The following is a 72,089-nucleotide window of genomic DNA, read 5'->3' as shown; positions in this document are numbered from 1 at the left end:
CACCTAGGCGTGTGAAGAAGATGGTCCACGAGATGGAGACTGGTTACGTGGTGAAGAATGGCTTGAGCCATCTGGCTCTTGGCGGCGGCGCTCATGCCTCTCGGACTCGGTGAGACGGACTCATCCACGAAGTGGCATCGTCGTAGCATCTCTATCTGAACAAGCGACAAGCTTCCATCTCGATCTTGAGTCTTGCATCTTGGGCTTGGTGATTACGGTGGATAATCTCCATTTAGACAAGATATCTTCCTAACCCCTTTCGAGCATTTCAACTCTCGTCATGAAAGTTCGTTTGCTTATTTCGAATTACAATTTGTCTATGTCGGATATCTTCACGAATCACGATAACCGCGCCATGAAACCGGTTTTGCGGCATTATCATTCGTTCTAAATTAGAAGTATGACTATCGAAATTATCCTCAACCAACCATGTCATATCTTCCCGCTTCATTATCGAATCAACTTCATCCTCTGCGGACAACGGCCAAGTCTCTTGGATGCATTCCTTATAAATACTTGCATTAGAATACAATTTGATCTTAATAGGAGCAGATTTTGCGGCGACTCTAAATGAGAGCATGATCTTAGTAATCAATCACGGGAAGAGGTGCCATGCTCTTTCCCTCCTCAATCACATTCAAAATTAAACCGAGGATGCAGAAATTACACTCATTCGTTTGCAAAATCCGAGGAGAACGTCACGGAAACTTGAAGTCCGATGTCGTGACTTTGTCTTTCAGGGGCGTTCCTACCCGATCCAGCGAGCTCTGGCCCGGTTGATTGGTTCTTAGGGTCGTCTGGCGAGCGCAATGAGATATCGTATTGTATTCACCCTCTATGACCATTATCTTTCATCATCAGCGGGGAACTCCATTATCTTGGGATTCACGAATGGTTAAATATCTAGGTTGAGTTCTGAGCGTGATTCCTAATAGCTCGACCAACAAGCTCTCGTTACTTCCCTCCTCGTTCTGCTATCCTAATGAAAATCCTATTTCCCTCCAATTCTCATTTCTTATAAAACTGTTCTACCAAATCATAGTGATAGAACTCCTCATCCGAATACCACGGTCTGTTCCAATCCCTCTTAATCATATTGGCGTCATAAAATGGTGCGAAATGGTGCGGCCTCAAGCGTGCGTGCTCGGCAACATTCTTCGTCGTGGCGCCATTGAAGTTTCTTAGATAACTAATGGTTTTGTAGCACGTGGGGAGGCGAGTTTGATAAAAACAACGAAAACAATGGTGGTGGCGGTGGTGGTTCACGGTGGTTGTTTTGAGGAGTTGTAAAATTGTTGGGGTAGTTTGTGGTAATGGTTTGAAGAAGATTTGAGTTGGATTGAATTACTTGGCGTGAGTGTAGTTAGGTTTTAAACTCTCCCTCTTTTTTTTTTTTGGTTTTAGGGTTTGTTTTAAACCATGGTAGCCGGCGGAGTGGAATAGGAAACAACTGCGTTTTTGGGAAGGAAGGAGGCGCCACGGTGTCGCGTCTTGGCTTGGGCCCAAACCCAATTTGAATTCGAAATTTTTTCGATTTTTCGCGTAATTTCAAATTCAATTTGCCGCTTTTTTACTGGCCCGATTTTGGCGAATGAGTTATGGAAATGATCAGTAGAGAATTTCCAATCCAATGATCCATAAAACACTCAATTCTAACCATGGGTGACGTATAAGAGTGTGGAAAAATGCCTCGAAGTGCGTGTGTGACTTAAGTTATCTTGACGAATGAACTCTAAATTAGATGGCGTCAACCCCAAATGAAGTATACTAATGGACCTAAGCAACACAAATGGAAAGTTCGAGCAATCCGGATGGAAAGACTGATTTCCACCCCCAACAAATTTTTAAATACAAAATTTGTTTTAACATGGATGGTTTTAAAGTCAGATTCCCAAGACTTGTTGGATTGCTAGTTTTATGGGTTTAGATATATATCTATATCTAAAATGAAAAACAACTATTATTATTATTATTATTATTATTTTTTTTTTTTTTTTGGAAAAACAATAAGCAAATAAAGACATAATTCACACCATAGAAACATGACTCAAAAATCGAGAAAACATGCAAGAGTGGAAAACGCGTGAAATATGTGAACCGTGGACTTAGGATCCGGTACTTACAGCCACACTCCATAGGGAGGGCCGGTTACCTTAATAGTGCACTTACCATTAAATGGAAGTGAAAGGAAGTACACCAATGACAAGGGTCATTCCTCATAGATAGGGTCTGTAAAAGGACTTCCTCTATATCGAGGGGAGAAGTTAAGTGAAAATGTTTTAATCGTTGACCGTTAACTTGAAAGGTACTATTGTCCTTGGGATTTACCAAGGTAATTGCCCCGTAAGGGGTGACTTGATAACGAGAAAAGGACCGGACCAACGGGTTTTAGTTTCCACAGGAAAATATGTAGGCGGGAGTTGTAAAAAGCAAAACCTTTTGTCCGACCACAAACTCTTTCGCGCAAGATATGCTTATCATGAACACGTTTCATGTTAGCTTTATAATCCTTAGCGAGATCGTAAGAATCGCTACGGATTTCTTCAAGCTCATTTAATTGTAACTTCGTTTGACACCGCCTCATCAATATTGAAGTTAAGGCTTTTTATAGCCCACGAGCCGCGGTGCTCTAATTCAACGGGCAAATGACATGGTTTCCCAAATACAAGTCTAAAGGGAGACATACCTATAGGAGTTTTGAAAGCAGTTCTATCGCCCATAAGGCATCCGATAGGCAACTTGACCCGATCTTTCCTATCGGGGTTTCTTGTTGTTTCTAAAATCTTTTTGATTTCCTATTAGAAACTTCTACTTGGCGCTAGTTTGTGGATGATAAGGAGTTGCTACTTTGTGTGTAACTCCATACTTTTCACTAGGGATGCAACAACTCATTTGCAAAATGTGTTCCACCATCACTAATGATGGCTTTAGGAATGCCAAACCGACAGAAAATATATTCTTTAATAAAAAAATACAACGGTCTTATGGTCATTTGCTCACGGCAAGCTAGGGCCTCTATCCATTTAGACCGTAGTCCACGGCAACTAGAATATAAATATAACCGTGGGAAAGCGGGGGAAAGGGCCCATGAAATCAATACCCCAAACATCAAAATTTCTACTATCAAGATTGGATTTAATGACATCATATTAAGCCGTGATTCTCCCCGAGTTGTTGGCAAGCGAATACCGTCTTCAATGCACTTGGGCATCCTTAAAAAGGGTAGGCCAATAAAATCCACATTGAAGAACTTTAGCGGCTGTTTTCATTCCACTAAAGTGGCCACCACACTCTTTGTCATGGCGAGCGATAGAACTTCATTATATTCCCACGGGGAATGCAACGGCGAATAATCGATCCGCATACAATACTTAAAAGGTAGGGCTCATCCCGTGAGTATAACTTGACTCGGCCAAGAACTTCTTACGTTCATTTCTTGACCAATTATAAGGCATAACATCAGCCGCTAAATAATTTCACGATGTCCATACCATGGTGATGAAAAAATAGCATCTGGATGCTCATCGGGGAAAAGAGTCCGGTATGGACTCGGAATCACTACTATCGTCATTTGTAAGTCTAGATAAGTGGTGAATTAACTCGTTTTCGACCCTCTTTTTGTCCTTTATTTCTAATGTGAACTCTTGCGGAGAAGAATCCATCGGATTAATCTACGCTTAGCATCCTTCTTTGCAAGAAGGTACCTAAAAAATTGCATGGTCCGTGTAAACTAAAGTTTTAGAACCAACCAAATAAGGGCCGAAACTTATCTAAAGCATAAATGACAGCTAAAATTCTTTTTTTTGTAGTTGTATAATTCCGTTGAGCATCGTTTAATGTTTTACTAGCATAATAAATAACAATGGACTTATTATCTAGTTTACGTCCCAAGACGGCACCAAGCTGCATAGTCACTAGCATCACACATGAGTTGAAGGTTTAGACCAATAAGGAGGCTGTATAATAGGTGCGATGGTTAGAAGTGACTTTAAAGGTTTCAAAAGCCTGTTTCTGATTAAAATTAAAATCAAAGATTGCATCCTTCAAAAGCGGGTTAGTTAAAGGCCTAGCTATTTTGAAAAATCTTTAATGAAACGCCTATAAAACCCTTCATGGCCTAGAAAGGCTCTAATCTCCGCGGACAGTCCGTGGTTTTAGGTAGAATTAAGCTATCTTATCTAGTTTGGCTTTATCTACTTGATGCCATCACTAGATACAATATGACCTAATCTATGCCCTTTTTACCATGAAATGACACTTTTCCCAATTTAAAAGCGAGGCTCTTTTCTTCACACCGTGTCAAGACCTTAGGCAGGTTAGACAAGCATTCTGTAAAGGAGTCTCCATAGATAGAAAAATCATCCATGAACACTTCCATAAAAGCTCTACCATGTCACTAAATATATATGAAGCATACATTTTTTGGAAGGTACCGGGGGCATTACAAAGGCCAAAAGGCATTAGTTTATAGGCATATGTTCGAAGGGATATGTGAAGGTTGTCTTTTCTTGGTCATCAATATCAATAATAATCTGAAAATAGCGGAGTAGCCATCGAGAAAACAATAAAAGGCATGACCCGCTAGGCGTTCTAGCATCGATCTATAAATGGTAAGGGGAAAGTGATCCTTTAGGTGTCATAGCATTTAAACGTCACATAATCAATCTGATTCTCCATTTCATAGGACCTTGAGTGACAACATAGTCACCCTTCCGTTCGCATTACCATGGTAACTCCCGATTTCTTAGGAACTACATGAATGGGACTTACCCATTCGCTATCGGAGATTGGGTATATAATACCAGCGATCGAATAATCGCATAAGACTTCTTCCCTAACCACCTCTTTCATGGCGGGGTTCAAGCGTGGCGAGGTTCGCGAAGTCTTGGCGTTATCCTCAAAATGGATACGATGAGTGCAAACATTAGGGTCAATTCCCTTAATATCGGCTAGGGACCAACCAATTGCGGACCGATGTTCCCTAATCACCTTTTATTAAACATGTCTCTTCATCCTTAGTTAACGAGAGAAGATATAATTATCGGGTGACTACCATCGGATCAAGTTGAATATATTTTAACTCGGGAAGAGGTTTAAGGTTTAACGGAATGTCCGTTGATGTTTCATAAGTGTCCTTATCTTGCGTAATGAAGACTTGCTTATAGCAAGTCTTAAGTTGATGTTTCATAAGTGTCCTTATCTTGCGTAATGAAGACTTGCTTAGGTAGCAAGTCTTAAGTAATCGATATATGGAGCAACCGACGGGTCTACAATTGGTGTGGACTCGGGATGGTGTTGACTTCCTCTAAGTAGGAGTCATTTACAAAATCTGAAGTTCCAAAAGAAAGAAATTTGTACATATTGTTTTCAGGAAGCGTGTTGTTAAAATAATCTTGAGCTAAACTCTCGATCATGCTAACCTCCCCATCTACGCGAATCACGGTAACTGTTTCATCATTTTAAAACATTTACCTCGGCGGAAAGATGGCCAAAAGATAAGGACATCTTTCCATCCAGCGACAATTTATAAAGCGCGTTGGCGGTTGCCAAAGGAGGGCGCCCTAAGATGATCGGTCTGAGTCATTAGCGACTTACGTATCGAGGATAACAAAATCAGCGGGATAGTAGAAATCCACGAACCTTAACAAGCCGCGTTTTCCACTACACCTTTAGGATACTTAATTGACACATCCCGCTAATTGCAGCGTTATTTTTGTAGGTTGCATTTCACGTAGACCTATTTGTTTATACAAGTAATACGGGGAGTAAGTTAACACTTGCCCCGTGTCTAATAAAGTGATGCGTCGTGTGGGAATCTCTAAGGTGCATTTTCTGATGGGGCGACCGGGGTCCTTGTACTTAACAATTCCATTATTTTAGGATAAAGTTGGGAACCTGTTGGGTTAAAAGGCGTCTTTAGGTATGTTGGTCTTCGCGCCTAGTAGTGCACAACTCTTTAAGAAACTTAAGCGTGGTTAGGTAGCTTTTTAATAGCTTCGAGAAAAGGAAGGTTTATCGTTAGATTCTTGAAAACGTTCCTAATTTCCTCAAAGTTTGTATCCACAGTTAGCATGGCTAATTTTTGAGGAGCGGTGGTTTCACTCTATATTTTTCATATGGCTCTACTTTGTCGCGTGTAACCTTGGCTTTTCGGTTTCTTTGGTTGTGATTTAAGCGGGTACCTCTACCGTGGTAGGCTCCTCGGTTTCTATTCGCGGTATCTAGTTCGATATCGGTGTAGGGAATCTTGATGGGGTAACTATAGGCGTGGATTACTTTGTTATCAACCACTCTTCCGAGCGGAGAGTGGTGATGGCATTTAGGTCACCCTACGATTGTAGTTTCCGTACTAAATTACCGTTTACCTCAAAGGCTGTGTTTTCTTTGTTTTAGGGTTTGGTATCGCTTGTCCTAGAAACCGCCTTTTGGTTGGGCTTTAAAACGGGCTAAGCTTGTTGTATGCCCTGATTTATGGATTGTAAAATCTGTTGGTTTGATTGAGTCATTGTGCGGAAAAGTTGTTGGGTAACTTGTATAAAGGCGTCGATCGATCCGGTTGTGTAGGTGTAGTAGTCACGGTGGTGCGACCGGAACTATCTCTCGTTGATTATTTATGGGTGGGTTGTGATAGTTATTATTATTAACCTAGCGATACCTCTATTGGTATTATAATTATTATAATTATTACGACCTTGTGCTTGACCTTGTCGTGGTTAAGCTTGGTTGTTATAATTATTATAATTCCCTTGACCTTGTCCTTCCTTGTCCTTGTCCTTGCCTAGGTGGAGCTTGGTTATAATTGTTTGCTTGCCTAACGTTTTGATTATTATTACCACGGAGGTGTTACTTGTTGATTATTTCTCCAACTGAAGTTGGGATGTTGTCTCAAAGGGTTAGGAATAGGATAGTTATTAATAGAGTAAACATTATCTTGTTACGGTGGTTGTTGTTCATAAGCTAGAGGACAATAATCGTCGAGGTGCTCTGGACTCAAACAGAAATTACATGGGTTGGAGTTTACATTCATGACGGGGATAGGCTTTTGTTGAGGCGAAAATAGCCTCTACTTTTTAGTTAGAGATTCGAGTAAATTTTTAAGTTACGGATCGGTTTTCTTCTCAAACATACGTGACCTTGACTGTTGAAGAAGAACTAGGAAAGCCGGGGATATCATCACTACCCCCAATTATTATTCCGTTTAGTTTGGTCTTCTAAAATTTGTAAGCCTCCGGGCTCCTTTACTTAAGAAACTACCCCATTCATTATGTCAAGGACTTCTTTATGGTGGTGTAGAAGACCTTTGAAAAAAGGCCGCGAACTAACGTGTCTTTAAGCTAAGTTATGATGTGGACACTCTATAAGGAGATCGGTGAAACAATTCCATGCCTCGAGAAAATGATTCATGAGGATTAAAAAAATGAATCTTGGAAAGCATCTCATCCGTCTTTAGGGGTGGGTAAAATGTTCCATAAACAATTTGAACAAGTTTAGCCCACGAGTCCACGAGAATTAGGCGCAGGCGGTTAACCAAGATGCGCCTTTATCGGCTAATGTGAAAGGGAATACCCTCCGGTTTAATTTGTTCCGCACCTACCGTAGGATGATGGAATGTTGTAAGGACTTGTTCAATCCTACGATGTCTTTGATAAGGTTTTTCATGGTCCGCTAAACCCATGAAAAGCGGGTAACAAATTAAATATGTTTGGGGGGATTCGAAAATCCCCCACTAGGTCTGCTAGAACGATGCAAGATTTAGGGCTATCGCTCAAGGCTTTGTAAAAGTCGGAGAGAGGAGTCTCTCTTTCTTCAGCCATTATGTTAGGTATGGTGTGTGTGATAGTAGCTAGAGGTGACGTGGGTGGTGTACTAGATAGACTTGTTTGTTGCGTGTAATTACGTTTGTTGTTTTGTTAGACCGGACCCTTAATCTCATGCAAGACTAAGTTGAGCTTAACTAAACATGCAACACTCCAAACAATTACGATATACTAGTAGAAAACCTCTAACCGGAAATCGAGGTATGGAAGAAAGGAATACGATAAGCGTCCTTGCGCTTTTATGAATAGCGTCTTGTATGCAGCGTGTTCGGTGTATATAAGAGATTAGAACACTGAAAAACTTGACAACTCGAAGTTGAATCAAACTGGGGAAATCCGAAATTTCAGCTAAAGGCGCGGCAGCGCTCCGTCTCGAAGCGTCGGTCGCGCTCGATGTAAAGTCGAGTTCCATGAACTTAAGCGCGGGTCGGCGGGTATGAAGCGCGGCTTCGATGGTAGATGAAATTCGATAACTTAAGCGTATCGGCGCTCTCCTTGGGAGCCGGCGCTCGTTCAGGTATTTTCTCGCGAATTTGTCAAAGCTGAAATGGGCAACCACGGTATGAAACAACCAAGGGTGGGTAGGTTTAATGGGACTTAAAATGACTACTTCTACAAAGAAACAATGCTAAAGTGTAACTAAGATGGCGGCCGCCATTTTGATAAATATAAAATGAATAGTTTACCTACGAAAATGAGCGATGAATTCAAAACGTAAGTAAACTAAAACTGATCTTTTAATCTCAATTATCAAAGCTTCTACTCTAATCACGCGAATTGCACTAAGTGGAGTAGGAAGTTCGTTCCACCTCCTAGTTCCCTAGCATGGATTGTTTTCTAAGTCTAAGAAATCAGTCTTAAGTCTAATGAGAGCTTTTACGAAATGTTATGCTAACAAGACGCGTTAATTTAAATAACAAGATATAATAAATAACAAGATAAAATATAAACTAAAGTTAATCTATGAAAGCTACGAAATCGATTGTTTGAATCTAGATAAAGAAATAGAGGGAATTAAATCCACCCTCGAATCCAACTTAATAACCTAGTATAGATTGTGGATTATCTCGATTCTTACGTTTTCCGCGGCAAGAATTTCGAGTCTAATCCCTAGTGTTCATGGCATTTCTACCAAGTACTAACTAGCATGTGAGGTCGTCCCCACCCATTCTCATGGCGAAACACGACCTTCTAGAGTGGAATAGATTCTACAACGATTCTATACTAAACAACTAAGTTTTCATCAAGGCTTCATCAACCCCTCTAATGGATGTTTTAGCCTTGAGTCATCAAAACATCATTTCCCATATTATTATAACTAAACATAATATCAAGATTCGAAATCTACTTAATCTAAACTAAACAATGATTAAATTCTAATTAACAACTAAGAAATGGTAACCAACAATAATTAAAACTAGATCTACAAATTGAAATACCACAATTCGAACTTGCTAAAATAACTATTTTTTATTTATCTAATCAATCAAGAATAATGATTCAAAGACTTAATCTAAAACAAGAACCTCAAAATGAAACTAAAACTTAAATTAATTAATGAAAAGCGGATCTAGATTTATCTATATTATTTTAGGTCTAACTAGCTACCATTAACAAAGAGCTAAGCTTTGGTTTTATATGTTCCGATCCAAAAATCGTGCATGGGCTTGGAGTCATGTTTTGGGCCAGAGGATCAGGCCCAAAACTCAATTCTTTCAGTCCAAAAAGGCCTCTTCAGCTGCAGTTGGCTTCAGCAGACTTTTCGTCCACTTCTACTCCTCTGATTGGGTCAAGGCTTGGTCCATTGGAAAGCTCTTTCCGAGCCGGTCGTTTTGACATAAGGTAGGCCCAATTCCAAGGTCTGAGTCCAAAGATATGGTCTTCGGAAGTTCTGCTGTCTTTGTGCACTGTTTCTGCCTGCGTGGACTTTGACTTTTCATCTTTTGACCAGGCTTTACAAAGGCTTTGTCTTCTTGAATCTTGGCCTTTAATCACCGAACTCCTTAGTAACCAACCATTGCTCCTTTATCTCATCAAAGTGGCACATTCCTGCACATAATTGACTTTGAAGCCTGAAATACATAAAAACACGTAATCAGTATTAACTCTTACTTATTACTCACATAATTAGTCTAAAAGTATGACTGCTAAGGGGTTAAAACTACAGTTTTGGGCTCTTATCATAGGTGCAAAAACTATGTATATGGATATTTTGCCGGTTTGCTTATATATATGTATTTCGCCATGTATGTATGTACTAGGTTTATTTGCATGCTGCGCTATGTTCTTGCCTATTTTGCTGACACCTTTCTCTAACTGCACTCTTGTGTAAGTGTGTTTCAAATATACTCCAACAGAAGATATGGGCTCAAACACCAGGCTTTCTGTTAAACTGACTTTATGTTTACGGACATGTTATTTAGTGTCTTACACAGCTTATGTAGTGTCATATATACAAAAGCTAGCCACAAAATAGTTAATAAGCGTAAGTTAAAACCTAGATATTTCAGCACTTGTTAAGTCCTTAGGGTTTGCCGATTGAACTATAATGGATATACTGATAGAATAAGTTGAAATGAGTGAACATTTTGGATGTATTTTAACTGTGTAATGATGTAATGGATGTATTTTAACTATGAAATGATAATGGGCAATGATTCAAGAAACATGAATTCAGCTTAAACATAATGGGAAACTTACACAAATTACAAAAGTTCGTAGAAAAACAACAAGAACTCAATAAAGGGACAATTAGATAAGGGATTAGACAAATGCAGGTGTTTCCAGATTATGTATAGTACTCTATTAGAGATACATTGTGTTGTCTTCGTACATAGTTATGTTGTCATGTATTTAACAATTGAGGAAAGGACATAACATGTTTAATAAGTAATAATTTCACATAATCATAACACAATGCAGTGCTTCTTAAAGTAGATACATAATAAGTACCTAGTCTATTAAAACGTACTAACAAACAGGAAATAAATAATTATATATATAAACGACTAGTTAAATTGGGTTTCGACAAAGTCTGACATGAATGGAAAAATGGATTGAATACCACTTGCTGGGATTACATGATCTGCTAGGACCTTTTTCTCCATGAAACTGTACCATATGATCTTGTCGTAACAACTAAACACCCAAATGTCTGATGGCAATAGGTCGACAAAATTTGCATCCCTAAACCCTATAAACCTCTTGGGTTCACTCCACTGGCTGTTCTCGTACTGCTGTAAAACCCACAGTTCTAATATTTGAGTAGAGGTGTTGCCCTCGGGCCACAAGGAAAACATAATAGCTATGGAGCCATCATAGGGAAACAGCCTATAAGATTCAAATGGACGTTGAGTATCCGGTAGCCTAATCCTTGTCCACTACTCCCGACGAATGTTAAAAACCAATATTCCTGCATGCCAAAGAGACCAATGCAGAATTCCATTTGCAACAACTCCGGCATTCCTGTTAATGTGTTCATTTGTCAACTCCAAGTCATCAAACCTTTTCCATTTGTCAACTTGGGAATCAAACAATTCAACATGATGATAGACACATGTCCTCACTTTGTTGTCTCAAGAAGGCCAGACAGTGTTGTACCTCGGTATTGAAATCCGAACAATATTTAATCGCAAAGGTTCAACAAAATTCACCACCATGCCCACACTTTCAGTGAAGAATCCGTTCCTAGGATTATTTAGGCGATGAACGTTTCTAGTCGTTGGTTTGCATCTGTAAAATTGTTGGTATCTTTCGTAAGGTGTGTTCAAGAGGACAATACCTTCCATTAACGAGGCAATGATCGATGTACCATATGGTTTGGAGTCCAAACTTGGAAATGGAATTAGTGGATTGTTTACAATGCTGGAAGCAAAAGTTATCGCCATTTCCCTTTTGTTTTCTGTATTTATGATGTAACCAAAAAAAGATCCCGTCATCAACGCGTGCTCCTTGGTGAAGGAACTTGAACTTGTAAATGCTGCCCATTTTCGGCATACGAACTTGGCTTTTTTGAGAAATGGAAGTGGAGCACGTTTGACAATCTCTTCACAAAATTCTGTTGGAATGTCCTTGTTGGTTTTGTTGGTTTTGTTGGTGTTGTTGTTGTTCTTTCCATGTGAAGTAGATCCATCCATTGTTGTTCTTTCGAGTGGGTTTAATTTAAAGCGTGTAGTTTTCTGGTTTAATATTCGGACCTTTAATATTCTCTCAATGCTTAGAAGTTGTCTGCATTTAATATTTAACTCAACCGTTTTTTACCAGAGTTGGCATACATAACGTCATATAGTAAACTTCTGGTGTCCTATCGATTCCAGTGGCGTGTTCAGGAAGCTCTCATTTGATATATGAATCTAACCACCTACTTAACAATAAAACAAGATGCTTCTCAATTATGCCTAGATTGTGGCAAATAAAAGGTCTTGATAGATGCGCTATCTTGTCATAAGAGTAAGGTGTCATGTTGAGGGTGCTAAAATTTTGAATTTGAACCTAACCGCCTAATTAACTCTAAAACCGATGCTTCTCGCTAGGGACTAGAGTATGGCATAAATAATGGCCTATCGGGCTGCTATGGTGTCATATTAAGCACGTGTAGTGTTGATGGTTTTCTATTTTTGAATATGAATCTAACCGCCTAATTAACACAACATCCGATCTTTATATCAACTACCTAGAGTATGGCGTACATAATTGCCTATCGGGTAGCTATGTTATCACCAGAGGAACGAGTCGTGTTCAGGAAGCTCTAATTTGATATTTGAATCTAACAACCTAAGTAACACAAAACCGATGCTACATACTCTTTAAAGCCTAGAGGATGGCATACTCAATGTCTTATAGGGACGTTATTCTATTATATCTGGGATGTGTCCAATTCAGGGTGCACTAATTTAAAATTTGAATCTAACCTCCTAATTAACACAAGAACTTTTGCATCTCTCTACCTACTAGAGAATGGTATACATAATGGCTTATATGGAAATTATGTTGGCAAATATAACTTACCAAACAACTGGTTATGCAATAAATAATGGATAAATACATATTAGGGTCATTATTATCGGATTACTTAAATCCAACTCAAGTACTATAATACCCACCTCCAATTTCATATGTATATAAGAAACATACCTTTTAGGGTTTCTCATGATATACAGGAATCTGAATAAATATGCGGACGACAAAATTAACGACTAAATTTGGTCACAGTGATATGCAATGACTGAAATGAGGGGGGGATATTGTCAGATTATAGATGGGAGAAGAGGAGGTAGAAGTTGAGGTAAAATTGAGAAGGCTCCCATCCCTGTTCCCAAACTTGTTTTCCCCCCAAACTGAACATAACTGATTTGGTACACCAAGACCTATTATAGAGAAATTGTTGCCACGGTCGACGTTAGCCATGTGTCACAATCAAAATCGACTGATACATCTAACACATATAAGACATCATATAAGGCCCTAAAGACAAAATATATGGCATGGGATAACGAAATATAACAACCATTATTCTTTTCACTAAACAGATGGGTAACAAAATTATTAATGGAGAAACGCTTGATGTGTTAGATATAAGGTTACACATAACTGTTTTAACATTTTTTATCGAGTTGTACCTAGAATGTGATTAAACCATTTGGTCAATGAAGACACGGCAAGTGATTCCCCACGTTTGCCTGGGTAATTGCCCATTTGGTCAATGAAATGCAGTTGATACATATTTATTCATAAAACTAAATGTATTCATACAACTATCAAATGCAGTTGATAGATATTTATTCATAAAACTATATGCATTAATTCTATGACAAGACATTAATTTAGTCGAAATAAATAATAGACACTCGAATTAGTAGTTAAATTGAGTTGCGGCGAAGTTGAACTTGAATGGCAAATAGAGTGAAGGCCACTTGTTGGGATATGATATTCTAATTGAACTTTCCTCTCTATGAAGTCATACCATATGATCCTGTTGTTCCAACTGAAAACAATGCCAATGTCTATTGAGAGTAGATCTACAGATTTTGAGGACGACGTGACCAACGTGCCATACTGTTTGAAGTGCATAGTATTGCCTGGAATTGGTGCATTGTTTGCAATGCTGGATGCAACAGTTATCGTGGATTCCCATTTCTTTTCCGTATTATAAATGGAACCGAGAAATGAACTCGTTTTCAACCCTTGCTTATTTATGAAGTGGAGTACATTTGACAATCCCTTCATACATTTCCAGGGGAATGTCATTTCCTTTGTTGTTGAAGAGGATGCCTCCTTTGTATGTTTCTGGTTTCAGCTGGTATTTAATCAGTTTCCTTTTTTTTTTGTCGATAACGAGAGCCCTTCATTTATTCAATAGATATAATAGGACTACAGCTACTGACAAATGATGGGAATATTTAATCAGTTTCCAAGGAAGTTTTCATGACATCCTTTCTTGTTTCGTGTTTTTATAACTGCTGTTGAATGGTGTCTCCATGAGAAGGTTTGAACTAACCAAATAAGTTGGATAGCTGCATTTGAACTTGAATATACCAGTTTAGCAAAATAAAAAACAATTTGTTATATTTGAAATTTAAATCTCTTAAATCTAACCACTTAATGAACACAAAAAAATATTTTCTAATTATACCTATTAAGGCTAACTATAATGTCTTATCATATTATTATGTTGTCATAGAACGGCCATGTACATTTCGTCCAACCCAAATTTCAAACTAACCGCTTACTTTATTGACCTAAGAGGGGAACTAGTAATGTCATATAGCGTAGTTATATTGTCATATCATACTGTTATTGGTTATTCCTCCAATTGTAATCTAAAGCACTCATTTGTGACATGGTGTTTCTATTTTAGCCAACAGCAACAGTGAGGGTAAAAACGTAAAGGCTCCCTCTTCCCTAAACTCTCTCTCTCACTGCGAACTCTCCCCAAAAACCTTTTTCATGTCCAAACAAAAGAGACAAGGCTGAACAAATACATTTTTTTCCTCTGCCTTCTTTCTTGTTTCAAACTTTTTAGTGTATCTCGTAGTATTGTTTATTGATCTGAAAGATGAAGAAGAAGACATGGCTTTCTCTACTATGGGGCTCCCTCTTCCCTAAACTCTCTCTCTCACTGCGAACTCTCCCCAGAAACTCTTTAATGTCCTAAACAAAAGAGATAAGGCCGAACAAAAACCATTTATTTCCTCTGCCTGCTTTCTTGCTTCAATCTTCTTAGTGTATCTCGTAGTAGGGTTTATAGATCTGAGAGAAGAAGAAGAAGACATTGGCCTCTTCCCCTTCCAACTTCGTCCATGTTTGAATTGTCATTATTTTATGTTTCATTGTCACTGTTAAGACCCATCTGATTCACTCCACCAAGATGCATCTCGAACCCTATAGATCCCCATAGTAGGGTTTATAGATGTGAGAGAAGAAGAAGTATTGGTTTTCTCTACTATAATTAGATCAACTGTAGCAGCATCACCACTTTCTCTCATTGAACCTCCCAAGGTGATATATCTATAAATAATAATATTATATCATTTTTCTATATATGTAGTCATGATTACTTGCTTGTTTTGGTTTGATGAGCTAAACTGTGGAAATAATTTGTTTATAATTTGTTAATGAATGATTGAATTTTTTGAGAATGGACATGAGGATTGGTTATTATTTGGTTAAAGGTAGTATTTTGCGTTATAAGTGGAGATATAAATGAAGTTTGGGTGAAGTTTCGATACTATGACCTTTCTTGTTGCTGGTGTTGTTTGTCGTAACTGCTTAAGTTGCAAAGCCAACTTTTATTAATTCTTAGTGTTATAGTGAATAGTACACCCTCCACTATCAATCATCCATTACAATGTTAGTGAGTTTTACATCTAGAGGAGGATAGAACAATATCATATGGGCATGTTTGAATTAAATGGTCTCAAATGCTCAGAATAAGTTATATTTATATTTTATTGTTGCTTGTTTGTTTGTCCTATTTACAATACTTTTAGTTACTTTTTGTCTTTCTCAGCAATCATTTAGTGACAATCACAGTCTGAAGTCAGCTAAGGTCCAGACTGGTGTTTTCGATAACTTAGTTCTAGTTAACTCATGATCCTTACAGTTGAGTAATCAAACAGTGTGGTTTCTATGACATTATAGTGAGTTTTGCTTTAATTTCACAGTAAATCTCATGGTTCTCTATCTGAACTGTATAGGAAATGTAGTAGGAAAAGTATTCAACTTATCAAAGCCACGGCCACATAGACACCCCAAACACCTACCTAGTAAGAGCTGTAGTGTGTGGACTTTTAAGGTGATTAGTTTTTAATTCTGCCCCAGTTGTCTTGATTTGGTGTCCTTTTTTATCATGTATAAAGTTACGGAGCGGTGGGAAGACAAAGATTGGGATCAACGGTGACCTAAAATAGTTTTCTTGAAATCTTGTTTATTATTAGCTTATTTGCATCTTTTAGGTTCCATCTAGACTAGCAATGCCATAATAGTGTTTTAGAGCATAGAATGCATCTGGTCCTCCAGTCTATCTGGAGATTACTATCATGCCGGGTTTGCCCGGATTTGAAGGTTGGTCTTACGTATTGCAACAAGCAGAGATGATATCGATGTTGTAGCTGTCAATGATCCATTCATTGATGCCTCATACATGGTATGGGGACACTGTTTGTATCTTCTACAGTTTTTATTTTCCTATCATTGTTGCCTTGGAGCTTCCCTATTTTACAAATGTCTTGTTTGTACCAACTATGATTCGACTCTTGGAGTCTTTAAAGGAACCATAAATATAATTGATGCTTCCACCTTGGTAATAACAATGGAAAGAAGGTTGTAGTCACAAGCAAAAGGTGATGTTCTGGTACCAGCTTTCTTATCTCGGCACTAGATGGAGCCTATAACATGGGAGATTTGGGTACTGCTAGTGGTGTGTTATTAACCTCAACTTGTTTATATGATGTAATACTCTATGACAATTTTTATCTCTAACTTATCTATTACTAAACAATTAACCTAAATGTATGAGGGTTTCACTATGCCATTTTCCTATTATTTGAATTCACTTTCAAAGCACGGACTAATAGATATGGAAATATAGGAACCTCATATAAGAAAAGAAGGTTATGATAGAGTTGGCTATCCCGGTGGCTGTCAGGTTATAATGATCTATCTTCCCGAATTGAAAAAAACTTTCAATTTGAGAGGATAAATCATTATAACTTGACAGCCTCCTGGGGTAGCTAACTCTATCATGTCCGGCTTCTCAAATATTTTCTTATATTTTAGGTTAAGAGTTGTTCCATAGACATGGATAAACAATGTCATCGTACTACATCACATACACAAAAGTTAAGTGTTCCGAAAATAATGTGGTAAAAGGACGAGGAAGCCGGCTTACACAAAAAGTGAACAAGAAGAATGAGAGAAAGGGAAAACAGTCTAAGTGGTATGGTAATATGTGTTGACGACTGTCCGACTACTGTAAAGCTTGGTAAAAAGCTACTTTCAATAGAATCTTCGGCAACTTTTCAATGTCTTGATTCTCAAAAGCAGCTAGTGGTTGGGAGGTTTTTCAAGTCTGCACATGTAAAGTATGTAAAATGTAAGTCACTCTGAAAACCTTTTATGATGCCTACTATTCAGTTGACTATAAAGAATGCGTAGTCGTATGTATTTGCAATGACAATTAAATTTTCCATCACCAAGATGTATATGTTATTATATTAACTATTGTACGTAATGTATGTGTTTCATTGCAGCACCGTTGCTTGGGATGGAGACACTATTGACAGTACACAATTAGAGGTTACTTTCGACATACCAGTTGTAATGTCGCAAGTTGGTTATCGTGTATAAGTTCTTAGATGGAGTATGCTTTTTAGTATCCAGAACTTGTGTGTTATACAAACCAATTGGAGAGTTCTGATTGTAAGTACCATCATAACTCAGAAGGTGCCTAGGTTTTATCTTTGGACCTCTTTTGTTTCTCTTTTATAAAGTTGTATAGTAAGTACCATTTGTTAATGATGTAAACCTTTTGATAGCTATCGGACTCAAAATTATATATTTAATTTGTGTAATCGGTAAAGGCTTTGTACGAGGTGCTTGGATGATCTGTAATTAGTCGAGACATTCAAGTTATTTGGCATACTAAGTCCTACTGTTGCAGTGATCTCATTTTTGTCAACCGGTTATTTAACTGCTCTGGCATTCGTCAAGACAGTTAAGTAGCTGGGTTAATGACTGAGAAGTATATTGTTTTACTTTTCAGGTTATAACAGGTCTTTTTATATTTATGAAATGTTGAATATACAAAGGAGACTCTGCCGAAATTTTTCCAACAAAGTCTCGTATCTTAGGTATATAATTGTATAAGATTTGGGGCGTGTTTATTGATGGAGCCTTTGTTTTTTATTGTGATTAACTTTATTTTTTTAAAGAAGTTAGATGGCTGCAAAAGTTATAGGGTCCGAAAGTTATATTAGGTACATCATAAGTACTCTACACATGAAAAGAAAATGACATCATAATCGGACGTTGACTTAATGATTAGGACAGAGTAGCTCGTTGAATATGGCAGACAAGATTTATTCTACTTCTGGACGTGGCCCCCACTTGATGATAGTGTGAAATACCCATAATACCCTTCCATAACTTTTATATATGAAGACATTATATCTCATATGTAACACATTATGTAAAGCTGTAACATTCGTATTTGGATAACCTGAAAATACACGTTTAACTTAACTAAATATGATCATAGTAACACATTGTATCTCACATGTACGACATTATGTGGTGTTATTATATGACACGTTTAAGTGAACTAAATATGATCATAGTAAGACATTGTAACTCCCTTGTACAACATTATGCGGTGTTGTTAAATTCGTATTTGGATAACCTGAAAATACACACTTAATATGGTTTTCATCCCTATTGTCACTACTGTTTCAGGACTCTTTCCAATAATCTAGTATTCATCAAATGTGGGCATATCTACAAGACTTTTCCACCAAAAGTTGGCTTTAATTATTGAATAATTCGTATTTGGATAACTTGAAAATACACATTTAACTGAACTAAATATGATCATAGTAAGACATTGTAGCTCAAAAGTACAACATTATGCGGTGTTGTTAAATAACACGTTTAACTGAACTAATATGATCATAGTAAGACATTGTATCTCACTTGTACGATATTATGTGGTGCTGTTAAATTCGTCTCATTCTAGCTATTTGAGTGCTCCTTTTGATAAATTTCATGACCTCATCAAAACATCATGTACTCCGCTAAAGCTACTCCTATAAATATTTGCCCATCGGGTATTAGTCTCATCTCTTTGAACAATGAATCAATCGAAAACATACCCGATTATGATCAATAACATCACCGATAATAACGAGGCATCCATAATCATTCTCGTAACTCATAAGAGCAACTTTCCTATTCTCAACATATCATTTGAATGACATTAACTTTCGACGATCTGCATAAGAGAAGCGTTAGAGTGAGAGGATTAAACTAAATTGTTGTTTTTAGTTATTTTTTTTATTCAAAGATTATAGAGGTGGGAGAAAGAGAGAGAGATAGAGAGAGAGAGAGAGAGAGAGAGAGAGAGAGTATTGGCGAGAGAAAAGGAGGAAAAAAATGAAAGGGTATAAAAGTAACAAACCGTTTGCTTTTTGTGGGGCCACGTCCGTAGTTGGAATAAAATTTGTCTGCCACATTCAACGGGCTAGTGTGTCCTAATCTTTTACTCAACGTCCGATTCTGGCATTAACCGGATATAATTTTGTATTGTATAGCTGACCTTCATAATATCAAATTGTAAACTTGTATTGTTTTCTTTTCTTATTGGTAATTAACATACATTTGGACTTCATTTGATGGAGACAGCCATAAAATAAGAGAAAAGAGAATGGACTTTCTACTGAATTGTAATTAAGCTACTACAAGGAATGTCATTTGGTAGTCCTAGTATGTTACTCTAAGTATAAATTCACGTGGGGTTGACCGTGTTTTTTTTTTTGTGGGGGGGATCCTAATTGGCTCATCTTGTAGGGGGGTAATACTAGTTAACCCTACTTCATATTCTGAAACAATGTTCCTTGGTTAAATACGTAACTCGGAGTATAATATTATTGAATATGTGACATAGAGCGTAAAATTGCAATACATTGCATTTTGCCAATCAAGTTCATGACCACTAATTCCATTTCCGATGTCTAATGAATTTGACATTGGATTTTGACAAAGTCTAATGCATTATTGTTCATCATAGAAAGTCCCCTACCTCAAATAATAGCTTATATACTAGGGCCTATTATAGTAGAAAGTAGGACAAGTAAGTATGCAAATAAATGTAAATCAAAATACAGAAAAACTAAATGTTTGAAGCCCTCGTCTTCTTTCGATCATAATAGCATGTGTCTATGATACAATAAATAGCATATGAGAATCGTGGTTGACTGGTTGTAACGTAGTTTGGTATTTCACTCTTGGGTTGCACTTACGTGTTTAAGTTTGTGTTTCAATGCCTAAACATTGTGGGTTGGTTTTTGAATCACGACTATGTTTTTAAATAAAATTATGACTATATTTGGTACTTAAGTGTTCACATTCAAATTAAAGGTATGCGTGGTACTTGAGTGTTCACATTGAAATAACGGCTACGTTTTCGCGTTCACCTTATCATCGACATATTTCATTATGATGTACGCTTTGTACATATCTAAAAGACTCTTATTCCAATTTAGCTCTACCACTTTACCATCGCTCGCAAAACTTATGTTGTTCCAATATAGTGATTTAATGGGAGTATGGTACAAATAGTGGTTTAATAGGAATATGCTACATCTAGTAGTTTAATAGTAGTATGCTACATCTAGTGGCTTAATTGTGAATGCAATACTTAAGACTGTAAGGGGAGGAGGACTGTTAAGGCTACCAAGTATGTTGGAGAAAAGTATTTGAAATGCAAGAGCTGCAAGGGATTTCAATGGCTTCATGATGCGGTGAAGATGGCATCAAGAAAGTAAGCATTATGGTGTGGTTTGCTTTCGTCAGAGATGCCTAGTTATGTCTTAGGTTATTCTTTTTATTTTTAACCCTTATTTATTTATTTTCTGTTGATTTTAAAGAGTATATATTTCACTTGTCACCTAATATTTAACTGCCACCGTTCGATGGAGTTTTAATTCTGATTTTATCATCTAGAATTAATTAGACACATGTACTCTTTTGTACACATCCCCAACTTCAATGCACCTCTATGGCACTTCTGGAAATCAAATTTCACTCGGACACGTGGTCAACTGGTAACTGCCCACCACTTCTCTTATAGTATGTCTAGTGTAGCAGAGCACTTAATTATGGGGGGAAAGTTTTGTGAACCGAAATTTGCATTGGAGACATTAAGCTCAAGTTCAACTTCTCACCTCTGACTTCTCACCTTATAAACTCTGACATCTAAGTTCTCAACCCAAATTAAGACAAAATACTCAACCTTTTCTTTACTTTCCCTTCCTTAATCCTTCCCCCAATTTAAGCGAGGGTTTGAGCAATCTATCTGCTGTCGCCATAACTTTGCTCCATTTTTTTGTCGCACTTTTTTTTTAGGATCCCCACTACTACAATGCGAAACCCTAAAAGGTGTGTTTTTTATATATGGAAATTAATTGGTTCGGTATGATTCACACTGTTGAGTTGAACTATTGCACAGTGAAAATTGCACAAATTCTAAGATTCAAATACATTAAAATAAGGATAATATTTGGTTTCCTTTTTCAGGATTTCATACTATTTTAGTTAGCGATATTGTAATAAGGGATATGTGTTTGATAATGTAACCAGTTGATGAGGAATTCCTTTGTTCTAATGTATTCTTTAGCAGTAACTGTAGAATTAATCGTCTGTGCTCTCTAGGATGTTTCTAAGTTTTTTGTTGTCTACTTATTAGTGATGTTGTCTTAATTTGCTAACAAAATGTCATGAAACAAGCAATAGTTCAAAGAGGAAGGGCAAGAAAGTTGAACATCCAGCGGGACTTGAAGTAAAGATTACTTCTCGCTGCTATCCTAGAAAGCTTCGTTCACAGCTGTTTGATTTATTTGATAATGATGAGAGAGAACATTTTCAGACTTCTCCATTTGGTTTTCTTCTGATGGTTGATGGGACTGTGGATTCTCGGGATCCTTCAAAAACCGCGTACAATCATTTTAGCCACCCCAAATTGGTTTTAGAGTTGTTGAAAATGAGAATCGCTCCAGGAACTTTCTGTGTTGGTGGCAAGTACATCTCATTCAAGTCGTCGGATATGGCACTACTAACCGGGCTTTCCACCCAACGTCCACCTAGCTGGTATTATGAAATGAACGAGAATGAGCCGAGTGATTTCCGGATGAGGTATTTTCCCTTAACAGAAGCTCGTGCTTCACTACGTGGTCAAATTAAATGTGAAGAGATTCTCAAGGCTATAGAGACAGCCAAGGATAATGCCCTAACTGATCCAAACACGACTGATGATATCCACTACCTTAACAGGCTTTTCTGTCTTGGTGCTTTCCTGATGCCGACTGGGTCGCAAGGGATCAGAGTCCAGTGGGTTGACATTGTTGCTGATTTGGCTCAATTTGATTCTTTTCCTTGGGGTTATCTTACCTACGAACTGGTATACAAGGAAGTTGAGTCGATATATGAGAAGATGAATGCCCACTTCGTGGCATTTCCTACCCGCCCTTATACTGGGACCCTCCACAGTTGTGTCCTAGCGTTCAACCTCTAGGTATTCCTCCACATTCCGTCACTGGGGGCAAGACAGTTGGATCATCTCGACTTCTCATGGTTTAAAGGGTGGGTGAAAATTCCTGGCAGAGTTCTCAGGCCATTAGATGGGAATCAAAGCTGACTAAGAGGGGAAGAGTGGATGTTGTGGTTCTCGATCGCCTAGATATTCCATAGGACATTAGGAATAAGGAAGTGGTCAGATATGCTTTTGAGGTTTGTATCTCTTTGCCTAACCATTCACGGTGTTATACTGTGTTATGTTTACTTTTTCAAGAGCAGCTTGTTTTATGATTTTCATGTTTTGCTATGACAGCGAGAGCGACTCGATATGTCTAGGGATTACGATCTCCTGGTGCAAAAAAGAAATTCGGAGATGGATATGTTATTGGTATAACTATGAGGGATTATTATATTCTACTCGTTAGTTAACACTGATATTAGACATTTTGGTCTACTATTTTGACATCTAAGTTGTTTCATTTTAGGTGATTAAGAAGACTGCGGAGGAGATCCTCGCTCTTGCCCACGGCCGAGCGAAAAGGTATGTGAGAAGAGAACCGACTCCGGTGGAAAAGGAACTAGATAGTGACGAGGAAGAAGATGAAGAGGGAGAAGAAGTTGTTAGTAGTGAAGGTGAGTCCAAAAAAGTGCCTACCAGGAAACGTACAAGATGTGAGTCTGTTCCCCAAAGAAAGGTTGTCAAAGTAGAAGCTGTCAGGAAGAAACAACGACCCCTGTTAAAGAGAAACAAGCTGTCGTTGTTAAAAAAAAACACCCCAACCTTCCACTAGGAAACCAACACAACTTCCAAAAATGAAAGAACGTACCCCTCCAGGAAATAATCCTACTACCATAACACAAGAAGTACAGACTGAGCCTATTACCGGAGCCGTTAAAAGGGCAACTCGATCGTTGGCCCCCCTTGGAGTAAGTGTTGCGCTCCCCTCAACTTATGGGAGGAAGAGAAAAGTTATGTCTGAACAACTCCGGGATTCGTCAAACTATATCGTGTTCGACAGCTTGCCTCTTTCTAAGTACCCCAAACACAAACATAGCACTAAATCCCAGGCTGGAGAAATTGGAGTTATTCCCCAAATGTTAGGGGAATGAAGGGGCCTTTATCACTCACAGAGGAAGATGAACAGTACCCTATTGAATACGCAGAAGGGCCGCTTATCCTCGCAAGACTGATCAATAATCAACAATTGGAGGAGGAGGCTGCTGCAAAGAAGAGAATGTCATCGTCAGCACGTGTGGTGAGTCGAGTCCTAGTGGCTGCAATGAAAAAAGGAGATCATTATTTGGGTTTATTTGCACCGACCTTAGATGCCTCAGTGGCTAAATATGAAAAAATAACCTCCTCACTTTGTGGGTTTGATCTAAATCGGATTTGTATGACTTTTCGATGGAGTCCGCTGGTCATAGCACCGACAACCAAGTACCTACCCTCTGGTAGTGGTATGTATTTTTCATTTGTTATGGCAAATGCTTATTGTTAAATTGTTAGAATACAAATTAAGAACTATATCTCCCTCTCCCTCTCGTGTTGTCTTGCGGCAGGTCCTTCAAGAAACTCACAACCCCAAGTTCTATGACCCTACCTACTTGTTGTGGAGACTGCGTAATATATTAACCCTATTCCCCATAAACAAATGGATGGGCTGTTCAACAAGTATCTAAGCGTGCAGTTGTCTGGGAGTCAGCTTGATGTTATTGATAGGGGAGGAGAAGACTTGCTGAAAGATGTTTCGGCTGAAGAATTTAACAAGTGTTATACTGAGCAGAGTCAACCTGAGCCGGCTGTTAGGGCTGGTAAACACCTGAGGGGGAGCATGAGTGACATGGAAGTGTACCAATCATATGTGTCAAGGAATCAGCAATTGCAAATAGACACATTGGGTAATGAGAAGTCGATTTCTGAGATTGAGACGGTGGGTATCGATGGGGAACAGGCTCATCAAGAGGAATATCCTAGTAATGAAACTGCATCAATTTCGGCTGTGGATGTCGTAAGTGCGTCCGAGGTAAGTGAATTTTAAATGTGTCCCAATGACATATTTATTTTCTTAGCAGAGATTAAATGCTTTGTATATGATTGGGACTTTATGTGGCTTCTTTGGGACATCATATCTACTTTCTGAGCTTATATAAAGTTTGTTTATTTAGGTAGTCTGTGTGACTCCACGTGATGGTGAAGTTGAATTAGTTCCAATTTGTGAGGACAACTTAGAAGATGGGGAACTAGAATTTGATCCTAATGATCAATACACTGATGATTTTGTACTTGATATGGTAATACCGATGCTTGTGCTTCACTATTAATTACTTTTTTTTAAATATTGTTGTGTCTATAGGTTATTATTATGTTTTTTTAGGCTTCTATTTTCAAGGACTTGGGGATGCAAGCCGCAGAAATATGCCCTATGCCTGTTGTGAGTGTTCAGGGTGGTGGCGTTGATGCGGTAGAAGGTGCTATTTTAGAACATAAATCTGTTTGTGGGAGCGTTATTGCTGAAATTCATATTGCACCAACTGCTCCTGTAGAATGAGAAAATGCAATCAAGGTACATTATTTTTCTTATTTTATTTTAATTACCTTCCAGATTATTCTTAAGTTATATTCTATATATGGATTAAAAGGTTGTTATTTTAGTGGGACATTAAGTTCCATATGTGTGACATCATAGATGCCTTCTGACTTCATTCCTTTCTGACATAGGATGCTTGTGAGACATCCATTGTGGATGATTATGGTGATGGACTTTCTAAGAATGGGGTGGAAGGTTGCCTCCTAATTGTTGATGGATGAGAGGAATAATATTCTGTGCCTACTTCTGTGATGCAAGTAGATATGGCACAGGGATCGCGGCAACAAATATTTACTCCATATATAAGGAGTGAACTCGAGGTGGAAGTGGCTGACATTTGCCATGATCTGATTCTTGGTGTTTTCATTAAGGGAGTGGGATTGCTAGATAGAGCTCCTGGTGTTGCTAGTCGGAAAAGTGTTGGAGATGACCTGACTGAATTGCATACCTCGAATGTACAAGTGTCGTATTACTGGAATTAGCACGACAATGATGAAACCAGTCGCTCTAACATTGTTAGACGGTATGGGAGTGGGTCCAAATTGACATCGCCAAATTCTATGGACTATCCGGGGGGGATGGCTTAATGATGTAGTATGTCTCTGTCTATTAAAGTATTTCTTCTTCATATACTTGATGTTGATTATTATTATTGTTTTTGGGTTCAAGGTACTGGACTCATATATGTGCTTACTAGGTCGGTGGTACACTTCCGTAGCACAGCCCTGTGGAATGGAGAATTTGTACATCATAGTTGCGGAGTCGTGGTTCTCGGTAATTGTCACACACGTTTCGTGTCTTTTATTCTACAGAACTCTATAATGATTTATTCTTTCCTTATTTTATTCAGGATAATGATTTATTTTATTTTATTATTGTAATGATAGCATTATTTGTGTGATTTGTACAATGGATTGGCCACTATTTTAGAAGACCAGCAAATGCGCATAGAAGATAAGGTTTGTGCAGCTGGAATACAAATTGTGGGTAATTTAAAGACCCGTATTGTCAAACTGGTTCAGCGTGACAGTTTGAGGCCAGACTTGAGAAACTGTTGTGTATTGATGATGACGGTGAATGCTAAAGGAGTGCATTGGATCCTCATCGTCATTAACTTTGTCACGTGGACTATTCAAATCTACAACTCGTTGGAGAAGCCAAAAGATGGTGTCGTGTGGGCTCTGGACCGCGCACCACATTTGACAAAGTTGTTGATGGTGCTCCCTTACGTACTTCTGAGCTCAGATAGTAAGTGTATAGACATAGCAAAACTAGGTCGCTAGTGGAAATTAGAGTTTGCCGAATGCGCAAAACAGGACGATGACACCAGCTGTGGTGTTTACACACTTGCCTTTGCTGACTGCCTACTTAGAAATTTGCCACCCATCTTTCAATCAAAGAGGCGAACGTATATCAGGAAAAGAATAGCAAAAGACTTGTTGGAGTGTGGCATGACCGACGAACAGTACTGTATGAGGAAAATTGCTCGGTCTTTGGACTTTGATACGGGAGAAAAAACTCTAACAGTCAAGGGTATATCTGAAGTTGAAAATGCACCAACTGCTGCTGCTGAGGTGGAGATGGTTATTTAAATATGTTCCAAACGCTAATTTATACTCTAATTGTGGATTAAAACTCTACTACTTCAGTAGGACATTGTGTGACTGTTGTATGATAACATAGTTACCTGCTGAGTTCTGCACAATTTTTACGCAGGATGCTTGTCTGATTATTACTCAATCAGTAATGGTTGTGCCTTTTTTTTTTTTTTTGCTAAGTAAGTTAAAAATTCTATTAAAGAAAAGGATTATACAAGTACATTAACATGACATCACTCCCCCTAATCTACTTGGTTCAAGCAAATCGCGTAAAGGTTTGATAAGGCACCTCCCATTTATGAATCCATGGGGGTTTCTCATTACAAACAATTAACTGATCTTTCTATAGGTTTGAGGCTTTTTTGGCTATGGCATCCGCCACGGTATTCCCTTCCCTCCATATGTGAGAGAGGTAAAAGAAATGTAGTCTCTTCATGCAATTCTGCCATCTGTACTTCATCTGCCACGGCATTGAATTGGAAGTGTAAGCAGAAACCGCAGTAGCCGCATCTGATTCCACCCACACATTCAGCCATCCTTTCTCAATAGCGATTTCCACACTTTCCAAGATACCAATGCTCTCTGCCCAATAACTTGTAGCTTAGCTTCGTTCCTTTTCCACGAATTAGCGTAAAATTCCCATCCCGATCCCTAAAGGCTGACCCATACCCTGACCGACTGATTACCTTTAGCAAACCATCGGTATTAATTTTGATCGACCATAGGCGGCGGGCGCCAAATGCCCTCTTTGACCCTCCGGCCAGCTCTTTGCTGGGTCTCATGCTCAATCCCCAAGTTCGGGTAATCTCCAGTTCTTGTAAAGAGTTATGGGTGTGAGCTTGTCGAGAGGGTAGCCGCAATATGGATCTCTTTTTCGAATCGATTGAAACAATACTGAAGTGTGGGAGTTCTTCCTTCAAAGTCGCTCTATTTCTGACTTTCCAAATAGCAACCATGCCACCACTAACTCGCCACCGCCCACAACCGCTTTTTGAAGGGACTCACTTGTTGGGACCGACTTATTGCATCTCTCACGCTTCTAAAGCCCGCTCACGAATTTGAACTTTCCCACCAGCCAATTCCAAGTCTTATCGGCAAAATCACATTGCCACAAGAGATGGTTCAGTCCTCTTCTTCTTTGTCCACATAGCTTACATTTTGACGCTAGCTGGATGCCCTTCTTCTTAGCTGCTAAATCTGTCGCTGCTCTTCCACTATAAAGTTTCCAAGCGTTAGCCGCTAGCTTGGGATGAGTAAAGCGATTCCAAACAGCTCCATGCCAATGAACCCTTACTCCTTTATTTCTAATAGCTTCAAAAGCCGAGGCTGTAGAGAAATCACCCTTTAACTCAGGTAGCCATATTAGTGTATCCTCCTCCTCAGCCCTCTTCATGTCGTTAATGCTTAGACTAGCTTTTTGTATCAGGCTCCAAGATAGCGGTGGGCAATATATGTGACCGTTACCAATGATAGCTTTACTACTCTGAGGAGACCTCCTCGAGTTCCTTGTCGGTAAGATGGAGTGCTTCCTGGATCGAGCGTGTGCCTGCCCATCTGTCCCTCCAAAAATCAATCCTACTGCCTGACCCCACTACCCATTGGCTTCTTGAATCGATATCATTCAGGGCTCTCCTGATCCCAGGCCAAATGGAAGAGTACTTGTGGTAACCAATTTGGGCTCCATCCGTCGTTAGGTACTTGAGTCGCATGAACTTTGCAAAATCATCCGAACCACATTTAAAGTTCCAGGCAAGTTTCATCAACATGGCAAGGTTAATTTCTTTAAGCTTTTTTATCCCCAAGCCTCCTTCCTCAACTAGTTTACAAACCTGTTCCCATTTCACTGTGATTGCCATCTTTTTACTCGAATCCCCTGACCACAAGAAGTTTCTCATAGCTCGCTCCGCTTCTTTAATGATACTCGCTGGCCATTTGTACAAAGCCATGTTATGTATAGGTATCTTGAAAGCACCGCCTTGATCATGATGCTTCTCCCTTGAAAGGACGGTAGCCTTCCCTCGATTGGCCATTTTCGATCTGATTTTATCAAGCAGTATGTGAACCCCTGCTCTAGTAACTCTTCCTTTCGACAACGGTACACCCAAATATTTCTCTGGAAGAGCCCCTTCTGCTATACCAAACTCCTCAGATATAGCCCTTCTCCGCGCAAGTGTGATGCCACCCAAGATGAGCTTGCATTTAGCCTTGTTGAAACGCCCTTTGTTTGTTGGTATCTAAAAAGCAAATCTGAAATACGCTCTCAGACCCTCGGATCTTACCATTCGCAAAGATGATTATGTCGTCCCGCGAAGAGTAGGTGTGAAGGCCCCATCTGCCCCACGTTAATCACCATCGATCCTACCAGTCTCTTGTTTCTCAATTCTAGGATATTTCTACTTTCGGAACCTCTTCACTAATGCAAAGAGGGGAGCGGTGATAAAGGGATCTCCTTGCCTTAGACCCTTTCCATTTGAAAGAAGCCGCAAGGCCCACCATTGATAAGGACCGACATTTTAGCTGACTTTAGAATACAGTGAATCCAGTTGATGAATCTAATTGGGAAACCAAATCTGGCGAGAACTTGAAACAAGAATTCCCAACTTAGAGTATCGAAGGCTTGAGAGATATCAATCTTCATCACCACATTCCCTCCAAATCTGTTTATATCCAGCTCATTCACCATTTCTGATGCAAGCCCTATATTGGAGTGCACACTTCTCCCTGGAATAAAACCTGCTTGCTGTGGAGATATGATCCCCCCAATGAACTTATTTAGTCTAACTTGGAGGATCTTAGAAATAATCTTCATGTTGAAGTTACTCAAACATATTGGCCTGAAAATGGATCGGTTTGACGCGTTTCTCTCTTCGGATGAGTGACAAGAAGTTAGAGTTGAAACCTTGTGGGATTCTTGGATCAACAAAAAGGACTGTATAGCAAAACACACATCGATCCTAATAATAGACCAACAAGCATGGTAGAAGCCCCCGAGAATCCATCCGCCCTGGAGAGTCAGTCCGGTTCATCATAAACACCACTTGTTGAATTTCTTCGTAAGTGGGGGTTTGGGACAAAAGCATTGCATCCATAGCGAAGAGAAGGCTGGATGGGTTCCATGAGAGCATCATCCCGAATCACCGGTTTTTTCAAAATTTTTGTGTATACGATTTCACCGCATATATTCTTGAATTTGAGTTTGTGTAGACATTAGCACCCGCTTCCTCGTTTTGCAGCTCGTGAATCATAGCTTTACTCATTCGAGATTTATCTGAGGGGCATGAAAGTAGGCCGAATTTCTTTTCGCTTCTCAACCCCATTTGTCTTTGCTTTTAGTTCTCCACAGTTGCTGGTGGTCGGACATAGCTTGACAGAGTTGGGCTTCTTTAAGTATAACTTGGTTCACTGCTTGGCTATCCTCCAAGTTCATATCCACTTCTTGTTGAGCCCCGACTCGGTTCCTCTCCCGGCTTTGGCGAGATTTATTTCGACATTCCCGAACACTTCAAGGTTCCAAATTTTAAGATCTTTTTTGAGTCTTTGAAGCTTTTTCATGAGCACTACCATCGGGGTTCCATGCAAGGCCTGATTCCAGCTGGTGAAGACAGTCTGCAGGAAGGTTGGGTGAGAAATCCAAAATTTATTGAATCTAAAAGGAGCGTTACCTGGTCTGGGAATCTGTACAAAATCACCGCAAAGGGGGGAGTGATCAGACGCCACTCTGCTGAGCACTTTGTACCTCCAGCCCGTGAACTTACAGTTCCAAGCATTGTTAACCAGAATGCGGTCAAGCATAGACACTATTCTGCCAGCTCCAGCTTGATTATTACACCAAGTGAAAGTTTGGCCCTGGGAATTGGCTTGCATAAGGCAACAATCATTGATCATATTGTGGAATTCTTCCATTGCCAGTCTCATCGGAAGTCTCCCTCCCTTTTTCTCTGAGTAGCTTAGGACACAGTTGAAGTCGCCTGCAACCAACCATGGCAAATCCATCTTCATAGCCACCAATTCAGCCCAGAGTTGTCTTCTGTGGAGCATTAGGCTGTGGGCATGAACAAAAGACATGACAACTCCTTCTACCTCAATCGTTATTTGCTGCCTTGAGGCGTGTACAAGGTTTATTTGCAGTCCTCTCTTATACAATATCCAAAGGTTGCCTGTTCTGTCGACTTCATCATTGTGGAAGAAGCACTCATCATAGTCAGGCAACCCCATTTTCAAAACTGAATCTGTCTTCGGCTTTACCAAAGGTTCCGCCAGACAAATAACATCAAACTGAAAAATTTTCACCATGCTACGGATCCTCTCCATGGCTTGATCCTTTATAACTCCCCTAATGTTCCAATAGAGTGGCGTCATTAATGGGCTAGTTTAGATTTTTGCACCTGTACTTTCGGTAAAGAACGAGCTTGTGAACTCGTACCTTCCCCTTTTTTTGGTCTTCCCCTACCTCTTTTCACTGGTAGCTGGACTGGGTCAGTTTCAACTTGATCACCCCACCTCCCTGACACGAGGCCAGCTTCTCTAACCAACTCATCCTGCATCTTGGGAACGTTGTCCTCAGTATCAAGAGTACTGAAGTTGTTACTAATGTTCACTTCACACCTTAGCGGTACCTCTGCGACAAAAGGTACAATGGCAGTTACTAACTCTTCGTTAACTCGATTCACGGTGATCTAGATCCTCACGAAGCTTCCCGTCCGGGCCGATGTTATGGCTCACGGCATTGCATCTTCAAAGAGTTGATTAGAATCCTCATCTTGTTCGGATTCGCCTCTTTGCTGTTCGTTATCCCTCTCGAGTCGGGCCGATGAACTTCTTGTACCTCCTCATGCTCTCCTCGGCGTCTCACCATGTTCCTTTGTTCCTTGTTGCCTCTGTTTTCTCTTTAGTTTTTCCTCGGCTTTTGAGATATCTTTGGGTAAACTCCGCCCCTCACCCGAGTTGGCGCCTCCTTAGCTGATTTTCCTTTGTCGGGAACCCGAGCTTAGGCAGTGGGTTGGTATTGTTGGTTTCTCTTTACCCGGTGCAACTTTAAGATGTCGCACTCGAGGGCGAGATGCCCAATACCCTTTACAATGAGAACAAAATTTGGGCATCTTTTTTGACTTCCACTTTTGCGAACCGGATGTCGAGTCCTCTACTTCCACCCGTGATTCTCTCTCGGTACCGGCTTTGATAGGTCCATGTCACAAAGTACCATGGCGTAGAACCCATTAGTTCTATTTGCGGTGGTATCATCGATATGCAATGGTCTACCCACCGTTTTGCCCGAGCCATCGGGGTTTTGACCTCCCAATACTCCATGCTTAGCCCGCCGGAATTTAACCCATACTAAGGCATTAGGTGAGTTTGCTTGTGCAGAGAAAAAAATTTGGGCTCCATTTGTTGGTATGACACCTATTTGTCAAAAAGCCAAGAGCCTTGTCCCCAAATGAGCTTGAAATCTTCCTCCTCCTCGAAAATTTAAACATTAGGTAGCCTCTTCCTAAGGGTGTGATTTTTACCTCCCCTTTAGTTGGCCATTTTTGCGAAACCAGCTCACATACTCTGTCAAACTTCAGAAGTTGAAGATCGATTCTGCCCACTAATGCTAACTTGCAGTAGTCCAAGCCTTTCTGAAGTTCTGCTTTAGGTAGCTTGATAGTGGGAAACTCACCATGCCAACCTGGTGCAGGTAGAGTTGCGCTATCAATATCTCTTCCCACCTTGGTCCGAGCTGCCATGGCATAAGACCGTGTAACTCTTGTTGGTTGTTGATTAGTTTCCACTCTTAAAGGCGTCTCACTAGAGTAGCGAAAGATGCACCTGCTTTCTCTAATCCAAATGGTGTAGTAAGCCATCTAATAGATCTCAAGACACACTAGAGTTTTACTTGTTTGCTTCCACTTATGAACTCACACTGTTGACAATGGAGGATTTTACCAAAAGTAGAAGGAAACATGTAAGGGTTATGGATAAGGAGATTCTACCTAATATTTTTTGCTGTTTAGGGAAAGAGAATAGAGCACTGGATCAGAAATGCAACCTAAGTTATCTCGCTGCAAGTCTCCTCCAAACTGGTCCCCATTGTTAACACTTTGAAGTGCATCTTCTGTTTATCCTTCCTAGCTTTGGAAGTCTTCCCTTTATCTTTAAAAATAAATTAAAGTGTCTTGTATATCATATACCAATTATTGTGAGTAATTATGTTCCTCTGTCGAGGCAACGTATTTGTTATCTCTTACAATTTGGCTACCCTGGGCAATTCATCAAAAATACGATAGCCGAAGATCTTCTAGACTGCGGGATGACTTCCATGCCTGGTGACCTGTGAAAAAACAATAAAAAGGCTTAGTGGTTCATTGACGGAATGGACAAACTAATTACGTGCTCTTGGGTTTTGTTTTTCATTCTTTGTTGGACTTTGTATTTAATTACTTTTGCTTTCAGTCAAACATCCCTCCACCAAGATAGTTTATGCTCCCAATCGAGACCTTATCTTGCGTTCTTTGAAATATTGATAGATCTCTATTGCCCAGGAGACAAAGATATACTTACTATGACAACATAAACCGTTTTGCGACATCGTAATTGTTATTAGATAATAGTAGATCTCTGATGACTTTGATTATACAGATTGATTATATTTGCATTGCAAAAATTACATATTTCAGTGACATTTATTGAAGTTGTTCATGTGGTGCGTCATAAATTTGTTTGTTTATTTTAATGTACTTTAAATATGGAAAGCGTCGTATTTTGGTCTGTTTTGGGTTCTCACTTTCGATAGATTCAAACTATCAACTTCTACCATATAATTTACTAAAACTTATCAATACTAGTATTCACTTTCATCACAACAAAATGGTCATATAAAACAAATTTGAAACTCCAAAACTTTCCTCATACAAATTACTCCAAATCACTCCAAATCACCATTTTCGTCTTCGTCGTAGAAGTCAATTTCAAGAGATCCACATGGCAGCGTATATGTGATGCATGGGTCCTTTGGCTTTGCAGGCACATAGCACTTACGACCACTTCCACCCATTCCTAGTCGGTGGTGGTTTTGAGAGTAGATCGCGCATTCCATTCAATGTCTTGAGAATCATCCATAGCCTCGTCATTATTTTCTTTTCAACTACACAAGATTTGAACTCCATTTACTACACATAACATACTACATAAACAGGCAACAATAACTTTTCCTTTCCTTATATATCAAATACTATTATATATTTCAAAACCATATTTATTACCTTTTTCCTTGGCTATATATCCACCGATACTTGGCATGGTAGTGGAAATGGCGATTGCTTCGAGGGTGGTCTTTTCGAAACATCATAATCTTTTGTACTTTCGAATTCTCCCAGAACTTAAAGCAAAACCACGCTTGGGTATAGAATAAACCTCATTTCTTTGGCCTTTTTGCATTCTTTGTAAACATGGTTTTACAACGCATCCCGCTCATACTGGATACCTAGCCATGAAATTTACATCAAAACGCCAATTCCTAAGCAAGTCTATGTCCCAAACTAACTTGTGAAATTCTCGTTTCACCACGACCTCCATATTGAGCTCGAAGTTGTACAACTTGTTAATTGTCACCACGAAGATCTCCATCAAATGCCCGGAGTCTCTAGATCTGACGGACGGTGAGGGCGGGGATGGTAACTACGAAAATGAAGGTATCCATTATTGTTACATATAGCCACAACTACTTCTGGTCTCTTACCAATAATCCAGTACTCGTCAAATGTACCCATCTCGACATGACTTTTCCACCAATAGTGGGCTTTCATTCTACAATACTTCCTCTCTATGGTCTTTTCAGAATCACCATCATGGTATAATTCCACAGGACTTTGATATGCTTTAGTGACCATGGCTGAAACATAAACACAAAACACTTCTATATTAGTTCACTTTAGAGAGCTGCACCCACGTTTAAATGAACTAAACGTGATCATATTAAGACATCTTATCTCTCACCTAAAACACTATATAAGATCACTTTAGACACCGTACTCAAGATTTCTGATTTTTACCTCTGCCCGAACAAGATCATATTACGACATTTTATCTCCCAGGTATGACACTATATTAGTCCACTTCGGAAAGCGTACTGCTGTTTACCTAAACTGAACTTGATCTTATCAAGACATCTTATCTCCCTAGTACCACACTATATTTGTCAACTTTAGAAAGCATACTACTATTTACCTAAACTAAACTTGATCTTATTAAGACATCTTATCTCCCTAGTACAACACTATATTGATCCACATTAGACTGTGTACTACTGTTTACCTAAACTGAACTTGATCATATCATGACATCTCACCTCCCAAGTACCACACTATATTAGTCCTCTTTAGATAACATACTACTGTTTACCCCGAACTGACCTTAATCATATTATAACATCTTATATCCCAAGTACAACACTATATCAGTTCACTTGTGAGAGTTTACTACAGTTTACCTGAACTAAGCATGATCATATTAAGACATCTTATCTTTCACCTAAAACACTATATAAGTTCACTTTAGAGAGCGTACTACAGTTTAACTGAAATGAATATGATCATAATAAGACATCTTATCTCAAATGTACAACAATATGTAGTTCTATAAAATTCATATTTAGATAACCTGAAAATACACGGTTAATAGTGTTTTCATCCCTATTTTGCTTTACTTTTAGAACATGTGGAAAGAATCCAATGATCAAAGTGACTTGGGACATTTAGGATGTTGCTATTAAACTGACATTTAACTTGAATGTAACATAAACATTTATAAAAAGTAATCAACTTAAATGTAGACAATTGATTTTAGCCTATTATCAAGCACATTACTGCAAGGTGCTTCCAAATGATTTTCTTAGATGAAGAACTCTAGGACTGGAGGATAATGTATCTTATCGAGTAGAAATGGAGGGAAAAAAAGTGGGGAAGAAAATGGGGAAGAAACGGGAAGAAATGAAGTTTTCATTGAAAAGACCGTGTACTCGAGGAGTGAATATTGTTGAGAGAAGAAGAAAAAAAAAAAAAAAAAGGAATAGGAGGAAAAAAAAAAAAAATGTAAGAGATGTGACTAGAGGGTAGAAGATGTTCAAGGGTTTATATGTAAATTCCTATTATATTAATTTCATTTCTTTCTATTAAAAATAACTAATATGGGGAAGGGTATTTTGGGTATTACACACTATCTTCTAGTAGGGGCCACGTCCGACAGTGGAATAAAACTTGTCTGGCAGATTCAACGCGCTGTTCTGTCCTCTTTTCTCAGTCAACATCCAATCAAGGCATTTTCCATAAAATAAAGTATGTAACACGATTCGCCTGCTTGTTACTAATGATTGCTCAAGAGTCAAGACTATAACCCAACAATTTACAACGCCAGATCTCCTTAGTCCCGACTTAAATCCATACGACTTAGGCAATTTAAGGCCCAAGTAAAACACGGCAGACCTTTGTAATGTGGGTCGGATCATTCACCCGACCCATTTTATACTCCCCTCTCCTCATAAAACCTAAAGCCCCCTAAAAACCCTAATTTTGTTCTCCAACAATGGCAGGAGGGAAAATGAGAAAAGAGAAACCATCTCGTAATCCATCAAACCACTTTCAAGGTGGAGTCTCATTCCACAAATCCAAAGGACAACATATCCTAAAAAACCCACTTCTTGTAGACACGATTGTCGAGAAATCAGGAATCAAAAGTAGTGATGTAATACTTGAAATTGGTCCTGGTACTGGGAATTTAACAAAAAAGTTATTAGAAGTTGGGAAAATGGTTATTGCTGTTGAAGTTGATCCTCGTATGGTTCTTGAATTGCAAAGGCGCTTTCATGGTACACCTCATAATAGCCGTTTAAAGGTATACTTATATTTGGTTTCATGTATAATTAGCTTATTTATTTACTACTTTTGTTTTATTTATGCAGTGCTAATTGTGTACAGGTTATCCAAGGTGATGTGTTAAAGTGTGATCTTCCATACTTTGATATTTGCGTGGCAAACATTCCGTATCAGATATCCTCTCCACTGACATTTAAGTTATTGGCACACCGACCCCTTTTTAGATGCGCAATTATCATGTTCCAAAGGGAATTTGCCATGAGGCTTATAGCTCAGCCAGGTCAAAATCTTTACTGTCGCCTTTCGGTTAACACTCAGCTCTTGGCTCGTATATCTCATCTCCTGAAGGTTGGGAAGAATAATTTCCGGCCTCCACCTAAGGTAGACTCTTCTGTGGTGAGAATTGAGCCTAGAAAACCACTTCCTCCGGTAAACTTTAAGGAATGGGATGGTTTGATTCGTTTGTGTTTCAACCGGAAGAACAAAACTCTAGGGTCAATTTTCAGACAGAAATCTGTACTTTCTTTGTTGGAGAAGAACTACATAACACTCCTATCTCTGAATCTTCCCCAAAATACATCTTCGGAGGAAAACAAGATCCCAGTCGAGGTAGCTGCTTTAGGTGAAGTTGATGGCGAGGACCCAAGTATGGAGATTGAAGACGGGAGAGATGACGATGATATGGAGATGGAGGATAATGATGCAGAGGTTTTGAAATCTGATTTCAAGGAGAAGGTTTTGGGTGTCTTGAAGCAAGGAGATTTCGAAGAGAAGAGGTCTTCCAAGCTCACACAAGTGGATTTCCTGTACTTATTGTCTTTGTTCAACAAGGCTGGCATACACTTTTCCTGATTTAGTCTTCTGACTTTCAGTATGTTAAATTTTCTTTCTGTTAACTTTTGTTTTGTTTTACTTTCGTCGTCAACCTAGTGATTCTAATATACAAACAGTTTTGGATTTTTGTCAAGGCAGTTTAATCAGTTTATTGTAATCTAAATTCCACATGTTTGGAATGATTTAATACCCAAGTTCTGAAAGACTTAAACGTGGAATTTACAGTCTGGTGAACACTACAGTTGATTTCAGTGATGTCTGTTGCTGGTATAGTTCATCATTATTGTTGTTCTAATCAATCTCTTTTAAAGGTAATTGATTTGTGGTTGTTAAAGGATCATTCCCTTGACGCTTGGGCTTTCATCAGGAGTATTTCAACTTCAAGAGCTATCAAATGTTGTGTTGCACTAGAACTGGTGAATTTTTATTAAATGCAGGAATCCACTAATGGATCTAAATATATGTAGTCTTTTTACTCAATAGTTAAATGGGATCAACATTGTCGGACTGCCATCAGACTTCGTCGTAGGGGTTGTTGCATCGAATTCATCAATTCAAGGGTGATGAACTATGTAGTAGAACTTCTCTAGTCTAAAAGATTTGTTAGGTTGTTGCATCGAATTCATTGTTCATGGCATGTGCGTAAGTACCTTAAAATGTTCATATATATTGATTCTGCCTTCTGTATACCATTTCTATTGTCTTATTGAATTCCATGAGTCCGAACTTTAACAATGTTATCTCCGATTAATCCCCAATTAATTCCGATTACAAGGATTAATTGCTATAAGCTCCTAAAGCGATTTGATACCGATTAATGCTTAAACAGCCTAGGCGTAAACTGCAAAAGTCGACACTGTGCAAGAGGAAGTGTGCCCTTACTGCTATTGGAAAATGTCTGACATGTCTGAAGTACATACAGTGTATAGAAGATTTAGAAAATACTTTCTTCATGTATTTCCTGCCTCTGTTGTATGCGTGAACTGCGAAAGTCAACACTGTGCAAGAGGACTTAAATAGAGTTTCACACCTTCTATGGTCCTTTGCACATGTATCCATTTGTAGTGCCTGTCTGTCAATATGTAACTGAGTTTGTATTACATTGCGCCATGTGTGTCTGTTCTATATATACATTATATATACTTTGCGATTCAAGTATGCACTTTAACGGACTTCCTTTTCAGAGACATTTGTGTTTTTCCTCCTGTAATCTTTAACAGTGATATGGTTGTTGGAAAATTACAGGTATGATTCCCTATCCACTAGTCCTTGCTTACAACAAGATTTTCTTTGTAATTGGGACACTCTTTTATTGTGAAATGGGTATTAATTGAGAAGGGATTGGTGGCTTGTAGTATCTTGCTATGAGAACCATTATTTGCAATGACTTAGCGTTTTTTTTACTGTAAGATATAGAGAGAACTAGGAATCCTAATAGAACTTGGACTTGAAATAAATTCCTATTTGAAATGTTTCTAAAATAATTAAGATTGCTGGAATTTATATAGTATAAAAGAGGATGAGAGCCAATAAAGTTCAAAGCTTAAGTGGTGATGTATAGCTTTCCGTCACCAGCAATTTAATGCAATGGTCGGTGAGCAAAACCCCAGAAGGGACGTGCTAATGTTAACTGCCACTAACAATAGGATTGACATGACCAGATCGAGTGATTGAGTAGATTCACTTGTTGAACCTTGATAAAATATTTCTTAACTTCACTTTTTAAAATTAAATTTTATGTTTAGTTGGCGCATGAGTAGTATGCATATATCAGTTTTAACTTTGAGATTACCGTATGCTATAATCCCTTTTCATCTTTTGTGGCAGTTTTTCCTTGGAGATTACCGTCCCCTTATCAAAGATACACATGGAAATGTTCTGGATCAGGTTAGCTTCCTGTCCATTATAGTTAGTGAACTCGATTGATTTAATCTTCTCTCTGTTTGTACTTAGTACTACCCCAATGCTTGATCTGTGTTTTATGCTAAAGGTTATGCGTGAAAGATGCCAGAAATTGTAATTTTTTTTTACCTCTAGTATTAATTTGACTGACAATAAACCAATTAACAGAAAAGACAAGCAACAAAGAAGGAAATGAAGCTGTCCTTACAAGCTTGTTGATATATATTGAGACATTCAGTACAATACTGCTCCACTTGCCCCACCTCTCAATGCCGTACTTGATTACATTATAATGTTATATTGTTGATCCATTAGTGAAGCGTGTCCTTACATCTATTGGAAAATGCATGACATCTGTCTGAAATACAGTACAGTGTTATATAATAAAATGTCATAATAGTAGTATTATTCTGTCAGGTACTGATAGAAGATATAGAAAATATTTTCTGCATGTATTGCCTGCCTCCATTGTATGCGAAACCTGTGCAGTTTAAGCGGGCGAAAGTAACCGCTATGCTTACTTCACCGATCCGATTGGGCCGAAAAATACAAGTCTGAGCGGGTTCCAAAAACCAGGCATTTTAGTTTGATTAATCGGCCGATTTCTTGGAAATCGGTTTCAAGAAAATGCCGCTAAACAGCTCCGGGCTTTGACACACTTGTGTTGGAGATTATGAGTTTATGGGATTAGCTGATTCAAATCCCCACGTTGATACTTCAACAAATTTAACTGCTAAAGATTATCAATTGAAAACCTTGAAGCTGCAATGAACTTTTCTAGTAACCAACATCCATCAAAGTCGACACTACCAACAACTCTCGTCTTGGCAACCCATTGAACCAATCAGTGCTACCAATTATTGTAGTTTGTTATCTATTGAGGGCGTAACTCGTGATATGGCAGAGACTCTTATTCGAATTGCTAAATTGATTGAGAAAGACGACACCCGTGTTTCTTAGTAGCAAAGAAGCCAAAGAGTAGGAGAGAAAATAGTCGTGCTTCTGTTGAGGCGGTTGAGCAAGATACAATGCCAATGCCTTTGGATCTTTAAGATGAATGTTGGGCCATGTTCCTAATCAATTACGTTGATGGGCCTGGTCAAAGACCTATTGTCTTATTGAATTCCATGAGTCAGAACTTTAACAATGTTATCTCCGATAAGTTTCCGATTAATCCCCGATTAATTCTGATTACAAGGATTAATCACTATAAGCTCCTAAAGCGATTTGGTACCGATTAATGCTTAAACTGCCCAGGCGTAAACTGCAAAAGTCGACACTCTGCAAGAGGAAGCATGTCCTTACCGCTATTGGAAAATGTCTGACATGTCTGAAGTACATACAGTGTATAGAAGATTTAGAAAATACTTTCTTCATGTATTGCCTGCCTCTGTTGTATGCGTGAACTGCAAAAGGCAACACTGTGCAAGAGGACTTAAATAGAGTTTCACACCTTCTATGGTCCTTTGCACATGTATCCATTTGTAGTGCCTGTCTGTCAATATGTAACTGAGTTTGTATTACATTGCGCCATGTGTGTCTGTTCTATATATACATTATATATACTTTGCGATTCAAGTATGCACTTTAACGGACTTCCTTTTTAGAGACATTTGTGTTTTTCCTCCCGTAATCTTTAACAGTGATATGGTTGTTGGAAAATTACAGGTATGATTCCCTATCCAGAACCTTACCAGAGCATGAACCAGAAGCGGCGTTTAGCGCTCAGGGAATTGACTGGATGCCATCATCTGTAAAACATGCAATTGGCCCTGCTGATATTAGTGGCTTTCAAGAATACCAAATTTTGCCATTAATAGACCTGGACCGCATGATTGAGCCAATGCCACAATTTATAGACTGGGAACCGGAAATTGAAATCCAAGCAATGATAACGACTCCGAGTACAATATTGCTGATGAACTCTCCAGTGAAGGGGAGCAAGGGTGTAATGGTAAAGTTTTTTTTGATGACCCGGAGTGCAGTGCTGAAGAAAGTGACTTCGATTACAGTCAAAAAGATGGATTTCGCAGATCAAAACGGAAAGGGCACAGGGAAGATGTAAGAGTTTTTGTCATTAATCTCGTCCATATATGTTTTTCGTTCCTCTAGCTGTCTCCTTTTCATGGGTATATACTATTGTATTTTTTTGTACTGTCAGGTTTATTTCGGGTCTTCTTCTGGACAGCTTATCAAGAAGAGGAATTTGAACAAATGTGGTGCTTCTTTGCCTTTTACAACCAAAACTAGGAAATCTAGAAAGAAGAAAGCTACAATGAAGAAATCATCCAAGTCAAAGTCATTCTGCGGCCACAGAGGGCTGCAGCACGCAATGCACGCGTAATATGATTTCTCAGTTTTCTGGAGACTCTGAAGATGAAGATGAATCAGAATTTAATTCATTCGATAATGAATCATCTGTTTCGATTTTGAAAAATCAAAGCGAATCGGATATATCAATGCAGAATATGCAACATAAAACCGGAAGAGGTGTGGTGACATCTATTGACAACTGTGATGAGATCTCTAAACCTCTTGCTCAAAAGTTAGTTTGTAGTTCTCTATATGACAGGGACATCAACAATTTGGAGAGTGTCACAGCTCATCAGATATTTGGGAACCACTCTGGGAAAAACTAAGAGCGGTGGAATCATGTAAGTTAGAGGCCTCTCTTATTCTACGTATCCCGGATCTGGAGAGAGCTGCTGTAAATTCTCACTTGAATTTGTGGATCCTTCTTGTCTTTTGTCTGGAAAAACATTCAAACTTACACTGCCGGAACTGAACGATTTTCCAGACTTCCTTGTTGAAAGAACACTGTATGATTCATCCATTAAACGGAATTGGATGACTCGGGATAAATGTGTTGTTTGGTGGAAAAACGAACAGGATGGTGGGAGTTGGTGGCCTGGTCGAATTGTATCTGTGAAGCCCAAGTCTTTAGAGTTTCCAGACTGTCCTTGGGAGAAATATTCTATCCGTACAAGAATGATTCTGATGAGGAGTTCAAACATTGTCCTTGGGAACTACTTGATCCTGATGCTAACTGGGAGCACCCTTGCATTGAAGAACAGAGCAGAGCTAAGCTAGTATCTCTAATTGCCAAACTAGAGCATTCTGGAGATAGAAGTCGGGTAATCATCCTACTCTTCTACATGCTTTTTATAGGGTTTTTCTTTGTCAGTTATAAGGTTTTCCGTGTTTGCGAGCAAAATTCTTTTCAAGAAAAATGGTTCTCTTGGAAATTAAGTCACTAGCTAATTGATTTTCTAGCCAAGTGTAACCATTGTTTGAGTGTGGATGATGAATATTATGAAATTTTCCTTTTCTGTGGCATTCTTGACAGTTGATTTGCCATCTAAATGCCTCGGGTAATTAAGTTTCCACTTTGGTGGGAAATTAGGGATTTGTGAACGCAAATGGGTTTCTTCTTATTGGACAAACAACCGCGCCTTACACTTACAAACTTAAATATGAATATTTCAGATCTGCTATCAGTTTAATTTTAGAAAGAGATACTAAGAAAGCTGTCAATTATTCTGACAATACTGGTTATAAATATTTCAGGATCGCTATGGGATTAAAAAACTTAAAAAACAGATCTTGTGGAAGCAGGATTTTCTAAACAGGTATTTCTTTGTATATATCATTATTTTTATGTTTTGATACTTGTTAGAAATCGGGAGTTTATGTTTTGGTATGACAATTATATGGATATACCGTGATACCATATTACAAACCTAATTTCACATGGTTTTGTGATTTTATAAGTTTTCATGCGTGATGTATTTATCGAAACTCCTTTTAGTAGCCCTTTTAAGGTGCAGGAAGGTAGGTGCTTGTCCAGTTGTCTTTAGAATTGAAACTATAGAAGGTAGGTGTTAGCCTTGATACACAAGAAACCTTGGATTTGTTTTACTTGTGCGTCCGCAATCATGTCTCTCTTTTTTAACTAGTCTGATGTATTCAAAAGGGTGATGTATTGCCAATATATTTTCATTTAGTGGTTGGGCCACTAGGATTTATGGATGTAGTTGCACTAAACACAGGATCTTATAACTTAGGTTCACAGTTGACACAGAGAGATAGGAAAGGATATTATTACGCACCAAAATGGCAAAATGACATACTATATCCTTGAGGGATGTTTCTCAGGGGGAGGAGGGAGGATGGTCTTCTTGGGTGATATCCAAATCAGCCCATTTGAATGTGACCTTGCGGAAAGCTGTGATCAACTTTAGGATTTATAATGGGTTAAAATTATTTACTTTTGCAACATTTTTTTGACAATGTTAAATGTGATTCAAATGGGCTGATACTTTGTGAGGGCGTTCTCCATAATAAGGGGATCTGTCAAAAATAAAATAAAAAGTAAATTCAGCCCTATATATAAATATATATTAGTGGGTACCCGGCCATAGATTGTGGCCTAATTCTTTTCCAAATAGCATGTTGAGGACACTCTTCCTTTCCATGATGGGGAACTCATATCGTCCTTGCTTGGGAAATCACATCCCAAAAATCATTCCTCAGTTCATTGTGTATGATAGGAATGTCAAATTGGTGCCAACCCAGCTTCCCAAGGAGATTTGATAAAAAATGATGACATTTTAAAAACTGAATAAGATATTTTTACTTTTTAAATTCATTTTTTAGACTTTTATCCAATAAGATGAAAAACTCTGGGTATGTGGAAAATTGTTCAGGTTTCCAGTTCCCCTATCTTTTGATGTGATCCATTCCAGGTTAGTAAACAAATACTACCGCAATTTGGAGTCTGGAGCATGACTTCATGGTGATGATATCAAACGCACGATCCTACGTTGGAGAAAATGCAGAGTTTCATAATGAAAATGCAGAAACTATCCAAGTTGCTCAACAAGACAATGTTAACTTTGTTGTGACGTCGTTGACAGAACTGGAGATTTTGGGTTAGGTTTTGATGAGGCTTTTATGTTGTTTGTTGTGGACATTCTTCAATTTTATTATTTACTTTTTCTTCTAATTATCACAGAAATCTTTGTTGCACCGGATCCCTGGTTCTGGGTTTTCTGATTAGGGACGGTGGAGCAAATATGTTAGAAGCTGGTTCTGTTGTAAAACCAACCAGCATGTATAGATAAACGAACACTGAAATTTCTTGTACATTAGAACTGTTGTCATTAATATCAAAGGGGAAAAAAAAAGCAAAAGCAAAAGTCTTCATTTTTCTTATATCGTATGCCTGTCTCTTTTGGCATTCTTGGAAGGCTTTCTTGAAAGACTTGTTCCTGTGGATTCTGTATGTCTTTGATTGTGATGTAATTAATACCAGCTGTTGTCTCAATGTGGTGGCTGTAAAACTTGTATGCTAGTTGGCATAGTTACTATCAGTTTTGAACTTATGGATGAGATTGCTCTGGAGGGTTAGTCGCAACTCTCAAGCTTAAGATGGGAAGGGCACGCTGGCCTAGTGCTCTGTGACTTGTAGTTAGAGCAAGTCCAGTGCTTGTGCCACCCTTGCTTTAAGCATTCTAAAGCCAATTGGAGCGAAAATGCATTTTACTATGGTGCTGTATTGCTGGTAGATTTGGCAGGTGAAATTGGCATTATTGCTACTAGCATTTTGGGCACGCTCTATGAGCGTGAAATTGAGAGGCTGTCCAATTAATAAGCCCAGTCACAATTGTTGACGAACATAATTAGAGTTGAATCTTATATTTGGATATTTATCCTTGTTAAATATAACAAATTACACATAATATCATATTAGAGCGTTGTAAATAGAAAATATGAATGAGGACAATTGTGGAAAAAGAAAAATCCGGTAGACCCAAAAGCTACTGTTACTCAAGGAGTTTTCTTTATAGGCTAAAGATAAGTCACCGACGACAAAAATTAGGCCGTCCTTTCGGGGCATTTTTTTCCAAAGCCAAATTGATTTCTTTTGATCATTTGCAGATATAAATGCACCCAAACAAATCATACGAATCAACACACAAACGAGATCCATCTTGATAGGTTTCCTATTTTATATATAATCTAGAAGTACCCTTGCGTCACTGAAAATATACATCCAGTCAAGTCTCTCAATGCTTTATATTACTTTGAATTAGAATTACAACCCAAAAAAGCATACTACCTACAATAATAGGTAATAGATGTTCGAGGCAATGGGTTTGAAGACTTAAAATAAAGTATGTAATACGATTCGCATGCTTGTTATTGATGATTGCTCAAGAACTGTAACCCAACAAGTTACAAAGCCAGATCTCTTTAACGTACCCTAACTTAAATACATACAACTTTGGGAATTTAAAGCCCAAGTAAGTGATAGAGAGAATGATTTACTCACTGCAATCCCCTCTGCTAAGGATATTTGGGCTGTTGTGAAAAGTTTGGGCAACCTAAAGGTCCCTAGACCATATGGGTTCCAGGGCATTTTCTTCCAATCTTGTTGGGACATAGTTGGTGAGTCTGTGGTTGGGTGTGTGCAATACTTTTTCCAATTTGGAATCTTGCATCCTAAGTTGAATGAAACTTTTATTGCACTCATTCCCAAAATCACAAACCCTGACCACTTGTCCAAATTTAGACCTATTAGCCTATGTAATTTCACTTATAAGATTATTGCAAAAATGATGGCTAATAGGTTGAAACAACACCTCCACAAGATTGATTCTCCCTTTCAAAGGGCATTCATCATCAAAGGGAGGAGTATTGGAGATAATGTTGGGCTTGCAAGTGAAGTATTTCACAGGATGGCTAAGATGAAGAAACAAAAGCAAGGGTGGCTTGCTCTGAAAGTTGAGATGGCTTGCTTTGAAAGTTGACATGGCTAAGGCCTATGATAGGATTGAATAGAAGTTTTTAGATCAAATTTTTGAGAGATTAGGATTCTCCAGTAGGTGGAGATCCTTGATAAATAATTGTTTCTCAACTATTTCTTTTAGGATCTGTTAAATGGTTCACCTCTTGATCATGTTTTCCCTAAAAGAGGGTTGAGGCAGGGTGACCCCCTTTCCCCTTATCTTTTTATCATAGTATCAGAATCCCTCTCTAGACTGATTGTCAAAAGAGAACATAATGGTGATGTAAGTGACATCAAAATAAGGAGAAACTCTCCCTCCATTAGCCATCTATTGTACACAGATAACTTGATTTTGTTTTGCAAAGCCTCTCTTCATGAAGCTGGAAATCTTAAAGGCATCTTGGATAGATATTGTGAGGCCTCTGACCAAATGATTGACTTGACAAATCCAATGTCTTCGTTAGCAACAATATACATGACAAACATAAGAAGTTGTTGAAGAGATTCTTGAGAGTTAAGTTCTTCCACCTAAAAGAGAAGTATTCGGGGGTGCTTATTCTACTTGCAATGAAAAAAATGTGAAGTGTTTGACTACTTGGTTGCTAGAGTTCATACCAAGATTAAAGGCTAGAAAGCAAAAGTGCTCTCTCAAGCTGGTCGTTATGTACTTATAAAGGCAGTAGCACAAGCTACACCTTTATACACCATGCCCACCTATGTTATTTCAGCTACCATTTGTGCCAAGATTGACAACGTGTGTAGAGACTTCTTCTGGAATGGCAAGGAAGAGATTTCAACTATCCACACTCTCAAGTGGGACAAGATATGTGCTCCTAAGGCCATGGGGGGAGTATTGGGTTCAGGAAAACAGCAGATATGAATAAAGCCTTACTTGCTAAACATGGGTGGAGGCTTTTTCATGACACTACCTCTCTTTGGATCGACCAGATCCCTTAAATCCATTTATCACAACTGGTGACCCCCTGATGGGACTAGGAACTACCCTTCTGATGCATCCTACTTTTGGAAGGGCATTTCAAAATCTATGGAGTTAGTGGATAAGGGCTCTGTCTGGAGCATCGGAGATGGAAAATCAGTATAAGTCTTTCATGACCCATGGATAACTATGTCTGAGAAGCCTTGTCTTCTCAGTGACTATGCCTTTACTAGGCTCAATAGTTATCACATGAAAGTAGCTGAGTTTAAGCTTGGATATGGCTTTGAATGGAATGAGGAGTTGCTCCATGAGCTTTTTCCTATTCCCATAATACAAGCTATCAACGATATCATCATCAAGCCAGGGCTAGGAACTACCCTTCTGATGCATCCTACTTTTGGAAGGGCATTTCAAAATCTATGGAGTTGGTGGATAAGGGCTCCATCTGGAGCATCGGAGATGGCAAATTAGTATAAGTCTTTCATGACCCATGGATAACTATGTCTAGGAAGCCTTGTCTTCTCAGTGACTATGCCTTTACTAGGCCCAATAGTTATCACATGAAAGTGGCTGAGCTTAAGCTTGTATATAGCTTTGAATGGAATGAGGAGTTGCTCCATGAGCTTTTTCCTATTCCCATAATACAAGCTATCAAGGATATCACCATCAGGCCAGGGAAGAGAAGAGATAAACTCTCATGGTTTAACTCTAAAAAAGGTATTTTCTCTATTAAAGAGGCATACAGATGCCTAATAAGTGATGAGTTGGAGAATTATTGTCTTTGGATCGAAGTTTTAGTAAGATTACTACTAATGAGAATCCGAAACTTGACCTTGCTGCCAATTGGCAATTCTTTATATGGAAACTCTACTCTGCTAGTTTGCCAACTGGGGATACTCTGAGAAACAAGAAACTTAACTCTAATCTATCTTGCCTTTTCTATTTTAAGCAAGTGGAAAATGTTATCCATCTATTCTTCTCATGTGAATGGGTAAGGAGTGTGTGGTTTGCATCTTGCCTTTCCTACAAAAGTGATGCATATGCTCACTGGAACTTAAAGGATTGGATTAATGAAATCATTAACTGGTGCTTCAATTCAATCCAATCCAAGAAGTGGCCAGTAAAGGAATATTTGCATGTATCCTGCTGCATCAGATATGGACTCTAAGAAACAAAGTAAAGTTTGAAGGTAGCATACCAAAGAGGGAAGGACTTCTTAGAAAAACTACCAATCTTTGGATCAAATGCATGGAGGCATATCAGAAGAAGAATGCATTTGAACAGGGAGTACCACTAAACCCAATTCATAACTATTCTTCTACTAGTAGCGCTTCTCATAATGATCGGCCTAGCACTAGTTGTAACAAAGATAGAATGAGATCTAATGTAAGTATCCAAAATATGCATAATACAAGAGCTTATGTATGTTGCGATCCTGCTTTTGATAGGGCATCGGGACTGGGAGCAGCAGGTGCAATTCTATGGAACTCAGCAAGTGAAATAGTAGGAGCAGCTCATAGAAGATATCGAGCTAGAGATGTAGAAGAGGCAGAACTAAAAGCAGCTGAGGTGGTGTAAGTACCCTCCGTTCTATATTCATATCACTACAGCACACGTGTCCACAACCCAAGTCGTATCTCCACCAGCTCGTACCACACCACCAGAACGTAACAACGACCCAGACTCAGATCGTCCCAAGTATCAAGCACAGCCATATATGGAAGCAAATGATCCATCACGATCCTGAAGCTCAGTCAACGCACCAATCAAGGAGTCATTTACTTTGTAACATAAGAAGTAATGGCGAATCATCAAGATAGCACAAAGTGTGGATCTACACTTGATAACGGCTTGGAGAAAATAAGGAAGGTCAGCTCAAACATCTATAAGTAGAGAGAGATGAACTACGTAATTAAGGTTTGATTCAAGTTAACCCAAGGAACTTGATACGTATGCAACTTTTATCCCAAGAAAGAGTGCAGCCATTCCTTACCAACTAAAACATCAAGTCGTAGACCCCAAAATATACTAACCTCTATATTTGCACTGTCTACCGCTTCATTTCCTTGAGAAAAACACACACTCTTTTCTTCTCAAGCCCACAAAGTTGGTCAAGAAAACCACCATGGAAGCACAACTACAAGCCCTAGTAGATCAGGTCAAATTCCTCAGTGAATCATTCACCACACTCCAACAAGAGAACCAAACATCGCACAAGCAAACCACTTCCAACACCAACAACGACACTCCAGACGTAATTGAGAACAATGCAATCACAGCCCTCACCACCACCACCAATCAACGACTAGAAGACTTTGCCCAGAGATTGGAGAAGTCAAGCGAAAAGGCTAGCGCAACCCAGATCGTTCAAAAAATGCTCCAGTCGTCGTATAAGGCGTCACCATTCACCACTGAAGTCAGAGATAAGCAGCCTCCCTCAGACTTCATCCAGCCAAAGTTCTCATTGTACGACGATAGCTCATGTCCGGACCCAAAGACATAGCTTCGTTTCAGCCCGGATCTTTGCACTCTACGGTCTCCATCACTTACTACCTCAAGTACTCTTTCCAACCAGCTTGAATGATGGAGCGTTAGAATGGTTCTACACGCTCACTCCTGATTCAATTAGCAACTTCGACAAGCTGGCAGAGACGTTCGCAGCAGAGTTCGTCCATAACAAGAAGAAACAAGCCGACCTAGACTCGTTGTTCTAGCTGAAGCAAGAACACGGCGAGACTATCCCCGCTTTTCTAGGACGTTTCAAAAAGGAACTCCTATCAATGGAGCCAGGCATCAAGGACAACTTTAAAATTTTTGCATTTACCAACGCCCTCCTAGACGACTCCGACCTAGTAGGGTCCCTCATGCGCAACAAGCCAGAGTGCCTAAACGATCTGTACCACAGAGTCGACAAGTACATCAAGTACGAAGAATGGATGGCCCAACACAAAGGCAAGGAAGTCCTCGCAGTAAGCGACAAGCGAGGACCCAAAGAAAGCCATAAACACTCAGGCAACAACAACAAGGGCAGCAATTCCCACAAGCCCTCCTACACCAAAAGAGAATTCTCCAACTTCTCCAAAACGCCATGCCATATCCTGAATAAGATATATACAACACCTTACTTCAAGCCAAACATCAACAAGGTGATCACAATACCAAAACGTCCATACTGCCATTTCCACAAACTCCACCACCATGAGATCGATGAATGTTGGAGCCTCAAGCACTACCTCGAAGACTTAGTCGAAGAGGGAAAACTGAAAGAGTTCTTGCCTAGAAGCGACCTCAGGCATAAGCTGAATGCCAACCGCAACAGAAGCAGGAGCCGGAGCCATGAACGACTTGCTCGCAGAAGGAGCAGGAGCAGAACAGCCCGACGATCTAAATATCTAGGTCGGTCGAGGCACAATAGGAGATAACACTCCTCCGATCACAACGAGGAAAAAGTAATCCACATGATTCTGATTACCTCCGGCAAGAACGAAAACCTCGTGTCGTGAAATGCGTGAAGCGCGTGTAGAACCTTTGCAAAAATCTACCATCTCTCCCACAAAGTTGAGGTGATCACTCCCACTAACCCTCAATCCACGACCTCCATATCATTCACCGAGGAAGATCTTGACAAGGTGTGCCTACCCCACAATGATGCCCTAGTAGTGCACATCAAAATCAACCGGTGGGCCGATCAAAGGGTCCTAATCGATCCAGGCTCTGCGACATCCTCTTCTATCAAATATACAAGGATATGCACCCGGACTTCGGTGATGATAGAATCAAATGCACCACTCTATGGGTTCAACCGAGACTGCACATATGCCATTGGAGACGTCATCCTACCAGTCTCCATTGGAGAAAAAGAAGACATGGTCAAAACATCAACACGCTTTAGTGTGATTGATGACAACTCGTCCTACACTGCCATTTTAGGACACAGATGGATTCACAAGATCCAAGCAGCTCCATCAACCTTACACCAAGTCCTACGGTTCCCCAGACCTCGAGGCATCATAGAGCTCAAAAGCAACCAATTAGAAACTCATCGATGCAATCACGCCAACGCAACAACCATGGGCAAAACTCAGGTCGTCCAAGACAAAGACGTCCCAAAGCCAAAAGATCCTCAAGCTTCCAGCCCTCCAACATCAGCAGCAGACAAGCTCAAGGGGAAACAAGCACAAATCGAACTAGGAGAAAAAGTCAATTTGGGCACAAATGATGACCCAAAATTTGTTTATGTAGGGGCTGATTTAGACCCCAAGCTCAAGGAGCAACTTGTCAAATTTCTATCTCTCAATAAAGATGTTTTTGCTTGGTCATATATCGATATGCCAGGAATCGACCCTCAGGTCACTTGCCACAAATTAAATGTAGATCCAACTGTAAAGCCTATCAAACAACAACCTAGGAAACTTGCATTCAAATTTCAAAAAGCCATCAATGAAGAGATAGAAAAGCTCAAAAAATATTGATTCATCAAAGAAGTCGAAATTACTCGACACGGTTAGCTAACATCGTAGCCATTCGTAAGAAAAACGGCTAGGTACGACTCTACATAGACTTCACCAACATCAACAAGCATTGCCCAAAGGACAGCTTCTCCCTACCAAGGATTGACATACTGGTAGATCAAACATGCGGACATGAACTTCTATCGTTTATGGACGATACAATCAAATACAATCGGATACCACTTGCGGAGGAAGACCGGGAAAATATGTCCTTCATAATCGAACAAGAAACCTTCCTTTCTGTCCGTCCCTACCATTCAGTTTGAAGAACGCCCGGTCGCGACTACCAAAGGCTAGTATATTCCGGGTCTACGACCTAATGTTATAGTTGGTAGGGAGTGGCTGCACTCTTTCTTGGGATAAGAGTTGCCTACGTATCAAGTTCCTTGGGTTAATTTGAATCAAGCCTTACGTAGTTCATCTCTCTCTACTTATAGATATTTGAGCTGACCTTCTTTATTTGCTCCAGGTCGTTATCAAGTGTAGATCCACACTTTGTGCTATCTTGATGATTTGTCATTACTTCTTATGTTACAAAGTAAATGACTCCTTGATTGGTGCATTGACTGAGCTTTAGGATCATGATGGACCATTTGCTTCCATATATGGCCTGTGCTTGATATTTGGGATGATCTGAGTCAGGGTCATTGTTACATTCTAGTGGTGTGGTACGAACTAGTGGAGATATGACTGGGTTGTGGACACGCAGTCTTTGTAGTGATATGAATGTAGAACGGAGGGTAATTACAGCCTTAATTAATACTTATCGAAGAATGGGTGTACGGAGGTGGATATAAAGGGTGACAATCAAGCTATTATGAATGCTCTTGCAGAACCTGAGTCAAGCTTTTGTTGCCATTTGTTGAGTCTGAGAGAGTTTATTGTAGTCAGTAGTTCAACTAGTAGATGTAATTTCCTTTGGATTAAGAGAGATCATAACTCTTCTGCTCATTTGTTGGCCAAGTGGGCTGCGAACCACTTGTACAACCCTATCCCATCATTTATTAGTAGTTGTAATGTAACATTTATTGCTATTGAATAAATGAAGGGTGGTACTTAATTAGCGGGGGAAAAAACAAAAAAAAAAAAAAACAAAAACAAACAAACAAACAAACAAACAAACAAACTCGACGGACCTTTGTAATGTGGGTCAGATCATTTGAATGATCCTACCCACCCGACCTATTTTATATTCCCCTCTTCTCATAAAACCTAAAGCCCCCTAAAAACCCTAATTTGGACAAACCTCAAAACTACTTTTCTTCTCCAACAATGGCAGGAGGGAAAATGAGAAAAGAGAAAGCATCTCGTGATCCATCAAACCACTTTCAAGGTGGAGTCTCATTCCACAAATCCAAAGGACAACATATCCTTAAAAACCCACTTCTTGTCGACACGATTGTCTAGAAATCAAGAATCAAAAGTACTGATGTAATACTTGAAATTGGTCCTAGTACTGGGAATTTAACAAACAGGTTATTAGAAGTTACGAAAATGGTTATTGCTGATGAAGTTGATCCTCGTATGGTTCTTGAATTGCAAAGGCGCTTTCAGGGTACACCTCATAATAGTCGTTTAAAGGTATATATATCGGGGCGGCTATGTCAACATACTATTCTAACATACTATCTTGACTTACCTAGCCAACCCTTAGATCAAACAAAATCTGACGTCCTGATCTACTTCTTAAAAACCAAACAAATAATTTAAAAAAAAAATAAGGGCAAAAATGACATTTCATATTTTTCACAAAAATAACTGTCGTGGCTTTTCACATTCATCTTCTTCCACGTTTCTTCTTCTTTTTCACAAATAGCCTGCAAGTATAGTGACAACCAGAAAATATCAGTGCCCTCTCTTGAGTCCTGACGAATATTTTCGGCAGCTATGGCTATGAGTGGCGTACTTTGTGAAACTGGTTATGAGCCAAAGACGAATATTCAGAAAGCTCTTACGAGCCAAAGAAGAATATCACGTGATTTCTTTGATGGGCTTTTGGAAACAGGAAGAAACAAAGGGTGTTTTGGATGAGGCAAGCGCACAAAGTATACTTTTTTTTCCAATCAAATAATCCCCTATTAAAATATATCGTCACCAAAACATCATACATTTAAAACAAGAAAAAATGAACAGGAAAAAAAAAACAAATTCTGGAAAAGCCGCAACACAAACCCCAGACCATCCTAACAAATTCTACCGCTTGCCTCATGCCCTATTTGCAATATTGTTTGATAGCCAATCTAGACCCTCATAAAGACCTTCTCCAGAGGTCGCACATGTACTCTGTATGTATGGATGTACCAGTGCCGCTGGCGGAGAGAGTAAAGTCCAAGCTTATCAATAATCTCGGCAACATTCATTGCATTTGGAAGATCTTGTTTGTTTGCAAAGACAAGCAACACTGCATCTCGCAGCTCATCCTCATTCAACATTCTATGCAACTCATCCCTTGCCTCAACAACTTTGTCTCTATCATTGCTATCCACCACAAATATGAGACCTTGCGTGTTTTGGAAGTAGTGCCTCCACAAAGGACGAATCTTCTTCTGACCCCCCAACATCCCAAACCATGAAGCTGATGTTCTTGTATTCCACAGTCTCCACATTAAATCCAATGGTTGGAATTGTAGTCACAACCTCTCCAAGCTTGAGCTTGTACAGGATGGTGGTCTTACCAGCAGCATCAAGACTAACCATCAGAATACGCATCTCTTTCTTTGCAAAGAGCCGGCTAAAAAGCTTTGTGCAAGTCAGCCCCATGTTTTGTTTTTACTCTTTTACAGAGCTTCTGCTATCAGAATTTTGGGATCTCGAAATCACAAAGTATACTTTTGTACACTAGTATAATCCGTCTTTCATGAAGTTATCGTATCTTCTAGAAATATAATATGGTCATCATGTTCAGGATTAAACTTTGCTTGTTATAATCATCGAAAATAAAAAATAAAAATGAATACCAAGCAAAAGTTTTTTTAAAAAAAAAACTTAAATTAGGTTCTTTAATGGGCACAGTTCAAGTGAGAGAGAAGTAGAGAACTAGAGTGAACTCTGTGTCTTGCTCTTGGTGGGAAAAAGAAACATAGAAGAAGAAGAATGTGAAAAGCCACGACAGTTATTTTTGTGAAAAATATGAAATGTCATTTTTGCTCTTATTTTTTTAAATTATTTGTTTGGTTTTTTAGAAGTAGATCTGGACGTCAGATTTTGTTTGATCTAAGGGTTGGCTGGGTATGTCAAGATGGTATTTTAGAATAGTACTAGATTTTGGACCCGGACATACGCCCAAGATCTATTAAATATTTTTGGAGGCTGAAAATGTTTTACAAAATGTCTCACACACATTTTCAATCGAATATATTTTTATTGAAAATAAACCGAAATACATTAATGACCAAACGACATATGGTGCATAAGTCTTTAAACTAATTAAGAGATCAAATTGAGATAGCCTCATCACTTTGTGGTTTAGGATATTAATCCGTAATTTTCAAATAGAATTATCTTAAACTCGATCTATCTTGTATAATAGTTTTATTATATTTATAGTGATTTAGCAAATTTTTCGAATCGAAATATATATTTATTAAAAATAAACCAAATACGTTAATGAGCAAATGATTATGATGCATAAGTACTTGAAATTAAGGGATCAAATTGAAATAGCCTATTCACTTTGTGGTTTATGATATTAATCCATAATTTTCAAATAGAATTATATTAAACTCGATCTAGTTTGTATAATAGTTTTCTTAGATTTATAGTGATTTAGCGCAAATTTTTGAATAAGAATATATTTTTATTGAAAATAAACCGAAATACGTTAATGAACAGCGATTATGGTGCATAAGTATTTGGAAACTAAGGGATCAAATTGAGATAGTCTATTCACTTTGTGGTTTAGAATATTAATCTGTAATTTTCAAATAAAATTATTTTAAACTCGATCTAGCTTGTATAATAGTTTTATTAGATTTATGGTGATTTAGCGGTAAATCATCACCGTTCGGCTTACGTATTAATGTGTACAAATCACTAAAACAGATTGATTGTTTTCATATCCTCAAATAATACACTACTCTCACTTGAAAAGATTTATCATATGAACGTGTCCTACGAACGGGTGCCGTTATATTAAATTATTCTAAAAAATATTAGCAACTATGCATAGTTATGAGATATGAAAATTATATTAATTACTCATTTAAATTTCTTGCACCACTCTCTATAAAAAGGAAGCATCAAATCTTGATAAAACTAATCGACTTTTTTTTTTTTTTTATTGTTAGGTTTAATAATTGAAGTTTTGTGAGAATGCCCAATGCGGCGAAGATAATATTGAAGATACTTGAATAGCAAGGCATTCCCAATCACAATAAAAAGAATTATAATAAACATTACTTAAAATGCAAAACTATATTTGTCGAGACATTTATTCCTCCTACATAAAATACAAATATGTTTTAGGGTTATTAGTTCAATGCATTTGCACAAAGTTTATGATTTTCCATTAATTATTCTTTGTGGTTAGTTTAATATAGTATGTTGCATCCCGTTTCTAATTTCTCATTAATTATTCTTTGAAGTTAGTACAATGCAGTTGCATCAAGTTTTCGATTTTCCGTTAATTATTATTTGAGGTTAATACAGTGCAATTACATCCACTTTATGATTTCCCGTTAGTTATTCATTAAAGTTAATTCAGTACGTATAGTTGCATCCAGTTTTTGATGTTTCGTTAATTAGTCTTTGAGATTAGTTCATTGCATTTGCATCCAGGTTCCAATCTCCCATTAATTACTCTTTGAGGTTAGTTCAATATATTTGCATCAAGTTTTTGATTTCCCGTTAATTGTTTTTCTAGGTTAGTTCGATAGTTTACAATTTCTATACAGTTTGCATACATGTAAGAGTCTGTTTTTATAAACTCACTTTCGTTTTGGGTTCATAATTACTTGTAATTACTCATATGAGAAGGCTAAAAAAGTGGATATTTATGCCTTGATGTCAGTGCGATGCAATTACATCTGACTTCCGATTTCTAGTTAACCATTTTTTTATGTTATTTCAATGCATTTGCATCCAATTTTTGATTTCCCGTTAGTTAATCTATGATTTTAGTTTAATGCAGTTGCATTCAGTTTTTAGTTTTCCGTTAATTATTCTTTGAGGTTAGTTCAATGCAGTTGCATATAATTTTAGATGTTATGTTAATTGTTCTTTGAGGTTAGTTCAATGCATTTGCATCAAGTTTCTGATTTCCGGTTAATTATTTTTTGAGGTTAGTTCAATGCAGTTACATCAAATTTATAATTTTCTGTTAATTATTCATTTAGGTTAGTTCAGTGCAGTTTCATCCATTTTTTAATGTTTCATTAATTAGTCTTTGAGATTAGTTCATTGTATTTGGATCCAGTTTCCGATTTCCTGTTAATAACTCTTTAAGGTTAGTTCAATACATCTGCATCTAGTTTCTGATTATTTATGCTTTGAGGTTAGTTCGATATAATTATATCCAGTTTTTTATTTTCCGTTAACTATTCTTTGAGGTTATTTCAATGCATTTGCATTTAGTTTTCGATTTCCCACCAATTATTTTATGAGGTTAGTTCAATGCAGTTGCATTCGGTTTTTGATTTTATGTTAATTATTTTTTGAGTTAAGTTCAATGCATTCGCATTCAGTTTCCGGTTTCCCATTAATTATTATTTGAGGTTTGTTTGATGTATTTGCATATCATTTCCGATTTTCCGATAAATATTTTTCAAGGATTTGCATTCAATTTCTAATTATCCGTTAGTTACTCTCTGTCATTAGTTTAATGCAATTTGCATAAAGTTTATGATTTCCCATTAATTACTCCTTGAGCTCAGTTATGTATTTGAATCCAGTTTCCAATTTCCTTATAATTATCCAATGTGGTGTGTAATACCAACTTCTACTGATCCATCTGTAGTGTCCTTGAAAACATGACATAAAAAGTAAATTATGCTTAATTTACTATGTGGGATCATCGAAGATTATCTAGTTTCCGATTTCTCGTTAATTATTCTTTAAATTATACATGACTCATTATGTGGAATCTTCAAAGATTATCTACGAACGGGTGTTGTTATATTAATTATTCTAAAAATATTTGCAAATATGCATAATTATTATATATTAATATTATATTGATCACTCAACCAAATTTCTTATAACGTGAAAAAACCTCACTCTCCATTAAAAAAAAAAAATAACTTCGTCTTTGATAAAATTCTTCAACTTCATTTTTTTGTTTAATAATAGAAGTTTGATTGAATTTTTGTGAGATTGCCTAATAAGGCGAAGTTCATATATATTGAAGCTACTTGAATAGCAAAGAGTTCCCAATCATACAGAAAGAGATAAGATAAACATCATTTTAAATGCAAAACTATACTTATCGAGACATTCCCACAACATATAACCCAACTATGTTTTGAGGTTACTTTAATGCATTTGCATCTAGTTTCTAATTTTTCGTTATTTATATTTTGAGGTTAGTTCAATGCAGTTGCATCCAATTTCCAATTCCCATTATTTATTTTTTGAGATCAGTTCAATGCAGTTGCATCCAATTTCTGATTGATCGTTAATTATTCTTTTCGGTTAGTTCAATACATTTGCATCAAATTCCCAATTTTCTATTAATTGTTCTTTGAGGTCAGTTCAATGCATTTGCATCTAGTTTCTGATTTCCCGTTAATTATTCCGTGAGATTAGTTTAATGTATTTGCATCAAGTTTTTGATTTCTCGTGTTTATTATTTGATAAAGTTGTATTTGTATCTAGTTTCCGATTTCCCATTAATTATTGTTTGAGGTTAGTTCAATGAGTTTGCATCCAGTTTCCGATTTCCCGTTAATTATTTATTAAGGTTTTGCATCCAGTATATTTTTTGAGATTAATTCAATGCAGTTGCATCCGGTTTTCGATTTCCCGTTAATTAATTTTTAAGATTAGTTCCACGCATTTGCATTATGTTCCAAATTTATAATTAATTTTTCTTTGAGGTTAGTTCAATACAGTTGCATCCAGTTTTCGATTTCCCGTTAATTTAATCTTTGAAGGTTAGCTAAATGCATTTGCATCCAGTTTCTGATTTTCCGACAATTATTTTTTGATGTTAGTTTGATGTATTTATATCCAAGATTTGATTTTCTGTTAATTATTCTTTGAGATTAGTTTAATGCAGTTGTATCCATATTCTGATTTTCTATTAATTACTTTTTAAGATTAGTTTAATGCTTGCATTTGCATCCATTTCGATTTCCGTTAAATATTATTTGAGGTTAGTTCATGCATTTGCATCCAGTTTTCCGTTCCCCATTAATTGTTTTTTGTCGTTAGTTTCATTCAATATTATATATATTTTAAAATATTTGTCATTATTGCTTTGCCGTTATTTTTTTTTTCATTTTCTATTATATATTTTGTATAATTGTTTTTTAACTATATTTTGAAGCCATGTTAAGGATATATTCGAAATAAGTCGGTGTTTGATCATAGATACTAAAATTGTATGATTTGTAATAAGGAATTAGTTTTATACAAATCACCTATTTTTTAGCAATTTTTTTTTATTTGATCAAATATAAATTAGTTTTTACAAATCACCTATTTTTTAGCATTTTTTTTTATTTGATCAAATATATAATAATTGGAACACTAAAAGTGTTTGATTCAGATTTTCTACAAATCACTTATTTTTTAGTAATTTTTTTTTTTTTTTTTAATTTGATCAAATATATAAGAATTAGAAATACATTCAAACTCTCCAAATATAAGAATTAGAAATACACTCAAACTCTCGAAGAGGTTCCATGTAACGGGAGACTATTAGAAAATATTATCTTTCATAGTAGAGTGTCACATAAGATAGAAAAAAACTAACTCTCATATTAGAGTGCCACATAGGAGAGAGAAAAATCTTTCTTTAAAGGTCTACGCTTTTAGTATATAGATAGTAGATGTCGAATTAGTCACCTCAGATATATATATATATATATATATATATATATATATATATATATATATATATATATATATATATATATAAGCAGCTTATATAATGTCGTGAACAACTTATATAGTGTCTTGAACAATTTTTTTAATTTACGCTTATTAACTTTTTAATTAATGTTTATATATGACACTATATAAGTTGTGCAAAACATTATATAAGCTGCGCAAGACACTATATAACAAGTCCGTAAACGGACGTCCGTTTAAGAGCCGGGCTGACAGCCCGACTCCTAAAAAGACCTTAAATGAGTACCAAACTAAGTACCAAATCTAAAAAAATCCACAACTTCACCTACAAAATGAATTAAAACCTAATTTTTTGTGTATATGATCTACTAACCATAAAGAACGTCTCTACAAAAAATCAACTTGTTTGACAATTTTTAATTTGGTCTCAAATATAATTAGCTTATTTATTTACTACTTTTGTTTTAATTATGCAATGCTAATTATTTATAGGTTATCCAAGGTGATTTGTTAAAGTGTGATCTTCCATACTTTGATATTTGTGTGGCAAACATTTTGTATCAGATATTCTCTCCACTGACATTTAAGTTATTGGCACACCGACCCCTTTTTAGATGCGCAATTACCATGTTCCAAAGGGAATTTGCCATGAGGCTTATAGCTCAGCCATGTCAAAATCTTTACTGTCACCTTTCGGTTAACACTCAGCTCTTGGCTCGTATATCTCATCTCCTGAAGGTTGGGAAGAATAATTTCCGACCTCCACCTAAGGTAGACTCTTCTGTGGTGAGAATTGAGTCTAGAAAACCGCTTCCTTCTGTAAACTTTAAGGAATGGGATGGTTTGATTCGTTTGTGTTTCAATAGGAAGAACAAAACTCTAGGGTCAATTTTCAGACAGAAATCTGTACTTTCTTTGATGGAGAAGAACTACATAACACTCTAGTCTCTGAATCTTCCCCAAAATAAATCTTCGGAGGAAAACAAGATGCTAGTCGAGGTAGTTGCTTTAGGTGAAGTTGATGGCGAGGACCCAAGTATGGATATTGAAGACGGGAGAGATGACGCTGATATGGAGATGGAGGATAATGATGCAGACACCCTACTTCAAGACACCCAAAATCTTCTCCTTGAAATCAGATTTCAAAGTCTCTGCATCATTATCATCCATCTCCATATCATCGTCAGCACCCTTACTGTTTAGGGCCCCATCAACATTAAGTTTAACTTTTTTTGTCTTGAGGGGGTTCCAGTTACATTCTTACGCATACTTTGTCGGGCTTACATTAAGTCCAATACGCATGTTTGTTTAACTTGTACAACAAGGCCTAAAGAGCGTAATAGAGACTTAGGCGCATCGTATCGCTATCATCCGAGATGTTTAATTCAATCGTTGTTTTTGTTTTTCCTTGTTGTTGTCCATTTGTTTTGATGAGAATTGATGCAAGTATATTTGTTAGTTTGCTAGGTAGATGTTTCGCCATGTGTCATGTTTGACTTAGTATTTAGTTGTTAGCTATTTTAGAGCATGTAGTTCTGTATTTCAGTTTAGAAGTTCATAGTGGGAATGCCCACTACGAGTATGCCCACTACGAGTATTGAGTCCTATATATTAGGCAGTCTCTTCAAATAGAAAAAAGAGAGTCTCGTATGTATTAGTTTTCTTCTCTTAGACTTTAATCTTAAATAAACAAGATTTGTTATTAAGTTCCACATTTCCTTACATATCTCCTCTTTAAACCAACATTGTGGTATTAGAGCCTTCAGTTCTTTCAATTGGGCGTTTTCTAGTGTTTTGTGGAGAATTGAATTGCTGTAGCAAAATCTTCACAGAGAGGTATTTCCTTATTTGTTTTTTGGGTAATTCATGACGTCGTCTAATTCGAATACCCTAAAGCTCTCCCAATCCCTTGTGCCCATTTTTAATGGTGAAAATTATGAGTTTTGGAGTATAAAGATGAGGACTTTTTTTTATTTCACAAGACCTTTGGGATCTTGTTGAGTGTGGTTACGTAGATGCTGAAGGAAACAATCGACTGAAGGAGCTTCGCAAGAAGGATGCTGAAGGCTTTACTTGTATTACAAAGAAAGATATGTCGGATTCCATCTTCCCTCGACTAGCAAGTGCAACCAAATCGAAAGAAGCTTGGAAAATTCTGAAGAAGGAATTTCATGGTGAGGACAAGGTAACCACTATAAAACTGCAGACTCTTTGTAGAGAATTCGAAACACTTCTAATAAAAGCTAGTGAGTCGGTACAAGATTTTCTTTGCAGACTTTCAGTGATTGTGAATCAAATGAAAACTTTTGGTGAGAAAATTGTTGACCAGAAGGTTGTAGAGGTGCTAAGAAGCCTGCCTTCCAAGTTTGATCATGTAGTCACAGCTATTGAAGAGTCTAAGGATTTGTCGGTGTACACCCTTAATGAATTAATGGGTTCCCTTTTAGCACATGAAGAACGGATGAATAGGTCGGCAGAAAAGAATATTGAGCAAGCATTTCAGTCCAAAGTAGAGATTAGTAATAAAGATAAAAATGGGGAAGTTGGTTCTGGACATAAGTATTCAAGTCGTGGAAGAGGAAATAGTGGGTATCGTGGTCGTGGAAGAGGCCGAGGCCGAGGCAAGTCTAATTTTGGTCGTGGAAGGTCAGAAAATGGTGATAGAGGCGGCTATAGGTAGAACTATAAGGACTATAGGGGAAAGCAATGCAATTTTTGCAACAAGGTCGGGCACACAGAACCGTATTGCTTTGCAAAGGCTAGACAACAAGAAGCCAATTTCACTGAAGAAAAGCAAGAAGGTATCCTATTTCTTACTTATCTACTTCCGAAAGATAGTAAGAACGATGTGTGGTTTTTGGATAGTGGCTGTAGCAATCACATGACAGGTGAAAAGACCTTTTTCAGAAGCATAGATGAATCTGTGAAGTTGCAGGTCCGCCTTGGTGATGATAAACAAGTTCAAATTGAAGGTAAGGGGAGTATAGAAGTTAAGACTAAGTCAGGTATTGATAGACTTATTCACGATGTTTATTATATACCTGGTTTAGCTAATAACTTGCTAAGTGTTGGTCAATTAATTCAAAGAGGTTTTTCAGTCTTATTTCATGATGATACATGTGAAATCAGAAAGAAGCAGTCTGAAAAACCTATGTTTACGATCCCCATGACGAAAAACAAGATGTTTCCTCTTGAGCTATCTTGTATTGATGATTTTGCACTTGTTGCTCATGCTAATGATGATTCCAGATTGTGGCACTTACGGTATGGACACCACCATTTTAATGGGCTGAAATTATTAAGTCAGAAGAAGTTCGTGTTTGGTTTGCCATCTATTACTTGTGTTGACGATGTATGTGAAGGTTGTATATACGGGAAACAACACCGTCTTCCATTTCCAGTGGGTAAAGCTTGGCAAGCAAATATGCCGTTAGAACTACTCCATGTAGATATTTGTGGCCCGACACGTACTCATTCCCTCAGCAAAAGTCGATATTTTCTGCTATTTACGGATGATTTTACTCGTATGAGTTGGGTGTATTTTCTTTCTTATAAGTCAGAAGCATTTGACAAGTTTAAGGAGTTTAAAGCTTTTGTGGAGAAAGAAAGTGGCCATGTGATCAAAGCTCTTAGAACCGACAGAGGAGGAGAATTTCTATCCGATGAGTTTGAGAAATTCTGCAAGCAACATGGTATACGACGACAACTCACAGTACGGAGAACTCCAGAACATAATGGGGTCGTGGAAAGAAAGAATAGGACTGTGGTAGAGATGGCTCGAAGTATGTTAACTGAAAAGCAACTGCCTAATATGTTTTGGGGCGTATGTCCTCATCCGTGTTTCTTCTGAATATTTCTCTCGACAAAAGCAAAGTCTTGCGACATGACTCCTTATGAAGCATGGTGGGATCGTAAACCAAATGTGAGTTATTTAAAAGTTTTCGGATGTATAGCTTATTCTTTGATTGATTCAAGTTCTTGCAGCAAGCTTGACAAGAAAAGTGAGAAGTGCATTTTTGTTGGGTATTGTGCTAATACGAAAGGCTATAGACTTTATAATCCCAAATCTAAGAAACTTATTATTCGTCGAGATGTTATATTTGATGAGAAACGTTTCTGGGATTGGGAAGCAAAGGACAAACCGAATGTGCCATTTGTTGAAGACCAAGTAGAGCCGGAGCAGTTAAAGGAGATGAGTGGTTCCAGTACACCTCTTCGAGTTTCTCCTTTGAATTCACCTCAGCGTTCTTCTCCTATGCATATGAGTCCTCCTTCTTCAAGTTCATCTCTGTCAACTAACTCAAGTTCAAGGAGTTCAAGTAGTGAGGGATCAAGGAATTCAAGTAGAATAGACATCAATCTATATGATCCTACACTTGATACTGACACACCTCCACGTAAGTTTAAATGCATCAAGGATATTTATGATACAACTTTTGCCCTTATAGCTGCAGAACCCACGCGCTACGAAGAAGCTGAAGGAATAGAAGAGTGGGAGCAGTCTATGCAAGATGAAATGGCAGCCATTGAAAAATATTAGACATGGGTTCTTGTGGATCTGCCACCTGAAAAAAATGCAATTGGGGTGAAATGGGTCTACAAAGTTAAGTACAATGCTGATGGGACAGTGCAAAAGTTCAAAGCAAGGCTCGTGGCTAAAGGGTATATGCAATAACACGGAGTAGATTTCTTTGACACTTACTCTCCGGTTGCTCGGTTTGAAACTGTTAGATTTGTTCTCGCAGTAGCAGCTCAAATGACATGGCGTGTATATCAATTTGATGTCAAATCAGCTTTTCTCAATGGTTATTTGAATGAAGAGGTATATGTTCAACAGCCCACAAGGGTTCATTGTCGGCGAAAGGAAGAGAAAAGTGTACAAACTTGCAAAGGCACTTTATGGGCTTAAGCAAGCCAAGAGCGCGGTACGCCAGACTTCGATTCTTATTTTGAAAGCCATGGTTTCAACCGGTAAAAGTGAGTCAACCTTATATGCGGAAGGTCAAAGGTACTGAAACTCTTATTGTTTGTGTTTATGTGGATGACATTATATACACCGCAGTTCTAGCAAAATTTATCAAAGAGTTCAAGGATAGTATGATGCATGAGTTTGATATGTCTGACTTGGGTTTGTTGCATTATTTTCTAGGTCTTCAAATTCAGCAGACTCCTGACGGCATGTTTATTTCTCAAGAGAAATATGCTGTGGATTTACTTAAGAAATTCAATATGGTGAATCAGAAGACGCGTTTCTACACCGATGAACACCAGTGAGAAGTTGTCTATTAATGATGGGACTGTGAAGGCTGATGAAAGTTATTTTAGAAGTTTGGTTGGTGGACTCATGTACTTGACAAACTCTCGCCCAGATATTATGTACTCTGTGAGTTTAATTTCCAGATTTATGCATAGTCCTTCCGTACATCATATTGGAGCAGCAAAGAGGATTCTCCGTTATGTCAGGTCAACTAGCAACTATGGAATTTGGTACAAACCAGTTACTAAGTTTGACTTGATTGGTTTCAGTGATAGCGATTGGGCTGGTTTTGTGGATGATAGGAAAAGCACTAGTGGTCTAGTGTTTAGTCTTGGTTTAGGAGTTGTCTCGTGGAGTTCTAAAAAGCAAGACATCATTTGCCTTCGCATCATCGCCGGTTTTAATATGTTCAGAGAGCATCCGCACCGGTCAAGCAAAATGGATGAGAAGGATATTGGAAGATTTGCACCAGACTCAAAGAAAAGCAACAACGATCTATTGCGACAACAAGTCTGCAATTTGTATGACAAAGAACCCCGTCTTCCATGGGAGGACAAAACACATAGAGATATGTCATCATTTTATTCGAGACATGGTTGAAAAAGGAATTATCACTATGAAGTATGTTCCAACGGATGAACAGGTAGCTGATGGACTTACTAAGGCACTATCATATCCAAAGTTTGTTAAGTTCAAATCTTCTCTAGGTGTTGCGGCATTTGCATTAAGGGAGAGTGATGAGAATTGATGCAAGTATATTTGTTAGTTTGCTAGGTAGATGTTTCTGCCATGTGTCATGTTTGACTTAGTATTTAGTTGTTAGCTATTTTAGAGCATATAGTTCTGTATTTCAGTTTAGAAGTTCATAGTGGGAATGCCCACTACGAGTATTGAGTCCTATATATTAGGCAGTCTCTTCCAGTAGAAAAAAGAGAGTCTCGTATGTATTAGTTTCCTTCTCTTAGACTTTAATCTTAAATAAACAAGTTTTGTTATTAAGTTCCACATTTCCTCACATATCTCCTCTTTAAACCAACATTTTTCAGTTCTTAGTGGGATATATTGCTTATATATATATTGATCGTTTACCTCTTCAAAAAAAAAAAAGTTTATGTCTTCTGCTTCAAGACTTGCAAATGGTTTCTGATTTCTCTATATTTTCTCGTGTCCATTACCTAGATTTTGCAATTCCCTGGTGTTAGATTGAAATGTTCCACCCCTTGTACCATATTGGCTTGCACCTGGACAGTTTTTCTTCAATCCATAAGTCCATTCCATACCACATCCATTCCCTTTGAGTCTTTGCTTCAGCCTGTTCTTGTGTAAGTTTTCACTTGTTGTACGTCTTGTTGTTCTCCAAGGACCGACTGTTCTTATTTATGGAATATATAAAATGACCCATTGTCCTTTTTCATTTTTTATACAACTTTTGAACTTGTTGCAGACATTTGGGTTCAGATTTATGCTTGTGCTAGCCCCATTGTAGTGGCTGGTAGATTAAACTCGGCTGACATATCGGATGTCGTGCAAATTAAATTCTATGTGTGGACTAAGGGCATCTCCAATGGGGGGTGTAAAATTACACCTCCACCTAGGCTCCACGTAGGTACCATTAGGATTTTACACCTCTAATTGTATATTATTGTATAGCTTATAAATATCCATACTCTATACTCCCCAATGGAAGAGTATAAAAAAAAAATAGATTTTAAACTCGGATGTCACTTGGAGTGACGTCCCTCTTTAATTTAAACTGGGACGTCACTTGGAGTGACATCCGAGTTAAAAAATTACTTTAGAATTAGAAAGGGACGTTACTCCAAGTGACGTCCAAAAATTATTTCACTCAGATGTCAGTTTAAGTGTCGCCCGGGCTTTTTATTAACTAATAGCGAGAGGGGAAATTCCCCCACCCTCTCTATTAGCTCATACACTATTACCTACGGTATAGCACCCCCATTGGAGAGAGTTTTTTGAGATTTAGGGTGTAAAATTTTCACTCTATATGGTTTACACTCCCCATTGGAAATGCCCTAAGGAGTTGTATCCCATAATTTTTCTCTAACCATAACTTTGCCAGGCATCTAGATGATAGATAAGTGACATATCTACTCAGCTGGCATCTTGATGTCATCTGAGGAGCTATAGAGCATCATACCCTAGGTAGTTGAACCCAACTTTTTGCCCAACCTACCACCCTACCACCCTTGCATGAGATGGTCTTTTGGGGAAGCACAGTGGATTCACCTACCTACCTCCTTCAATCCCTACACTAGGGATGCTCTCAGACCTCACTCGACATTCCATGTCTTAAAATGTTGCTGATCTTAAGTTAGGGCCGTAGTTCTTTGATATGCATACACTATTGCTAAAGGATACTAGAGAAATTCCTCTCAAATCGTGAACAATTTGATTTGATCGATGAAAAATTGAAAATCCTCGTCTTCCATTATTGTCTGAGGAGACTAAAAAAATTCAGCCGTATCCATCAAATGGTGCACAAAAGGTTATACGCTGAAGAACATGACACTCAGATGGCACACATGGCCCTAATGCATTTCAATTTTAACCACTCAAGTACCCAACTCCAGTTAATGCAATTCTGTTTAATTCACTAGTGAACCTATCTTCCACTTTCATATTCAATTAACAAACTCTTCGTCCTCAATTCCATGAACCAAATTAGAACAACTAGCTAGCATCTTTGGCACGGAGTTGTGGAGATAGAGTTCTCAGGTGTTGGGAAAGCTTATAATACATGAAAAGAAGGTAATTCTGCAAAAGATTCGCCATTCCATTTTGGTGCAGCCTTCAAGAGTGTGGAAATCTTTCAGAGCACCCATACTGTGGCCATGCTGGAGTAGTGGAGTGGCCGCAAAAATCATATATCAGCCCCTAACGAGCCACCTATATCAGGTTCCTCTTTGTTTATGAAGTTGGAAGTCGTACTCCAAACATTATGTTATAGAAAGTAACTTTACATCAACAAAGTCTTCCTTACACAATCATCAGAATATTTGTTAGTAATGGTTAGTAGATATCAATTTCAGGTAATGACCATCTAGGCCCCTTTTGCTAATGTCCTGGACGGAAAGGATTAAGTGCAAAAGTAATAACAAAAAGGAGCAAATAAATACATATATATTCCGAAGGTGTTAAAATGCCAGGAGTTTATTGCCATTGTCCATTGAGCAGGTTATTTAAACTAGGAAGGTAATGGTGGCTTCAGATTCACTCAACGCTATCAAGGGTATATATATATAGTATAAACAAGAAGAAATCTACTCCATGGTGTAGGAACCGTTACTTCAGAATGCAAATTTCTACAAACCGCGAAAACCCACGCGCAGTGGAATTAATGAGGTTCACGGTTTTGGATTAGAAAACATACCTGTAAATCCAGCTTAGTGATAACTCTGAGAATCCAATAGCTATGAATCCGAATCAACAATCAACCCCTTGATCTTCTGTTATATTCCTTTAGAATAGATTAGACGTTGTGTGGGCAACGATCTACCAACTCCCTTCTTTCTCACAAAGCTAGATCCAATTTTGGATCTATCTTTCCTTGCCTCTCTTTTCAATCCAGTGAATAGTAATTTTGGCAAAGAGAAAAAGGGATTCTATTTATAGGCTACAACAGGGACCATGAGGAGAAATTAGGGTTGGGCCTCCTGACGAGCTTGGGCTTCCCATGTTCACCTAGAACACACGGCCCAAATCCGTCAACAAATGGTTTATTCCACTAAAGGTCATTGTTGCACTACCGCCCTAATCCCAAATAACGTGTCAGTGTTTATGGGCTCCATATTATATGCTCGTTGATCTCCCCGTGTTTAAGATATCGAATGTCCGTTGATTAAGTCAAGTTACTAACAACTATATTAATCAACTTCTTATGTCCTTGAGTAGTACCACTCAACCTCATTGTCATGTCGGAATAAATCTACTTGCAGAGTTTACATGACAATCTTTTTAAGCTCCTCAATGGGACATCATCAACCCGACTTCCTACGGGTCACGGATTCCTTCTATAATCAACAGCACACCTTACATACAATGTCATTACCCAATCCATTGAGTTTGTTGATTCGCAAATGAATCTCACTCATTGATGATTTAAAGCAATGTACAATGCACATAAGTGCCCATTATTATATCCGGATTAAGAGGACAAGCATCCATAATAACAGAGGCGTTTGTTCTCTTATATAGTTAGTATAAAGAGAAACAACCTCACTTGGTCCTGTTCAATACACACAAAGTGTACTAGTGTAATCATATAGTCAAGATAGACTAATACCAAATTATACTACAACCGTACCAATGGTTTGTTCAAATCCATCTAGGTTGTGAACGATTACTTATACTTTATAAGGTACTGATGATATGATTTTATGTGTGTTCAGACCATATCATCTACAACATAAAGTATTAGACACATGCATATAACTAATAACATATATAATATGCATAACATTTGCCCATATGATTCTCATTCAAAATATAAAGAATTAGAGTTAATACAAAAGTAATGCTTTCAGTATATAACCCTATCACATGGTACTATCAGAACTTGGTTATGGAGATCTAAAAGCTGCTTTGGAAGCTGATGCCATCAAATTTGAGCATGTACTTAGCAAGGCAAATATAATAGTGGGCGACAGATCATCCCCAAGCTTAACTTCCAAGGTAAATGAATGAAATCAATTTTTTCAACCTCTTGATGCTCATCTCTGTAACATCATGGAGGAGGAGAGAATAGGTAGATACATGTAAAGTTTTGAGTGCAGGTTAAGGCTTCAATTTATTGAAAAAGAAAATGTTTATTCCCCAAGAAATAAAAGTACTAGATAGAAATGCATATACTAGTTACAAAAATCGGTTAGGATACTCGAGCATATTATTTGTGGGAAAAGATATGAAGTTGCATATATTGTTGATGTCGCACTAGTAAGCGAACTTTTAAGTCAAAAGAACTGAATATTGTGACTTCATAAGTTATAACAAAGTGTGGATCGCTGACATTCTCATTTGCAGGACAATATTTAGTGATAAACGTTGAAATACTAACACTATGAAAATGAACGCATAAGTTTCATAGCTGCTAAGCACATAAAACTGTAATATTAAATCCCGAGAAACATAGCATTTTGGTCAATTATGTGTTTAATAATCATGTAATAATTATATTTTCGTAGTTTTGCATGTTTCCGCAGTTAACATGAATATAATGATAAAACATGCATCGAAGTACGGGAATACTGGAATATTTGAAGTTTCCCACTCATCCCCAGTGAAGCCCAACAAAGCCTAACTAGAGCTGAAGTTTCCAAAGAAACAAAACCAGTGCAAAACGGGTCCACATATAAAGAAGCAACAAATTTCCGAAGTTCACATCTTATAAATCTGGATGCCGACGTTGGCTAGTGAACTGCCATAGCGACCAGGGCGACGAACTCTACGCAAAGATAGAAAGTTGTAAAAACGCCAAAATCGGAGCCGCCAACCCACACTAAGTGGACCCACTCTGCAGGGCCCAAAGGCATGACAAGTTAGCATATGCAGGTGGCAAGTGATGGTCACAATTTGGTGCCACCTTGCAATAGGAGAAGACATGTATCAATTCAAAGCAGGTGGTTTGAATTGAATTTGGCTAAAGACAAAACATTAATAAGGAAAAGACAAAAGGCAAATTAAACTAGGTAAAGACAAAACTTTGTTATTCAAAGTTTTGAATGTCTCAATTCAACAAAAAGACGAAACCAATTTAAATGATTCACGAAGGTCTCCAGCCTATATATATGAGAGGGGGTCTTCAATATTCCTCCTTCAGCATTTTATGCTTTAGCTTCCGCTCAGTAGTTAGTTAGCTTTAATTCCAATACTTTATATTCTGTCATTTTCTCTTCCAGCAGCTTAAATACTGTAAGTTATTTCTTCTTAATAAAAGTCATTTCTTTTCAAGTTTAATTCCTGTCCTACATTTACTTATTTAATGAATACGTTGAAGTTTAATTATTCCTTCAATGACCATAAGTTAATCCCCTGGGGAGGGTTATGCTATTCGTGTGAGAATCCGGATTGACACTTTAATGTTCTAGAATCACTGCTTAGGAATTAGGTGTAGATTAGACATCCAAATCCCAAAATGATCGAGATCGCAAAATTTGAGTCTTGATGCTCGAGAATAGTCTCGCGAGACCCAAATGTCTCGGCGACTCTGCAGTGTCGAACTGACTCTCCCAATTTGTCCAAATGATGTAGAATCGAACCGGAGCTGAAATGATATTCCGAGATGAAATATTAGTTCAACTCCTTATGCTAGTGCGATGCTACTCAGAGATGTGCACGTTTCGCTAGGGATCAATACTCAACGTCATCTCGGGTTTGTCTATGAACTCGAGACGAATTAGAGATGTAGTGATGTGATAATATAAACTGTTGAAAAATGATTCTTGCATGAGTATGATTAACCCTCTCCCTATTTCTCTATCTTTGTTTATTTACATCGAAATCACCGTTAGTAATTTACATTATTTACATTACCGTTAATTTAATTAAACCAACTAAAAAACCTAAAATCCTACTCAACAAAAGTTGTAATTCCAATTGTGAACATTGCTGAGCCCTAAGGTTTGGACGATCCCTTACTCGATCTATCCTACCAAACCCACATGAGTAAGGTAACTTGACTAAACAGACGACTATACGAACTTTGGACTTTGGACTTTGGTCTTTGGACTTCGGACTGTGGACCTCAGACTTACATATAAAACCAATACGTGGATATAACGTTTTATCAAATGGCGCCGCTGCACGCCGAAGGACTTTGGACATTTAACATAATAACTGGAATACATCAAACATAAACCCCCTCCCCTACCCCCTCATCTTTTTTATTTCCATTTCTTTTGCAATACTAACGTGTTATGTACCTGTTTGCCCCAACTTTTTCTACTAACAAATACCTGTGAACCAGATCTTGTTTATTTCTATTAGCACAGTCTAAGTATTCCGTAGGAACTTGAAGTATTGAACTAACAAAAGAGTCTCGGACGAGACTATATTAGTAGCACGCGAGACTAACCTAGAGTATCAACACTCTGGTTTTCAGGTACATGCCACTTTCTTTCTCAGTACTATTTTGGGCTCTCTAGTCCTGTTTATCCACCATCCAGTAAGTTCACGAGCTCGGGAGTTAATTCGATCT

General features: G+C 38.1%; 4 protein-coding genes and 2 pseudogenes across 6 annotated transcripts; 4 read left to right on the top strand and 2 right to left on the bottom strand.

Moving 5' to 3' along the window:
- Positions 1-27,826: 27,826 nt before the first annotated feature.
- Positions 27,827-28,180, bottom strand: LOC147481103 (uncharacterized). The gene has a single exon (XM_086578836.1). The coding sequence runs from the start codon at positions 28,178-28,180 to the stop codon at positions 27,827-27,829; it is 354 nt and encodes a 117-aa protein (XP_086434962.1).
- Positions 28,181-36,256: 8,076 nt separating this feature from the next.
- LOC147481102 (ribosomal RNA small subunit methyltransferase-like) lies at positions 36,257-37,687 on the top strand. Its single transcript, XM_086577654.1, has 2 exons — positions 36,257-36,654; positions 36,738-37,687. The coding sequence occupies exons 1-2, from the start codon at positions 36,346-36,348 to the stop codon at positions 37,485-37,487; spliced, it is 1,059 nt and encodes a 352-aa protein (XP_086433780.1). The 5' UTR covers positions 36,257-36,345; the 3' UTR covers positions 37,488-37,687.
- Positions 37,688-38,411: 724 nt separating this feature from the next.
- Positions 38,412-41,706, top strand: LOC147481101 (uncharacterized). 2 transcript variants are annotated; one of them, XM_086577655.1, is made up of 5 exons: positions 38,412-38,520; positions 38,654-38,714; positions 39,297-39,356; positions 41,040-41,432; positions 41,533-41,706. In XM_086577655.1, exons 3-5 carry the CDS (start codon positions 39,337-39,339, stop codon positions 41,579-41,581), a joined length of 462 nt encoding a protein of 153 aa, XP_086433781.1. In that variant the 5' UTR covers positions 38,412-38,520; positions 38,654-38,714; positions 39,297-39,336; the 3' UTR covers positions 41,582-41,706. The 2 variants fall into 2 exon arrangements, with proteins under 2 accessions (XP_086433781.1, XP_086433782.1); XM_086577656.1 differs by lacking the exon at positions 38,412-38,520 and having other exon boundaries at positions 38,575-38,714; positions 41,560-41,706.
- On the top strand, positions 41,609-44,585 carry LOC147481100 (uncharacterized). Of its 2 annotated transcripts, XR_015204713.1 has the most exons (4): positions 41,609-42,505; positions 42,939-43,000; positions 44,117-44,302; positions 44,386-44,585. XR_015204713.1 is itself a non-coding variant. In XM_086577657.1 (3 exons), exons 1-3 carry the CDS (start codon positions 42,233-42,235, stop codon positions 44,157-44,159), a joined length of 417 nt encoding a protein of 138 aa, XP_086433783.1. In that variant the 5' UTR covers positions 41,949-42,232; the 3' UTR covers positions 44,160-44,585. The 2 variants fall into 2 exon arrangements, 1 of the variants encoding a protein (XP_086433783.1); XM_086577657.1 differs by having other exon boundaries at positions 41,949-42,505; positions 44,078-44,585.
- An 8,276-nt stretch (positions 44,586-52,861) lies between these two features.
- Positions 52,862-62,299, top strand: LOC147481098 (uncharacterized; annotated as a pseudogene).
- On the bottom strand, positions 53,445-54,703 carry LOC147481099 (ADP-ribosylation factor 2 pseudogene; annotated as a pseudogene).
- Positions 62,300-72,089: the final 9,790 nt, after the last annotated feature.

This window comes from Coptis chinensis, chromosome 8 (assembly GCF_015680905.1).
Source record: "Coptis chinensis isolate HL-2020 chromosome 8, ASM1568090v1, whole genome shotgun sequence".
NCBI classification, from domain to species: domain Eukaryota; kingdom Viridiplantae; phylum Streptophyta; class Magnoliopsida; order Ranunculales; family Ranunculaceae; genus Coptis; species Coptis chinensis.
This window is presented reverse-complemented; position numbering and strand designations above follow the sequence as displayed.

Excerpts from the sequence above, each read along its gene's own strand:
- LOC147481102 (XM_086577654.1), top strand. The coding sequence starts at position 36,346 with ATGGCAGGAGGGAAAATGAGAAAAGAGAAACCATCTCGTAATCCATCA. Across the intron at positions 36,655-36,737 it reads CTCATAATAGCCGTTTAAAG|GTTATCCAAGGTGATGTGTT; the intron begins GTATACTTATAT and ends AATTGTGTACAG.
- LOC147481103 (XM_086578836.1), bottom strand. The coding sequence starts at position 28,180 with ATGAAGAGGGCTGAGGAGGAGGATACACTAATATGGCTACCTGAGTTA.
- LOC147481101 (XM_086577655.1), top strand. The coding sequence starts at position 39,337 with ATGGAAATGTTCTGGATCAG. Across the intron at positions 39,357-41,039 it reads ATGGAAATGTTCTGGATCAG|GTATGATTCCCTATCCAGAA; the intron begins GTTAGCTTCCTG and ends GGAAAATTACAG. Across the intron at positions 41,433-41,532 it reads GGAAAGGGCACAGGGAAGAT|GTTTATTTCGGGTCTTCTTC; the intron begins GTAAGAGTTTTT and ends TTGTACTGTCAG.
- LOC147481100 (XM_086577657.1), top strand. The coding sequence starts at position 42,233 with ATGTGTTGTTTGGTGGAAAAACGAACAGGATGGTGGGAGTTGGTGGCC. Across the intron at positions 42,506-42,938 it reads ATTCTGGAGATAGAAGTCGG|GATCGCTATGGGATTAAAAA; the intron begins GTAATCATCCTA and ends TAAATATTTCAG. Across the intron at positions 43,001-44,077 it reads AAGCAGGATTTTCTAAACAG|GTTTCCAGTTCCCCTATCTT; the intron begins GTATTTCTTTGT and ends AAAATTGTTCAG.